Source organism: Mercenaria mercenaria, chromosome 16 (assembly GCF_021730395.1).
Source record: "Mercenaria mercenaria strain notata chromosome 16, MADL_Memer_1, whole genome shotgun sequence".
Lineage (NCBI taxonomy): Eukaryota > Metazoa > Mollusca > Bivalvia > Venerida > Veneridae > Mercenaria > Mercenaria mercenaria.
In genome coordinates, this window is record NC_069376.1 from 68,966,420 (window position 1) to 69,028,255 (window position 61,836).

General features: G+C 35.8%; 1 long non-coding RNA gene across 1 annotated transcript; it reads left to right on the forward strand.

Moving 5' to 3' along the window:
- The first annotated feature begins 22,883 nt into the window (after window positions 1–22,883).
- Window positions 22,884–36,242, forward strand: LOC123553910 (uncharacterized). Its single transcript, XR_008367936.1, has 6 exons — window positions 22,884–23,204; window positions 23,630–23,783; window positions 27,785–27,857; window positions 30,313–30,426; window positions 31,571–31,858; window positions 35,450–36,242. It is a non-coding gene; the product is annotated as an uncharacterized LOC123553910 (long non-coding RNA).
- Window positions 36,243–61,836: the final 25,594 nt, after the last annotated feature.

The following is a 61,836-nucleotide window of genomic DNA, read 5'->3' on the forward strand; positions in this document are numbered from 1 at the left end:
TCAGTTGACATATACAGTTTTGCACACCAATCTTAAATAACAGCATAGAAATTGGACCACTTACGATAAAGATTTCAATACTCGTCTTTAATGTTGTCAGGGGTGTGGAAATCCCAATATTAACCCTTAGCCTGCTGCAGGCGAATTTAACAGCGTTTGCAAACAGCTTGGAACCAGATCAGTCGCCGATTAAATCGGCGTCTGATCAGGTTCCAAGCTGTTTGCTACTCTGACAATATTTCTTCCAATTTTGGAGCAAATTGAATGAACTTTACAATTTTAGCAGACGACAGTTTATCTAGCATGCTAAAGGTTAAAAATCTACTTGTTTGCAGTCCAAACTTAATTGCCTGGATTTTCAACATTTTAGCTTGCAAATAATTCTCTATTTTGGACAGTAATCTACAAGTAGTAAAAAAAGCAAACAAATAAAATGTAATAGTGTAAACTGTTTCAAAAAATAGCTTTGACATTTTTAGCTTGTTTGTCACGAGGCCGTCGAACATTTAACAGAAATACCTAAAAGACTATCATGCCATGCAACATGAAAACCCCCTGACTTGTATTACAAGCTCTTTGGTGCTTGACTGTTGCCTTCCATTTCTGTTGGCAGACAGGAGTTGTAAACAAACCAAATTTGTCCAAAAAATTTGTGATAATTTTTTGTTAAAACATTTCCAGTTTCTGTTTGCTGAGTTTTGTGTGCAAAAATTACGCGAGATTGTGTCAGGGAACCGATGTGAAAACCCCGAGGGAAAAAAGATGCTAAATTTAGTGCAGTAGATTTTCCCCAAAATGGAGAAAATCGAGAGGCCCTCAGCGGGTGAAGCATCCATTTCATACGTTAATGGAGTAGCATACAAACAGAATGCGTAAACTCACTTGTCCGCTGTCAAAAAGTCCAGAGTCAGACAAGTCGGACATAGGAATTCCACACACATGGTTGTTGTGACCTACTGACCTACTTTCTTTTTTTGAAGCTACAGTAAAATGATTTGGGCCACATGACTGTATAATGTTTGATACTGATTTCAATTCTCATCTTGAATAGTCGTTATCCTGACCTACTGACCTACTTTCATGTTTTTAGCTCCACTATTCAGGAAATAGGGGCGTCAGCGACGGCGTGACCCTTCTTGGTTAAAGTATCTCAGCAGCCTTTGTTTTTCTGTCATATCTTCGTTAATAATTGCTTTTTATCTTTTCTGTAATTCACTAAACATTGTCCAGTGTACAAACATTATATATGTATAGGCTGAGCCCATTATACAAAGGTCAGGGTCACCAAGCTGTTATACTTAGGTTATTTTTAAGGTTAAAGTTTTTCGGCAACCTTTGTTTTTCTGTCATATCTTTGTTAGGCCAACATTTTTTTATTTTCTGGTTTACGGGAGATTTTTCAAAAAATTAGGGTCGGGGGGGGACAAATAAAAATAAAAGTCCCAATTTTAAGCAGTCGACCAAATAAATAAAAATAAAACATCCAAAAGGATACAATTTTTTATTTTTTGTAAACCCCAGAAAACAAAAGCTTGCAAGCTTAAATTGCATACACACTCACAAATGAACCCATTCTGAATGGTTTATATCTCATCATCTCAGTATACTGTTGTTTTCTTATGTGTAGCTTGTATGAATAATGCCATTTTCAAAGTCACCCCGGATTGCACTATTTGTGTTTTTGTATTTATCTATTTTGAAGTAAAAATAGACTTTTGTAATCATTTTTCATTAAACAAATATACATATACCACAGTTGACATTATCATATCATAAGACCACTGCATAATGTTAATTATTTAAACATGAATAAAAACTGCTTTAAAATGGGTATATGCAATGACTACTTAGGTCTGCATCCTGATATATGCATATTGAATTGGCAGGAGATGGAGTCTTAAAAGACAGGCATTGTCATACTAGAAATGAAAAATTTTGAATTGATAAATATTTTGCACATTCAGTGACACTGGCTTTAAAATTAAATTGCTTTGGTTAAGTTTCAGTGGCTTGAATATTGTTTTATATTTTGCTGACTGTCAGTGCCACCTATATTGTACGACAAGCCAAAACAATCTGAATTTTGGATCAGCTGAAATGTGTACAAAATAACAACCTTATCGGCCGATGTTCAGACAACAATATCGGAGATTTATAAGACTCTTCACTGAGATGGGACTTGGAATTAATAAGTTATGAGTCCATAAAAACATTTATTACTGGATATGTCATTATGTGTTCCTCAGTGTCAAAGGCACATGTGGCATATAGTGTCTGAATGTTTTTCCCAAACATACTTTCAAAGGGTCTTCTTACAGATTTTGTTGGTATACTTTTAATATTAAGTGAACATGACAATATATTGCTCGGAGTTTCATGTTTCATAATTATCTTTTGAGTTATAGTACCTGGCTAGAACTTGATCCTAGGAAATATTGAGATAATCTTTTATATATGGCCAATATCTCCACTGAATTAGATTGCCCGTCACAAATATTAAACAACCATTAATCTGACGGTCCAATAATTTTGACTAGTTTGAATCTTTTATCACATGTATCATTGTCAAGCATTTGCAGGGACATGTCATTTTACATTGAAATTGCACTTTGTTTTGAACAGAACTACTGAAAATTGTGGTAATAGTTAGTTTTTCTTCTCTAACCCTCGAGACTTCAAAGTAAAAAAAAAAATATGTTTAGCAAGTTGATACTCACTTTTGCTCTTCCATTTTGCCATTTCTTTGGTTTCTGTCCTTTTTAGCTCATCTGATTTTTTGAAAAAAAATGATGAGTTATTGTCATCACTTGAGCGGTTGTCGGCGTCGGCGTCTGCGTCGGCGTTGCCTGGTTAAGTTTTATGTTTAGGTCAGCTTTTCTCCTAAACTATCAAAGCTATTGCTTTGAAACTTGGAATACTTGTTCACCATCATAAGCTGACCCTGTATAGCAAGAAACATAACTCCATCTTGCTTTTTGCAAGATTTATGGCCCCTTTTGTACTTAGAAAATATCAGATTTCTTGGTTAAGTTTTATGTTTAGGTCAACTTTTCTCCTAAACTATCAAAGCTATTGCTTTGAAACTTGGAATACTTGTTCACCATCATAAGCAGACCCTGTACATCAAGAAACATAACTCCATCTTGCTTTTTGCAAGATTTATTGCCCCTTTTGGACTTAGAAAATCAGTTTTCTTGGTTAAGTTTTATGTTTAGGTCAGCTTTTATCCTAAACTATCAAAGCTATTGCTTTAAAACTTGCAACACTTGTTCACCATCATAAGTTGACCCTGTATAGCAAGAAACATAACTCCGTCCTGCTTTTTGCAAGATTTATGGCCCCTTTTGGACTTAGAAAATATCAGATTTCTTGGTTAAGTTTTATGTTTAGGTCAACTTTTTCTCTTAAACTATCAAAGCTATTGCTTTGAAACTTGCAACACTTGTTCACCATCATAAGCTGACCCTGTACAGCAAGCAACATAACTCCATCCTGCTTTTTGCAATAATTATTGCCCCTTTTGGACTTAGAAAATCATTTTCTTGGTTGAGTATTATGTTTAAGTCAACTTTTCTCATAAACTATCAAAGCTATTGCTTTAAAACTTGCAACAGTTTTTCACCATCATAAGTGGACACTGTACATCAAGAAACATAACTCTATCCTGCTTTTTGCAAGAATGATGGCCCTTTTTAGACTTAGAAAATCATGGGTAGGACAATATTTCTATTACACAAAAAAAATCAGATGAGCGTCAGCACCCGCAAGGCGGTGCTCTTGTTATCAATTGTGGTATTTTTCTGACAGTCCCACATCAATTCGATCGTTGTCCAGTTATAATATACAGACAACAAATCTTGTACATGTGATGGGCCAGATTTTTCAACATCTGGACAGTTTTGATACTGATAGTGAAGGCCATTTTTGGTAGGTGATTACTCCTAATGTTGAGCTTTAGGTGCCGTAATTTCTACTCCGATCCAATTTCTTTACAACACCTGTTATCTCTGCCAACTCATTCCAAAGATTATTGTCTGTAAACTTGTATATTTTTCCAATTTAATTTCACACAATTTACATTTATGCAGGCTGCCATTTTTCATGCGTCTACTGATCTAGATTAAAAACCTCTGCCATACAGTTTAACTTTTATTTTTGGCAGCAGCAATTACGGACGGTCGGCGGGTAAAATGAAAATAAAAGTACTGAAAATGACTTTTATTTTTATTTTGTTTTGTCAAAAAATAGGGTCGGCGCTCCCGTAAACCAGAAAATTAAAAAATGCTGGCCTTAATATTGCTTATATCTTACTGTAACTTCACAATGTCATAAACATTGTCCAGTATTCAAAGTGTGTGCAGGGGCTGAGCCTGTAATACCAAAGGTCAAGGTCACCAAGGTGTTATACTTATGTTATTTTTAAGGTTAAAGTTTTTTGGCAACCTTTGTTTTTCTGTCATATCTTTGTTATTGTCCGTAAGTATTGACCTGGCACTCATGAATATTCTGATATTTCTGTAAATTAATGCTCGGTGTCCAAACTTGAATAGCGGTACAACTATAACATATACATAATTTCTTGATAACGTAATGTCACATGTGCAGGTAGCTATGCAGACAAAGCGTTTAGCTGCCAACCACAGGGTTGTGGGTTCGAGTCCTACGTCTGACCGGACCTTTTTTTTTTTTTTTTTTTTTTTTATACGCAAACTGACCATTTATTGGATTGAACGTATCGTGATATTTCTGGTCCATTTACTGAATGTTATCATATTTAACCGTTGAAGAAAGAGTGGAATAAAAATGGTTTTAGAAGGATCTTACACAAAAATACAAAGAACTTGTCACCAGCGTTTCCAGAAAATAAAATTACTACAAGAGAAACAATTAAATAAAAATATGATGCTTGAAAAATGTTATAATAAAACAGGTGTCTATAATATTATATTACAGAAAAAATGATTTAATGTGATTTCAAACCTGTGGTAACATGCTTGGAAGTGAAACACCTCACCACTGCTCCACAGTGTAAACGATTAACGTATCTGTTACTTTATAGATATTTTCAGAATACAAGTATTGCGTAAATCATCGAAAACATTGAAAATATTGGTGAAGATTAATGAGTGCCAGGTCAATACATATGGACAATACTATTGCTTATATCTTACTGTTACTTTACATAAACATTGTCCAGTATACAAACAAAGTATGTATAGGGACTGGGCCCATTATACTAGGGCTGTGGATTGTCAGACAAGTGGTGATCCGATCCGTGAGTCAGGGCTGATGATTCAAAGATCGAACCACAGGTCACAAGCAACAACTTATAATAATGCAAAAACGCAAGCCTTTTACATAAGTACCGTTTTCTTTATGGAATCTAAACTTTACAGTTCTCATAATGCTCAGTTTAATAGTTTTGACTTATGTTTAATATTTTGCTCATTAGCTAAAGTCTGGTTTCGCGGGCGGACTTCTGTAGTGTTCGGCCATTCTTGCAGATGAACGATATGACGTCAGTCAATAATATCACAATATTTAGTAATAGTTTAGCATTTTTTTAATAGAAATTTTTATTTATTGGAAAGAAATTTCTTATTTTTCTTTTTATTGAATTTAATTGCTTAAATGATAAATGTTTATTCATTGTTTTGACATATTTCATATTAATTTTAGTTTGAATGTAAGACCAGTGCTAACTCTACCTAATTAAGACATTTGTTTATATTCGGTTTAGCATCTGACAACACGTAATCGTCTTAGATGTGCAAGAAAATTCATTGAAGACGTTTAATGTAGCTTTAATTTTGTTTTATTGATAGAATTTTACATATTTCATGTATTAATGAAAAGGATCACGATCCAACGATCTTGACAATGACGAATATCTGTACTCGAACTTTTGGCCGAATTCGTGAATATCCAAGTACTCGGATACTAATTACAGCCCTACATTATACCCAAGGTCAAGGTCACCAAGGTTTCATATTTAGGTTATTTTTAAGGTTAAAGTTTTTCGGCAACCTTTGTTTTTCTGTCATATCTTTGTTACTTTTGCTTATATTACTGTAAGTTCACATAATCATTGTCCAGCATACAAACAAAGTATGTGTAGGGGCTTGGCCCATTATACCCAAGGTCAAGGTCAACAAGGAGTTATACTGTGAATTATTTTCATGTTAAATTTTTCTGAAAGCTTTGTTTATAGAGATACCTTTGTACTTTAAAAGATAATGACTTGAAATTAAAAGTATTTGTTTATAATTATCTGCATGTGTGGCTACGTACCCCATAACTCTAATTTGTTTTTGACAGAATTATGCCCCTTTATTACTTAAACTTTTTTTTGCAATTTTCGCTTCTGGATACTACTTTAATGCAATATAAGATAAAAACTTGAAATTTAAAATGTATCTTTATCATCATCATCTGTGGTAACAATCCCCATAACTCTGATTTGTATTTTTGACGGAATTATGCCCCTTATGTATACTTAAATTACAAACTTCGTTTTCTGGACATAACTTTGGTACTATATAAGATAATGACTTGAAACTCAAAATATATCTTTATCATCATCAGCAGCATTTGTTGTAACAATCCTAATAACTCAGATTTATCAATTTGATGGAATTATGCCCCTTGGTGATCTCCCTTTTAAAGTAGAGATCTCTTATTCAGAAATATATTCATTTTACTGCCAAATCCCCGAATAGTGGAGCGCTCTGTCTTACGGACAGCTCTTGTTGAAGATACAGCATGGAAATTTGGACCACATGTAGAACTTTTGATACAGATTTCAATTTTCAAATATTATTAACAGTAATCCTGATCTACTGACCTACTCTTTAGCTCACCAGAGCCAAAGCCTCAGGGTGAGCTATTCTGATAGTCACCGTCCGTCATCCGTAAACCGCTAGGCCAATTTCATCCAAACTTCACAGGAATGTTCCTTCGGTGAAGCTGTACAAAATTTGTTCAAAGAATTGAATTCCATGCAGAACTCTGGTTGCTATGGCAACCGAAAGGAAAATCTTAAAAAATATTCTAATCAAAAACCAGAAGTCCTAGAGCTTAGATATTTGGGGTGAAGCATTGCCTAGTGGACCTCTACCAATTTTATTCAAATCATGACCCTGGGGTCAAAATTGACCTTTTGGAACTCTACAAACATATTTCTAATCTTGACCCCCCCCCCCCCCCCCCCCCCAGCCTCAAGATAAACCAGAAGGCCTAGATCTTAGATATTTAATATGTAACATTGCCTAGTAGACTTCTACAAACTTTGTTCAAATCATGACCCTCCACCTCAGGGGTCGCTTAATTTTACATAGGAAAATCTTCAAAAAATTTCTAAAAATAAACCAGAAAGCCTAGAGCTTAGATATTTCACATGTAGCATTGCCTAGAGGACTTCTACAAAATGTGTTCATATCATGACTCCCAGGGTCAAATTGACCCCGCCCCATGGGGTTACTTGATTGTACATAGGGAAATCTTTATGAATTTGCTAAAAATAAACCTGAAGGCCTAGATCTTAGATATTTGATACGTAACATTGCCTAGTGGACTTCTACAAACTTTGTTCAAATCATGACCCCCGGAGTAAAATTGGCCCCGCCCCAGGGGTCACTTGATTTTACATAGGAAATTCTTCAAAAATTTTCTAAAAATAAACCAGAAGGCCTAGAGCTTAGATATTTTACATGTAGCATTGCCTAGTAGACTTATACAAATTTGTTCAAATCATGACCCCGCCCCATGGGATTACATGATTGTACATAGAAAAATCTTCAAAATTTTCTAAAAATAAACCAGAAGGCCTAGAGCTTAGATATTTTACATGTAGCATTGCCGAGTAGACTTCTACAAAATTTGTTCAAATCATGACCCCCGCCCCATGGGGTAACTTGATTGTACATAGAAAAATCATCAGAATTTTCTAAAAAATAAACCAGAAGGCCTAGAGATTAGATATTTGATTTGTAGCATTGCCCAGTAGACCTCTACAAAATTTGTTCAAATCATGACCCCAGGGTCAAAATTGACCCCGCCCCAGGGGTCACTTGATTTCACATAGGAAAATCTTCAAAAATTTTCTAAAAATAAACTAGAAGGCCTAGAGCTTAGATATTTTACATGTAGCATTGCCTAGTAGACCTCTACAAAATTTGTTCAAATCATGACCCCCAGTGTTGAAATTGACCCCGTCCCTGGGGTCACTTGATTTTACATAGGAAAATCTTCAAATATTTTCTGAAATAAAAAGCAGAAGCCTTAGAGCTTAGATATTTGACATGTAACATTGCCTAATAGACTTCTACAAAATTTATTCAGATCATGTCCCCTGGTATCAAATTGACCCTGCCCCATAGGGTTACTTGATTGTACATAGAAAAATCTTCAAAATTTTCTAAAAATAAATCAGAAGGCCTAGAGCTTTGATATTTGACATGTAGCATTGCCTAGTGGACCTCTACAAAATGTGTTCAAATCTTGATCCCCCCCCCCCCCCCCCCCCCCCCCCCCCCCCCCAGGGTCAAATTGACCCAGGCCCAGGGGCTACTTGATTGTATAGGGAAATCTTCATAAAATTGCTAAAAATCAACCAGAAGGCCTAGATCTTAGATATTTGATATGTTACATGGCCTAGTAGTAGACTTCTACAAAGTTTGTTCAAATCATGACCCCCAGGGTAAAATTGGCCCCTGCCCCAGGGGTTACTTGATGTACATAGGAAAATCTTCCAAAAAATTTCTAAAAATCATCAGTTTGACATTTGAAACATGCAGCTCATACTACTCAGGTGAGTGATACATGGTCATCATGACCCTCTTGTTTGTTTTTGAAGCTACAGCAAAGAGATATGGACCACCTGTAAACAATTTTAACAGATTTTAGTACTTACTTTGAAGAATCTTCACCATGACCTTCTCACCTAGTTTTTTTGTTTGTTTTTGAAGCTTTAGCAAAGAAATTTGTTCAGGGAAGCAGTTAAACTCAGTTGAGCGATATAGGGCCATCTTGGCCCTCTTGTCTTCATTTTTTCAATACAGTGTATTTTTATACGCCCGTTTGAAAAACGGGACGTATTATGGGAACGCCCCTGGCGGGCGGGCGGGTTGGCGGGCGGGCGGGCGGCGTCCACAGACCTTGTCCGGAGCATATCTTCTACATGCATGAAGGGATTTTGATGAAACTTGGCACAGTTGTTCACCATCATGAGACGGAGTGTCATGCGCAAGAACCAGGTCCCTAGGTCTAAGGTCAAGGTCACACTTAGAGGTCAAAGGTCAAATTCAAGAATGACTTTGTCCGGAGCATATCTTCTTCATGCATAGAGGGATTTTGATGAAAGTTGGCACAATTGTTCATCATCATGAGAAGGAGTGTCATGCGCAAGAACCAGGTCCCTAGGTCTAAGGTCAAGGTCACACTTAGAGGTCAAAGGATACAAGAATGAAAACTTTGTCCGGAGCATTTCTTCTCATGCATAGAGGGATTTTGATATAACTTGGCACAAATGTTCACCACCATGAGGCGGAGTGTCATGCGCAAGAACCAGCTCTCTAGGTCTAAGGTCAAGGTCACACTTAGAGGTCAAAGGATATAAGAATGAAAACCTTGTCCGGAGCATGTCTTCTTCATGCATAGAGGGATTTTGATATAACTTGGCACAAATGTTCACCACCACGAGACGTAGTGTCATGCGCAAGAACCAGGTCCCTAGGTCTAAGGTCAAGGTCACACTTAGAGGCCAAAGGTCAGGTACAAGAATGACTTTGTCCGAAGCATTTCTTCTTCATGCATGGAGGGATTTTGATGTAACTTGACACAATTATACACCATCATGAGACGAAGTGTCATGCGCAGTTCCCTTCTTTCGAATTACTTCCCTTTGTTGTTACTATAAATAGCTTATATTGTAACTTTTTCATTACTAGTCATAGGGAAAAATCGAGACCACTTTTCTGTAGTACAATATGCATGCTACATCCAATTTTGAGGTGTATTTTGACCAGTCTCTACCTGGAAAAGATTTTTGTGAGGACTTACAAATTTTTTTTTTATTTTTTTTTTTTTTTTTTTTTTTTTTTTTTTTAAAGATTAACTTCCCTTAGTTGTTACTATAAATAACTTATATTGTAACTTTTTTATAATTGACCGTAGGGAAAAACCAAGACCACTTTTCTATGGTACAACATAGATGTTACTTTCCAATTTTAGGTGTATTTTAAGGTATCTCTACCTGGTAAGGAGTTTTTTTGTGGACTTAGAAAAACAAAACATTTAGTTATTACTAAACAACCACAAAGTTAAAATTCCATTTGCAAATACAGGTGCTAGAGTAAAGAAATTTGCTGTGACAGGCGTATATTGTGACATTCTTGCACTCTTGTTAAGAAATAATTTTGCATTTTTCTTTTTTTTTTCCCATAGACCGTAATGCTATATGACGTTACATCGACTTTCCAATATGCATTAAATTAGCATTACTTAGAAAAATTGGCATTAAATTAGCATTACTCATTTTTGTCAAAATAATGCGTTAAATTAGCATACGGTGCATTAGCATTAGCATCTTCAGAAAATACTTGAAATTCAATATTGAGTAGCCCGGAAATACTCTTAAAACACAATTTTGATAGTTGTCTATAATCCCTATCTTGTTTATCGAGAGATACACGCCTAAAGCATTAATTTTCTTTCATGTCACCATCTGCAACCAATTAACCATTTAATCTTACCTGTAGGCAGTTGTGAACATGTGCATTCGAGATTTTAGACTGTGATTCAATAACATCAAAGTCGCTGATATGTAGTTTTCAAAACAATATGTAAACCAGTCTTAAAATTACGTCATTTTACCGCCACCTGCCAAAGTGTATACTTTCGTTTTCACTGACCAAAATATTTATCGAGCCATCAGAAGAATCTGATGAGACAGGTTAGTCAGTATACACCGAGTTCATGTACTTGCACATCATGCAAAAAATCAACCTTGATTTAACAAAAATTGGCGAGTTAATGTCAGACTACACAGAATTTGGATAAGTGAAATAAATTGCAATTCATACTGCCCAAAGAATTGACCGCCATTCCTTTGTGATAAGGAAATACATGTAGTTTTATATTAAGTATGGATTTGGACATGATATGTCCGCAATCTTTTGAGTATTGTATGCTTAAACATGTCAAAAAGATCACTCTCCCTAGATGCAGAAGCATCAACACATAATTAAGCAAAAACAAAGTTCCTGGTTCAATCTTTCATGAAATTCTGAATTTAAAGTGCTGCTGTAAGTAATAACCATCCATTCTTTACACAACTGTTGGCTCCACTCATCAATTAAATATAGAAAACTTGATTTTTTTCATGAAAACGGCTATTTAGCACGTAAAAATGAGCGGATAAGTCTCCCTTATTTTTACTCAAAGCTCCCTTAAAAAAGCCCTGTTGAGGCAAATCTCCCGTATTGACCGTTTGAAAATATGGCATGTATGATAAACTAGGGGTCAACTCAAAATTAAAATGCCCGAATTAATATTTGACAATACTGTGTTTCTGACTATACATTATGGTTTCAAATCAGTACTTGGGGAATTTATGTTCAGGTCACTTGAACATAAAAATAAAGTAAATAAAAAGAAACAAACAAACAAAAAATTTCAAGAATAAAAAGAAAGAAAAAATGTGCATGCGAACATCTCGTTATTTAAATAACGCATAGGCATTCTTATATTATTTTTATGCCCCCAAAGGGAGGCATATAGTTTTTGAACCGTCTGTCAGTCTGTCCACAATTTTTCTGTCGGTCTGTCAGTCTGTCCGCAATTTTCGTGTCCGGTCCATATCTTTGTCATCCATGGATGGATTTTCAAATAACTTGGCATGAATGTGTACCACAGTAAGACGACTTATCGCGCGCAAGATCCAGGTCCGTAGCTCAAAGGCCAAGGTCACACTTAAACGTTAAAGGTCATTTTTCATGATAGTGCATTCGTGTCCGGTCCATATCTTTGTCATCCATGGATGGATTTTCAAATAACTTGGCATGAATGTGTACCACAGTAAGATGACATGTGGCGCGCAAGACCCAGGTCCGTAGCTCAAAAGTCAAGGTCACACTTAGACGTTAAAGGTCATATTTCATTATAGTGCAATGATGGGCATGTCCGGTCCATATCTTTGTCATTCATGCATGGATTTTAAAATAACTACGCATGAATGTGTGGAACAATAAGACCACATGTCGCGCGCAAGACCCAGGTCCGTAGGTCAAAGGTCCTAAACTCTAACATCGGCCATAACTATCATTCAAAGTGCCATCGGGGGCATGTGTCATCCTATGGAGACAGCTCTTGTTTTCTGTCATTTAAAGAAAGCTTACTTCACTTCAGTTGATGTAACCTAAGTAGATATTCCCCTCGCCGATCCACACCTGGAAGTATTTTTATGGATTTAATGACTAAAAGGGGAAAATAAACTTAACAGTCCCGGCAGGAAATTCTCTTTCAATCATGTCACATGGATCTTAACGGAAAGGGCAATAAAAAAGAAACTTAACATGAAAAAAGATTAGATGTCTACTACTCAAAATATTCTTGGTTGCTATTCTTTGCTGATCAGTCTGCTAGAAATAGAAGTATTGAGTTTTCCATAATAGTTTTGTGAATATTTCTGTATTTTTAAGTTGTATATAGGATCATGATCTACAGGGTTCGCACAGGCTTGAAAAGTACTTGAAAATGAAGGGCAGTCTTGAAAAGTCCTTGAAAACAAAATTTATCTTGAAAATTGCCCAAAGACCTTGAAAAGTACTTGAATTTCTTATTTTCTCGTATGCTAGACAAAATCTCCCTGAAAATCAAAAGAAAATCTTTTAGAATAAAATCGGCAAGTTTCGAGCAATGGGCAGAGCTATGAAAATGCCGTAATAAAAAAGGTTGAATGTGTTCGGGACGAAAGCGAAGTTTGGGTACGAATGTTTCGTACTTTCTGTTAGCGTTGTCTCCCCTGACTAAAATGGCGTCAATTCGTCATGGAGCATGAATCGGCTAGAATTTACAAATCTGTGTAAGTATTATTTATAAATAAGTCCTTGAAAACTATAAGACTAGTGCTTGAAAAGTCCTTGACTTTGACTTGGCCTTGTCTGTATGAACCCTGATTTAATAAAGAAGTAGATTCTATTAGTTTTAGAAAAATTGTCCCATTGAAACGCCCAATTTTAGTTCCATGCCCTAGACCATTGAGTATTCGGGAAATATACAGAAAAAAAATAACTTTGATACATTTTCTTCAAGACTCCAGATGTTGCATGTAAAATCTTGTAGTCACCATTGTGGATAAAAAAAGTAGAACAAGCCATAGTCTCTTTTCAAAAGATATCAATTAAACGTTTTATTATTATTAAAATGATATTTAATAGCAACTTTGGTTTATCATATCCGATTCGATCTGCAAAGTTCTGAAAATGAGTAGTATATGAGCTTGTGAGAGTACAAGGTGTACAAGGGATATATAGAACATTGTTCAGTTAGCAATTAAGTTTTTGTCTGCCAGAATAAGTGAAAGGATCATCATTAACAGTCCTTTTTTTTCAACTTAATGTTCTTTTTGAAGTTTACCTTTAGCCTGCTGATGGCAAGTGATTCTGCCTTTGCAACAAGTGCAGACCAAGATCATGGTCTGCACTGTTCGATATCTGGTCAGTTAGTTTTCAGTGAACAGTGAATAACAAGTGGTACTGCCCAAATTGAATGATGCACCAGTTTTTTTTTATCTCATCTGATTTTTTGAACAAAAAATAATGAGTTATTGTCATCACTTGATCGACGCTGGTGTTGCCTGGTTAAGTTTTATGTTTAGGTCAGCTTTTCTCCAAAACTATCAAAGCTGTTGCTTTGAAACTTGCAACACTTGTTCACCATCATAAACTGACCCTGTACAGCAAGATACATAACTCCATCCTCCTTTTTGCAAGATTTATGGCCCCTTTTGTACTTAGAAAATATCAGATTTCTTGGTTAAGTTTTATGTTTAGGTCAGCATTTCTCCTAAACTATCAAACAGGGGTGACTGTTGAGGCCAGTTTTGACTATTGCAATACTATTGATATTGCTGAAAAACTATTGCGATACTATTCTATTGCAGGTTACTATTGCGATTGCGATACTATTGCAATAGTTATTGGCCACCATGTTTTATACAGTAAAACTACCAACTGGCATTATTACACAGTGTAAGACACAGCACTGTTTATAATTGCTGTTAATACACATTGAGATGTTTCTATAACTGAAAAAGACAGAAATATATCTAACATTAAATATTTTTTCATTAACACTTTTAGCTCATCTGATTTTTTGAAAAAAAATGATGAGTTATTGTCATCACTTGAGCGGTTGTCGGCGTCTGCGTCGGCGTTGCCTGGTTAAGTTTTATGTTTAGGTCAGCTTTTCTCCTAAACTATCAAAGCTATTGCTTTGAAACTTGGAATACTTGTTCACCATCATAAGCTGACCCTGTATAGCAAGAAACATAACTCCATCTTGCTTTTTGCAAGATTTATGGCCCCTTTTGTACTTAGAAAATATCAGATTTCTTGGTTAAGTTTTATGTTTAGGTCAACTTTTCTCCTAAACTATCAAAGCTATTGCTTTGAAACTTGGAATACTTGTTCACCATCATAAGCAGACCCTGTACATCAAGAAACATAACTCCATCTTGCTTTTTGCAAGATTTATTGCCCCTTTTGGACTTAGAAAATCAGTTTTCTTGGTTAAGTTTTATGTTTAGGTCAGCTTTTATCCTAAACTATCAAAGCTATTGCTTTAAAACTTGCAACACTTGCTCACCATCATAAGTTGACCCTGTACAGCAAGAAACATAACTTCATCCTGCTTTTTGCAAGATTTATGGCCCCTTTTGGACTTAGAAAATATCAGATTTCTTGGTTAAGTTTTATGTTTAGGTCAACTTTTTCTCTTAAACTATCAAAGCTATTGCTTTGAAACTTGCAACACTTGTTGACCATCATAAGCTGACCCTGTACAGCAAGTAACATAACTCCATCCTGCTTTTTGCAATAATTATTGCCCCTTTTGGACTTAGAAAATCATTTTCTTGGTTGAGTATTATGTTTAAGTCAACTTTTCTCATAAACTATCAAAGCTATTGCTTTAAAACTTGCAACAGTTTTTCACCATCATAAGTGGACACTGAACATCAAGAAACTTAACTCTATCCTGCTTTTTGCAAGAATGATGGCCCTTTTTAGACTTAGAAAATCATGGGTAGGACAATATTTCTATTACACAAAAAAAATCAGATGAGCGTCAGCACCCGCAAGGCGGTGCTCTTGTTTCTATTTCTCGCCTTCCTTGGCTTTGAAACAATAAGTAAAACAATAAACCTATGCAAGGTATACTCAAACGAATCGGTCATTTTGTTGCGAATGTCAGCGTTTGCTATATAATAAAAGTAGCCTACTTTCTCCATGTCCATAGTACTTTTTTGAGTCGGCTAAACGATGTAATCGTTTTGACGAGTCCTTGCTATCCAGCGATTCTCTAAGTCTAAATGGACCAAATAACACAGTGAAGCGATGTAGTTCCATTAGATTTCTCAAACTTCAAACAGTTCACTGCAAGAATGAAATTAAGTTGCGTGAATTCCCTTTGCTATGACCAATATACGATGTAATCTGTCATATTTATGACTTGTAATTGTGCAATACTCGAATGTAACTCATTAAGCATAAATGTTCATTTTATGAATTGCGCAGGCTTACAAAGCTTGCGTAACATCCAGCGAAAGACAAAAAATAGTTCCACAGGGCTCCAGATAAGATGAGTATTAGCGTAAATTACGTATAGAAATAATGCAAATACGCATGTCTAATAATTTCTTAACGTATATAAAATTACAGAAATGCACACAATGCTTTTTAAAAAACAAAATCTGAATCATCTGGATGCGTTAGGTAACATAGCCGATCCCGATCAGCCTTAATTCTCCCACATTGAACATATACACGCATCGTATGATTTCTATAAACTTTGCGTGGGTTTCTACACACACACATGAATTTTGCAGTCAGTAAACGGATAAATTATCGGAAGAAGAAGCTCTTACTGGTTTGTTTAGTTACTACAGATATTAAAAATGACCTTAATTCTTATTTTTCGAGAAATAAACAAATCGGCGAAACATTAAATTGTATTTTCTTGTAGTTTTTGAAATCGAAAGTAGATCGTCTATGTTTGGCGAAATGAAACAACTTTTTTATGAAAAGATTTAAATAAGAGGTAATTTAACCATAAACTTCAATGTCAGATACTGCCAGTTGCTGCTAAATGTCTTCGTATCATCACAATTTGTAAAATATATTGTTCAAACTGGAGAAAAGTGTAATCGTATCCGGATATAATATTTTGGGTAAATATCGAGCTGTGTTATGAAATTTTAAGAAAAAAAACTAAAAACAAACTGAAACTGGTAGACTATACTGTCAGTACATCAATCATTAGCCGACTCAGGCCATTCAGGCCTTTGATCTCATTTAAGATTAACAAGTTATTTAAATATATTAAATTAAAGTTTCTAAGAAACTAAATTTATTGATTATCTCCCAGACTTCTCAGTCCTTTATGGTAGTTTAATTCCGTGAGGGTACTGTAATTATTGTAATGGAGACGTAAACATTTTCCGAGGCGCAAATGAAAGCTGGCTTTGTTTCTTGGTTTATAAATTTTTTATTTTTCTCTATTTACTAAAATTATCTATCGAAAACTATCGAAACTATCGATTGTTGAAGGAACTATCGGCGATTGTTATTGGATCGTGACTTTTCTATCGATGCATGCTATCAGGACACTCAGTATCGCAATGCATCGATAGTTCGATGTATCGTTACACCCCTACTATCAAAGCTATTGCTTTGAAACTTGCAACATTTGTTCATCATCATAAGCTGACCCTGTACAGCAAGAAACATAACTCTGTCCTGCTTTTTGCAAGATTTATGGCCCCTTTTGGATTTAGAAAATCATGGGTAGGAAATATTTCTGTTATACAAAAAAAAATCAGATGAGCGTCGTCACCCGCAATGCGGTGCTCGTTATTATGTCTCCCCCAGGAGACATATTGTTTTTGCCCTGTCCGTCCGTCCGTACGTACGTCACACTTCATTTCCGAGCAATAACTGGAGAACCATTTGACCTAGAACCTTCAAACTTCATAGGGTTGTAGGGCTGCTGGAGAAGACGACCCGTATTGTTTTTGGGGTCACTGTTAAAGGTCAAGGCCACAGGGGCCTGAACATGGAAAACCATTTCCAATCAATTACTTGAGAACCTCTCGGCCCAGAATGTTGAAACTTCATAGGATGATTGTTCATGCAGAGTAAATGACCCCTATTGTTTTTTGGGGTCACTCTGCTAAAGGTCAAGGTCACAGGGGCCTGAACATTGAAAACCATTTCCGATCAATAACTAGAGAACCACTTGACCCAGAATGTTGAATCTTCATAGGATGATTGGTCATGAAGAGTAGATGACCCCTATTGCTTTTGGGGTCACTCCGTCAAAGGTCTAGGTCACAGGGGCCTGAACATTGAAAACCATTTCCGATCAATAACTAGAGAACCACTTGACCCAGAATGTTGAAACTTCATAGGATGATTGATCATGAAGAGTAGATGACCCCTATTGATTTTGAGGTCACTCCGTCAAAGGTCAAGGTCACAGGGGCCTGAACATTGAAAACCATTTCCAATCAATAACTAGATAAACACTTGACCCAGAATGTTGAAACTTCATAGGATGGTTGTACATGCAAGGTAGATGAACCCTATCGATTTTGGGGTCACTCCATTAAAGGTCAAGGTCACAGGGGCCTGAACATTGAAAACCATTTCCGGTCAATAACTTGAGAACCACTTGACCCAGAATGTTGAAACTTAATAGGATGATTGGTCATGCAGAGTAGATGACCCCTAACAATTTTGGGGTCACTCTGTGAAAGGTCAAGGTCACAGGGGCCCGAACATTGAAAACCATTTCCGGTCAGTAACTTGAGAACCACTTGACCCAGAATGATGAAACTTCATAGGATGATTGGTCATGCAAAGTAGATGACTCCTAACGATTTTAGGGTCACTCTGTTAAAGGTCAAGGCCACAGGGGCCTGAACATGGAAAACCATTTCCAATCAATAACTTGAGAACCTCTCGGCCCAGAATGTTGAAACTTCATAGGATGATTGGTCATGCAGACTAAATGACCCCTATTGTTTTTGGGGTCACTCTGTTAAAGGTCAAGGTCACAGGGGCCTGAACATTGATAACCAGCTCCGATCAATAACTTGAGAACCACTTGACCCAGAATGTTGAAACTTCATAGGATGATTAAACATGCAGAGTAGATGACCCCTATTGATTTTGGGGTCAGTCTATTAAAGGTCAAGGTCACAGTGGCCTGTTCATGTTAAATCATTTTTTGGAAATAACTTGAGAACCACTTGACCTACAATGTTGAAACTTAATAGGATGATTGGACATGCAGAGTAGATGACCCCTATTTATTTTGAGGTCACTTGATCAAAGGTCAAGGTCACAGGAGCCTGAACAGTGACTTGAGAACCACTAGGCCAAGAGTGTTGAAATTTAGCGGGATGACTGGACATGCCAAGTAGATGATCCCTATTGCAGCCAACCATCAGTGTCTCTTTGACTTTCGCTCCTGACCCCTGTTGACTTTGCCTATAGGACTTTGCATTGGGGGAGACATGCGCTTTTTTACAAAAGCATTTTCTAGTTTTGGTTTAGGTTTCGGCGTATGTACAAAAACCTTCATTATGTTTGCTTTCAGGTTCAGGTCTGATAGGCATAGCTAGCTCTCTCTCTCTCTCTCTCTCTCTTCAGTATATTACACTAAAGCAATATATACATTTCTTATGTTTCTACAATCTTTTGACTATTTTCATATTGGCATGTAACATCATCTAATGGTTCTTTATGAAGTTTGTTCAGATTATGCCCCTAGGATGAAGAGGCCCCACCCTGGGGTCCCAGATTTTTCATAGACTTATATTGAAAAAAACTTTTAAAAGTCTTTTTGTTTGAAACCACAAGACCTGGGCCTTTGATATTTGGTATGTAGCATTGCCTTGTGGTCCTCTATCAAGATCTTTCAAATTATAACACTGAAGTGAAAAGAGGCCCTTAAATCCCAGGGGTCCCAAGTTTTACATAGCTTTGTATAGAGGAAAAAACTTTTAAAAATCCTCTTGCCTGAAACTGCTAGGCATATTTTAGGCATAGGAAAAAGAGATCAATATAATTGCACCTTTACTAATCCACCAGGTGTTCTGTATTACAAAAGTGCTTCTATTGTGACATTTTGATACAAGCAAAACTGTATTATCTGCACTATAAAATACTTACTGGTATTTCATTTTATCATCGGCTTGTTAAAAGTTAATTTTTACCATAAGTAAGTTGACAAAATCATAGGAAGCGGTGTTTCAGGGGTAAATCAAACACATTAATAAATCCGAAACCATTTTGTTGTACAAAAATGTATAATATTGTGTCTTAAACTGTTTTCGTTTTCTACTCTGTTGTGTTATTGCAAGGGAAGTAAACTAACAAATATCTCTGCTTTGAAGTACTAGCCCAAGGCAAGAGTTAACATTCTTTGCGGATCACAACTTTGAATTAAATATAAATTTAAAATTTCTGTTATTGATATTAGCAAAACTATCATACATTGCGCATTTCTGAAATCATTTTTGTTAATTTCAAGGACTTGGAAATCAATTTCTAGACTTTATTTAATGTATTTCTATCAATGAAAATGTTAGGGTCTATCCCTACATATTTATTTGGTAAAATTTTTTTTGTTACATTGCCTAGTGTCACAAGGTTTTCCGTGACAATATTTCTCTCAGAAGTTTAACACAGGAATTATTACTTGATTTTTTGATTTTCTCAAAATTATCTTATTAGAATATGTATTTTCAGAAAAAATCAGATTTTGTTACAACTTATTATTATCCTCTTAAAAGATTTCTAGCTAATTTACAGACATATTTTAACCTGGGCCTAATATGTTTTAGCTTTTACTGTTTAATTTTATTGTGTTAAAAACATTGATATTATGCTCATTATAATGTTGATTGGTAATACTATAATGATTATGTAATTGAAATTTATCTTGACTAATTCTCACTGTAAGAGTCTATACTTGTTTAGAAATGTTCTTTGGCATATGTTCCCTTGCCAACATAGTATGCTATATAAAGCATCGTTTGGAATGAAGAAAAGAAAAAGAAAATATTAGGAGTCGAAAGTAAGAACTAAGACAATCTCTGCAGAGTTAGAATTTATGTCAGGAATACCTGTAGTTGTGTAAAAAGTAAACTTTTCCCCTGTCAAATGAATACTCATGCTTCATGAAGTATTCATGAAGTTTGCATGATTACTTCATGCAGGAATTCATGAAGTCTTCATGAGGAAGAGGTGAACTGAAAATGAGACAAGTTCATCAACATCTCATGAAATGTAACTTCATGAATAATTCATGAACAACAAAGTGCATAAAAATGCATAAAATCAAGCATGTATTGTTTACATGAAAAATTCCTGACCTATGCATTAATTAATGTTCATGTTTCAAAAAACACTTTCCTGCATAATGCATGAAGTTTTTGTTCTTAATTTCATTGTCTCATTTTCAGTTCACATGTTTGCCATGAATTATTTTCAGTAAAATTGATGGATGCATAAAAATGCATGAAATCAAGCATGGGTATTTTGCATGAAAAGTTCTTGAACTATGCATTAATAATTATTCATGAGACTTCTTGTAAATATTCTTAAAAAAAAAACACTTCATGAATAATGCATGAAGTTTTTGTTCTTTATTTCATTGTCTCATTTGCAGTTCACTTCTTTGGCATGAATACTTCATGAATTATTTTTAGTGAATTTCATGAAGAAACTTTTTGAGCTTATCTTGAACTTTTCATGAAGAATTTTTTTTTTATATATATATATACACGCCCGTTTGAAAAACGGGACGTATTATGGGAACGCCCCTTGTGGGCGGTTGGGCGGGCAGGCGGCGTCCACAGACTTTGTCCGGAGCATATTTTCTATATGCATGAAGGGATTTTGATGAAACTTGGCACATTTGTTCACCATTATGAGACGGAGTGTCATGCACAAGAACCAGATCCCTAGGTCTAAGGTCAAGGTCACACTTAGAGGTCAAAGGTCAAATTCAAGAATGACTTTGTCCGGAGCATATTTTCTTCATGCATAGAGGGATTTTGACGAAAGTGGCACAATTGTTCATCATCATGAGGAGCGTCATGCGCAGGAACCAGATCCCTAGGTCTAAGGTCAAGGTCACACTTAGAGGTCAAAGAATACAAGAATGAAAACTTTGTCCGGAGCATTTCTTCTTCATGCATAGAGGGATTTTGATATAACTTGGCACAAATGTTCACCACCACGAGACGTAGTGTCATGCGCAAGAACCAGGTCCCTAGGTCTAAGGTCAAGGTCACAATTAGAGGCCAAAGGTCAGATACAAGAATGACTTTGTCCGAAGCATTTCTTCTTCATCTTCTTCATGCATAGAGGGATTTTGATATAACTTGGCACAAATGTTCACCACCACGAGACGTAGTGTCTGCGCAAGAACCAGGTCCCTAAGGTCAAGGTCACACTAAGAGGCCAAAGGTCAGATACAAGAATGACTTTGTCCGAAGCATTTCTTCTTCATGCATGGAGGGATTTTGATGTAACTTGACACAGTTATACACCATCATGAGACGAAGTGTCATGCGCAGTTCCCTTCTTTAGAATTACTTTCCTTTGTTGTGCCCCCCCCCCCCCCCCCCCCCCCCCCCCCCATGAGTGATGGGGGCATATAGATTTGGTCTTGTCCGTCCATCCGAAGTTTGTGACACGCCTAGATCGAAAAGTATTTGAAACAAATTGATGAAACCTTGCATGAGTGTTTATCATGATATAAACTTGCGCACCTCCTATTTTTCGTCTGGCTCCGCCCACTATTTTCAGAGTTACGGCCCCTGAAATAGTAAAAAAATGCACATTTTCACCTTGTGACATGCCTAGCTCAAAAAGTGTTCGATATGAAATGATGAAACCTTGCATAAGTCTTAATCATGATATGAACTTGCGCACCTCCTATTTTTCATCTGGCTCCGCCCCCTATTTTTAGAGTTATGGCCCCTGAAATAGTCAAAAATGCACATTTTCACCTTGTGACATGCCTAGCTCAAAAAGTATTTGATATAGATACATGAAACCTTGCATGAGTCTTGATTATGATATGAACTTGTGCACCTCCTATTTTTCATCAGGCTTTGTCCCCTATTTTCAGAGTTATGGCCCCTGAAATATTAAAAAATGCGCATTTTCACCTTGTGACACGCCTAGCTCAAAAAGTGTGTGATATAGATTCATGAAACCTTGCATGAGTCGTAATCATGATATGAACTTGCGCACCTCCTATTTTTCATTTGGGTTGGCCCCCTATTTTCAGAGTTATGACCCCTGAAATAGTCAAAAATGCACATTTTCACCTTGTGACGCACCTAGCTCAAAAAGTATTAAATATAAATGGTTGAAAACTTGCATAAGTCTTTATCATGATATAAACTTGCACACCTCTAATTTTTTGGCTGGCTCCACCCCCTATTTTTGAGTCGGCTAAAAGCTGTCAAGCGTTTGACGAGTCCTTGCTATCTCCCGATTTCTCATTCTTAAATGGCCTCACAACACAGCAAAGTGATGTAGTTCCATTAGATTGTCTCTAATTTCAAAGAGTTCATTTTGCTTGTTTCTTGTTTAATACTTAATTTTAGGATGGCATAATTGAAATCTGAATAGTCAAATTTTACATTTATACTCTGTAGCAGATACATATAAAAGATGTTAAAATTTGTTGCTCACACTGTATATGCATTACATGTTGATTTTACACTTCAATTTTACTATAAAAGGTATATTTATATTATTGCCATGAAATTAAATGTTTATTTATAACTTCCAGTTGCAGAACTATTCCGGCTCTGAAGAGTGTGTTACATCACCTGCCAGTGGTCATGAGCTGAGCAAACCTGTCAAGCTCATTACAGATTTCACAATACTGAAGTGGAGGTACGCATTTTTCACCAAAATTTCACTTGCTCAATCAAAGAAACATAGCTTAGTTTGAACTTGATATAATGTTGTATAAAACACTTTACTGAACATTCCAATACAGGTTGTCCATTGATTTTGAATAGTTCGCTGTACCCCTTTAGCATATAAGAATTGAATGTGCTTGTAATACTTGCTCTTAAATATCTCTCAAAGCATTTCTTGTACATTTAATAATGCATTTACAGTTTTCAGTTGCATGGAGACATTGCAGGGCAACATGTAAATATTTTAGCTGCATATTTCTACATAGATATTAATCCCATGCATTGTTCTGTGTAAAAATTGTTTATGTATAAATTGTTATTATGCTTGAGTAATTCTGTTTTGTTGTTACAGTTACTGGATTTATCTTGTACATATTGTAAATATTTTCTTAATAGTTGAGGGAAATGGAGAGATGATAGATTCACAAGGTTCCAGTGACGATTTTGGAGGGAATGGAAGGGACATGTAGATCATTGACAGATGAAATGAGGAAACAAGTGCTAGGCATTTAAAGTGCAACCTCTGTAGAGCAACACCCTTTTTGAAAGTGTATGTGAATAATTTGCATTTATTCAAACAAATTTCAAAGCTTGAAATACTTGCGGCATTACTCCTCATCTGACATTTTTATGGAAAAAATTATTGTTCTTGCAACGATAGTTCTTGTGGCTAGTGTTGAATTACAGATAAAAAAAACTGACTAATAAAGGACTAATATTTGTGGTTGAGTCAATCCACAAAATTTAATCCCACAAACAAGTAAAATTTCCTTTCATTTTATGTTCAAAAGTTGAAATCCACAATTCATATCCCCACAAATTTGCCTTTTTGACAAAAACCATGAAATTTTATGCCCACGAAATTAAATGATTCTACAGTAACATCAGTTACCAACATTTCAGTATGACTACACAAAGCTGTAAAATATTGATCATTATCCAGAGCAAAAGACTTGTAAAAGTATTTTTGCAAATAATACTGTTAAATAGTGCCCAGAATTGGGTGCTTTCAAGACGAAAGCTATTCATTTTGCAAGGCAACTTACATGTTAACGTCATTTTAAGGCAGTAGTGTTTTGTAGCGTTTCTGCTGTAACTTGTTCATTATTTCTACATTATTAATAGGGGTGGGTATTGCCACGAAAATTGGTATTGCGATATATTGCAATATTGTATGTGGATATTGCAATATACTATGATATATTGTACCAGTTATTTAATGAACAAAAACATGACGAATCATACTGTTTGTTTTTCAGATTTATTCAATTAAAAATGAGTAAAATGACTAGTATCAACAACACGAGTGTTTGCTCGACCTTCTCAATAAATAAAAATACCACTAAACAAAAAAATTAACGCCGATTACCAGATATTCAAAAGCGAAAGTAGACTGCGTCAAAATATTATTTAGTTTATTGTGCGGCACTACATTCGGTTTATGGATACAATCATATAACACAGGTTGCTCAATTCACCGATTATAAATGAGGAAAGTGGTATCGCTGTTGTACGAATAATAAATTCTAGTTGATAGAAAAATTACTAAAGAGTCGCTGACAAATACGAAATTATATTTATCTAAATTTTCTTATTGGTTTTATTATGTGGAATTGGGTCCGTAAAATAGCTGTAAACCGGTCTGCTACCTGCACCGGAAATGAAAGGAGAAAAATGAAAACAAAGTTGAATCGTGCTGGCAAGAAAAGGATGTTTTTTTTTGTGAATCTTCTTGGTTTACGTTAGTGTTACTTAATGTTATAAAACAACCGGTATTCGAAAATCATATAGCAATATCGTATAGTCGGAAAAAACATCGCAATAAGGTTATAACACACTAAATAGTTGTTGTTCTTTATTCTATATAAAATTGACCTATTTCCAATGACCGCAGCACACATCAGGACCCATTTTAAATTTCTGTAACTTACATTTTCTTGAAGAATATTGTCAGTGCTAACTAAAAATCAAAAGAAAAGTGGGGGTCATGTTTGACGCAAGAAAAATAATTTCAGTCAAACACACAAACTGCAAAATCAGCTAAAAAATGAGACCCCAAATTATACTGGTGGTGTATGATCTAAGTTTCCATGAAAAATTTTGTCATGGTGTTATTTCATGATCAAAATGCTATCTTCATGTCAAGCATAGATCTGTCATGTGATTTTACCAAAAAAATTGCAAAGAAAATAAGGAAAATAGCTCTACACAGCGAAAAAACTGAGGACTATTTGTATCCGCCATTATGCGACTACCCTTTTTTTTCGCGCCATTTTTCTATTTAGTGTCTGTATGCCATAACCGGTCTACTGCAGTATATCGCCCACCCCTAATTATTAAACTATTTAGCATAAGATCATTATTCAGAGCATAAGACTTTTTAGGTAACTTACCTCCATAAGTATCAGTAAGAAGCTATAAGATAGATAAGTTACACAGACTGGAACTTATTTACTTTTTACTTGCATACTTCTTGCCAGAGTGCTGAACATTTTTCATGTTTTATTCGATTTCAAACTCTAGGTTCCAATTATGTTAAATGAATCTGGGATTAATTTTTAAAAAGTCTTCTGTTTTTAGCTCACCTGTCACAAAGTGACAAGGTGAGCTTTTGTGATCGTGCGGCGTCCGTCCGTCAGTCCGACCGTAAACTTTCGCTTGTGACCACTCTAGAGGTCACATTTTTCACGGGATCTTTATGAAAGTTGGTCAGAATGTTCACCTTGATGATATCTAGGTCAAGTTCGAAACTGGGTCAACTGCAGTCAAAAACTAGGTCAGTAGGTCTAAAAATAGAAAAACCTTGTGACCTCTCTAGAGGCCATATTTTTCATAAAATCTTCATGAAAATTGGTCAGAATGCTCACCTTGATGATATCTAGGTCAAGTTCGAAACTGGGTCATGTGCCATCAAAAACTAGGTCAGTAGGTCAAGTAATAGAAAAACCTTGTGACCTCTCTAGAGGCCATATTTTTCATGGGATCTGTATGAAAGTTGGTCTGAATGTTCATCTTGATGATATCTAGGTCAAGTTCGAAACTGGATCAACTGCGGTCAAAAACTAGGTCAGTAGATCTAAAAATAGAAAAACCTTGTGACCTCTCTAGAGGCCATACTTTTGAATGGATCTTCATAAAAATTGGTCTGAATGTTCACCTTGATGATATCTAGGTCAAGTTTGAAAGTGGGTCACGTGCCATCAATAACTAGGTCAGTAGGTCAAATAATATAAAAACCTTGTGACCTCTCTAGAGGCCATATTTTTCATGGGATCTGTATGAAAGTTGGTCTTAATGTTCATCTTGATGATATCTAGGTCAAGTTTGAAACTGGGTCAACTGTGGTCAAAAACTAGGTCAGTAGGTCTAAAAATAGAAAAACCTTGTGACCTCTCTAGAGGCCATACTTTTGAATGGATCTTCATAAAAATTGGTCAGAATGTTTATCTTGATGATATCTAGGTCAAGTTTGAAAGTGGGTCACGTGCCGTCAATAACTAGGTCAGTAGGTCAAATAATAAAAAAACCTTGTGACCTCTCTAGAGGCCATATTTTTCAAGGAATCTGTATGAAAGTTGGTCTGAATATTCATCTTGATGATATCTGGGTTAAGTTCGAAACTGGGTCAACTCTGGTCAAAAACTAGGTCAGTATTTCTAAAAATAGAAAAACCTTGTGACCTCTCTAGAGGCCATACTTTTGAATGGATCTTCATAAAAATTGGTCAGAATGTTTATCTTGATGATATCTAGGTCAAGTTCGAAAGTGGGTCATGTGCCATTAATAACTAGGTCAGTAGATCAAATAATAGAAAAAACTTGTGACCTCTCTAGAGGCCATATTTTTCATGGGATCTGTATGAAAGTTGGTCTGAATGTTCATCTTGATGATATCTAGGTCAGATTTGAAACTAGGTCAACTGCGGTCAAAAACTAGGTCAGTAGGTCTAAAATTAGAAAAACCTTGTGACCTCTCTAGAGGCCATATTTTTCAATGGATCTTCATGAAACTGGTCAGAATCTTCATCTTGATGATATCTAGGGCAAATTCGAAAGTGGGTCACGTGCCATCAATAACTAGGTCAGTAGGTCAATTAATAAAAAACCTTGTGACCTCTCTAGAGGCCGTATTTTTCAATGGATCTTCATGAAAATTGGTCAGAATTTTTATCTTGATGATATCTAGGTCAGGTTCAAAACTGGGTCACATGAGCTCAAAAACTAGGTCACTATGTCAAATAATAGAAAAAACGACGTCAGGTGAGCGATTCAGGACCATCATGGTCCTCTTGTTTAAGATATTTATAATTAGGCGCACCATGACGTAGTGCATTTGCAACAAGTATGGATCCAGACCAGCCAGTGCATTTGAACAAAAAAAGTCTTTCAAAGCCTATTGCAGTTAGAGAAACTGCTAGTGAACTTCATGGATCCTGTCCAGACTGTGTGAAATCACAGGCTGGTCTGGATCCATGCTGGTCGCAAATGCACTATTTTGGTTCTCATGATGCAGCTTGTTATATAAATGATCATCTGTATTGTACTATTACAGGTTCTTCAGAACATCTTGGATTTTATGGATGAGGGGCCATTATTTAAAGGTTTCATGAAGGACTGTGAAGCTGGTGAGTTGAAAGTGAAATTAATTAACAGATTGGTAATAGCAAAATTATGATAAAATGGCCAGTAACATGATATTTGCAATGAAATCTATTATTAGATGGAAATGTTTTACAAAGATAATATAATTATGCTTACTTATTGGCCAGCAAGTAACAATTATTAGAAACACACAATTTGACATGTTTCATAAATATTAAGAAATGATATAGTCAAACCTGTGAACAAAGACCACTCTTCGGAACAAGCAAAAGTGGTCTTTGTTCACAAGTGGTCTTTATTCGGGGGGAAGGGTCACTTCTCAGTAAGCCATTATCATGCTTATACATGCAAGTATTTTTACAGCTTCTTGCTTCCTTTATGTTCTATGTATTAATTTGTACATTGCAAACTTGCAAATTTTCAATCGAGCAGTAATGATAATGTTTGCTATAATGCAAAAGTCGTGAAAATTCGGTGGATTTCAAATATTTTCATGCCGGAACGATCCAGCTTGGTCGTTATTGGGGGACAAATATGACCCTTGGGAATGAATTAGGCCAGTCGTTGGTCATGGTCGCCAGGTGGTCGATATTCACAGCCTTTTTATGAGCATTTCTCTACAAGGGGACCAGAGGCCGGTCGTTGTCTACAGGTGGTCGCTATTCACGGGTGGTCGCTAGCACAAGTTTGACTGTAATACAAAAAACATCACATATGTCTCGATACTCTATATACCAATTGTGTTCTAGGTCAGAGGTTGTTACAAGATGGCTTTGGACTGGTTGAAAAAAATGTAGATTCAATGAGATGTATGCGGATTGGATAAAAATGTTATATTTACATATTTACCAAAAAAAAAATCATAAAGTTTGTGTCAAAATCGAGCAATATAATGTTTTCTGTGAAATTTGGAATATTTTACTAGTGCCTGGCTGAATGGTTGACTTTACAATTTTGGTGTCAATGGGCATTTTGCCTCTAAATGCCATTCAAGAAAGGGGATAGGTTTGTCCGATGAAAAATTGTAAGAAAAACAAAACAGATTGGATACGCCTATATAAAATTGCTATTGTAATGTGTCTGAAATGCTGTGTTACTGAAAGAATCACATTTTAATGGTCATTTCTCAATTTTTGGGCATGTGAAAGGGTCATTTCTTATAATGGAAGTCTATGGAAAAAGTAATAGGAGTGTCTGACCTAAAGACAATTTTCTACACTTGTGAATTAACTGAAAAAACTGACTGGAGAAAGATTTTGTAATTGCACATTCTTCTGTTTGATTGTTTTAGGATATTCAAAGCTTATTAGATTGTTCAGCAATAAAATTACAGGAATTTAGTCCAGTAAGTAGACATTTTCAGTCATAATCAGCCCCAGGGGTGCTTTATTTTGGCAAAGGTATAATTTCAAACAGGTGATTGCATATGTGACTAAGGCGATATTTGCAGTATTTGGGGTCTGCTTGAAGGCAGAATTTTCTTTTGTGTGCAGGACATAAGGAGGGGTGGAGTGTAAGATGAATGTATAGTTTTTTTATGCCCCCACTTTGGGGGGGGCATATAGATTTGCTCTTGTCCGTCCGTCCGTCCTTCCGAAAATGTTGTGTCGCGCGTAGCTCTGAAAGTATTTGACGTAGAGTCACAAAACTTTACAGGAATGTTGGTCAGCATGTGTAGTTGTGCACCTGGGGTTTCGCGTCCGGATTCATTCAGTCATGTAGAAGTTATGGCCCCTGACTTTGTAAAAATTGGTCATTTTAATGTTGTGTCGTGCCTAGCTCCAAAAGTATATGACCTAGAGTCACAAAACTTTACAGGCATGTTGGTCAGCATGTGTAGTTGTGCATCTGGGGTTTCGCGTCCGGATTCATCCAGTCATGTAGGAGTTATGTCCCCTGACATAGTAAAAAATTGGTCATTTTAATGTTGTGTCGCGCATAGCTCCAAAAGTATTTGACCTAGAATCACCAAAGTTTACAGGAATGTTGGTCAGCATTTGTAGTTGTGCACCTGGGGTTTCGCGTCCGGATTCATTCAGTCATGTAGAAGTTATGGCCCCTGACTTTGTAAAAATTGGTCATTTTAATGTTGTGTAATGCCTAGCTCCAAAAGTATATGACCTAGAGTCACAAAACTTTACAGGCATGTTGGTCAGCATGTGTAGTTGTGAACCTGGGGTTTCGCGTCCGGATTCATCCAGTCATGTAGGAATTATGGCCCCTGACTTAGTAAAAAATTAGTCATTTTAATGTTGTGTCGCACGTAGCTCCAAAAGTATTTGACCTAGAATCACCAAAGTTTACAGGAATGTTGGTCAGCATGTGCAGTTGTGCACCTGGGGTTTCGCGTCCAGATTCATTCAGTATTGTAGGAGTTCTGGCCCCTGACCTGGGAAAAAATTGTCATTTTAATGTCATGTAGTGGGGGCATCTGTGTCCCATGGACACATTTCTAGTTTCCATAAATCTTTTATTTAGGTCTCCATACAGACTTGACCAGTTATGGTTCCTTGAAGATTTTATGACAAGACTGGAGGAAGCCTATTTACTAGCTGACAGTGCCGAAGTGGTTATTGTTGAAGAATAGTAAAGGTAGGACACAGAAATGCATTCTTCTTATGGAATCCATATTGCAGAATATAGCTATTTTACTTGTACTTTTAAGTGTTCAGGCTACAGTTACATTATGTAGGCTTTCTGAGGATCAAATGACAGTCTATCATGTGCTGTTTTGTTGGATAGAGCTGAAAAATTATTTCTCATTCTTGCAAAATAATTTCTGAATAGGTTCAGACATATCTGTATAGCTTTACAGCACTATGTACATGTTTTATAACTTATTTTTAGTGCTGGTAATAGTGACTTTGTCAGAAAAATGCCAAAATTGAATCTAGGAGTTATCAGAATTAAAATATTGGTACATATTACAAGTGAATTATCTCCCTTTAATTGTTCATAATTCTGATCTTTCAACTGTTTCAGTAAGGTATTTTGGGCTTTGAAATGTTATTTTTTTGTACAAGTAGTTTGACAGACACTCTTGTAAAAATGTGTTCTAAAAGATGTATTTAGGCTGTCCATAGTCTGAAATTGTGTGAAAATAACCTAAAAATGGCACTCTAGGTAAAATAAAGTAACTCAAGGGATGCTTGGCAGCTATTTATTTAAGAGTAAAGTACTTCTCAATAGTAAAATTTAATTTTCTTTGCAAGATTATGCTTTCCCTTATCGAAAGTTGAAGTTATTTTGCAAGTAATTGTGCCTTTATTAGTAATGGCAGCTTTGATCTTTGGCCCTTAGTCTAATAATGGCCAGAAACTGGTGAAAACAACTGCAGTGGGTCTTTATTTGAAAGACCTGTAAGTCCTAAAATATTGTTTTGATAGTGTAAATAGTGTTTAAGCTCTATATAAACATCAGCTAGCGTTTGTTTATAGTCTGTTAAATGCCTAATTCACTTTCAGTAATCCCCTTGCATGAAAAAATCACTGTTTTTAGTGATGGGTGGGGTATGAAAACAGTACCTGCTGCAGCATTTATGCTATTAGGTGTCACCCCGGTATAGAAGTACTTCCGGGTTGTTGTATCCTAGAAAGTAGTTCTTTGAAATTTTGAAGTTCCCAGTTAAATGCTATCCCTACCTTGACATGTTAAATTCCAAATGTATTTATTGATACTGTGTACATTTTTTGTCATTTCTGATGTCTTTAACAGTTGTTTTACGTGTGTTTTTCAGGATTACATTTCTGTGCGGAAGGATTAAAAAACTACACCAGACTGGTGGCCATGACAGATGTCAGTGGGAAATTTAAACATGGACTAGATACTTTAATGTGTAGCAAAAAAGTTCATCGTTGATGGTGGTGTTTTTCTGTGATATATTGACTGGGATAGTATTACTCTTCAGAAATACAGAGCTGTCAATGCTGCAATTTTATGGTGAAATTCACAATCCATGTCCAAAAGTGCTTGTTTTACTATACAGCAAAGAAGGAGAAATTGTACTGGGCCGACACCATTAGATGTGAGTAGTACTGTTTGTTTAAAGGGAACTACATGCACTCAATATAGGTGGGTTTTTAGCTCCACAATTTGGAGTTTAGGAGTGGGGTGGGTATTCTACTCAGCCTGGCGTCGGCGTGACCTTTCTTGGTTGATGTTTTTCGGTAATCTTTGTTTTTCAGTCTTATCTTTGTTACTGTTGCTTATATCTTATTGTAACTTCACATAAACATTGTCCAGTATACAAGCAATGTATGTGTGGGGGCTGAGCCCATTATACCCAAGGTCAAGGTCACCAAGCTGTTATACTTAGGTTATTTTTAAGGTTGAAGTTTTTCGGCAACCTTTGTTTTCCTGTCATATCTTTGTTACTATTGCTTATATCTTACTCTAAGTTCACATAAACATTGTCCAGCATACAGAAAAGGTATGTGCATGGGCTGGGCCCATGATACCCAAGGTCAAGGTCACAAAGTTGTTATACTTGGAATTATTTTCATGTTAAATTTTTTCGAAAGCTTCTTTTATAGACATATCGTTGGTACTTAAAAAGATAATGACTTGAAATTAAAAGTTTTTCTTTATAATCATCACCTACAGACCCCATAACTCTTGTATTTTTGACAGAATTATACCCCTTTGTATTTAAAGGTGTTTTTTTTTGCAATCTTTGCTTTCTGGATATAACTTGAATGCAATATAAGATAAAAACTTAAAATGTATCTGTACCATCATCATCTGCATGTGTGGTAACAATCCCCATAACTCTGATTTGTATTTTTGACCAAATTATGCCCCTTTCATACTTAAATCTTTTGAAAAACTTAGTTTTCTGGACATAACTTTAATACTATATAAGATAATGATTTGAAACTCAAAATATATCTTTACCATCATCATCTGCATGTGTTGCAACAATCATGACCAGCAGATGACCCTTACTGATTTTGAGGTCATTTGGTCAAAGTTCAAGGTCAGATTGGCCAGGAACAGTTAAACGGTTTCTGGACGATAACTTGAGAACGCTTGGGCCAAGGGTCATGAAAGATGATAGAGAGGTTCATCATAACCAGCAGATGACCCCTATTGATTTTAAGGTCAAGGTTACAGTGACCCGGAACATTTAAACCGTTTCCAGATGATAACTTGAGAACGCTTGGGCCTAGGATCATGAAACTTGATAGGGAGGTTGGTCATGACCTGTAGATGACCCCTATAGATTTTGAGATCTGTAGGCTAAAGGTCAAAGTCACATTGACCCGGAACATTTAAACCCTTTCCGGACGATACCTTGAGAACACTTAGGCCTAGGATCACTAAATTTAATAGGGAGGTTGATCATGACCAGCAGATGACCCCTGTTGATTTTGAGGTCAATAGGTCAAAGGTCAATATGACATTGAACCAGAACAATAGAACTTTTGTTTACAGTGAGCAAATTATTTCTGTTCCTTGTGCAATTACTGAATGCATCAAGGGGGGGGGGGGGGGGCATTTCGTGTTCGACGAGCTCTTGTTTTCAACTTATCTCTGTAATTACTTGATGATTTGATTCAAACTTGAAATACTTATTCCTCATCATCATCCACATCATCTGACATAAGGGCCATAACTCTGGCACCAATATTTTATGAATTATTCACCCCTTTTCACTTACTTAGATTTTCAGGTTAAAATTTTGATGCACTTTCACTCTATCTCTGTTATTACTGAATGGATTTGATTCAAACTTAAATAGTTGTTCAACATCATAACCCTTATCATATGACACAAGGTGCATAACTCTGGGACCAATTTTTCATGAATTATTTCCCCTTTTTACTTAGAATTTTAGGTTAAAGTTTTGATGCACTTTCACTCTGTCTCTGTTATTACTGAATGGATTTGATTCAAACTTAAAATAGTTGTTCAGGCTATTGTACAATATCTTCATCCACAATTGGAGTCATTAAACACTCCAGTGACAGCTCTAGTTTCCTCAGATGTGCCCATTTTCACTTTCCAGCATTGAAATAGTCGAGCGCGCTGTCTCCTGTGACAGCTCTTGTTTGACTTAGAAATTTTTTGGTAAGATTTTGTTTTGCATGTAAGCTGGTATCTCAGTACCCAGTAATGGGAATGGATTGAAATTTCAAACAATTGTTCACAGTCATGATGTGACATGCACTGTGTAGGTTCTACTCTACTTTGCATTTTACAAAATTATGCCCCTTTTTTGACCTAGTAGTTTTTTGTTAAGTTTTTGTATGTAATCAGGTATCTCGGTATCCACTAATGGGAATGGATTGAAACTTCACACACTTGTTCACTGTCATGATATGACATGCAGAGCACAGGTTTAACCATAACTCTACTTTGTATTTTTACAAAATTATGCCTCTTTTTATGACTTAACAGTTTTTGGTTAAATAAATAGGAAACAAATATATATGTAATAGACATCACAGGAGGCAGTAGAAAGTTAAATGTTATATACAGTCGAAACTCGGTATCTCGAATTTCAAGGGACCATGCTTTCTATTTCGAGATAACCGAAATTCGAGTTATGAGGAGGGATGTATATGGACGAATGATTAAAAAAGTTGGTTAAGTTACGAAAAGATTTAATAAAAAATATAAACTGTTTCCTTGATGCCGTGTATACGCTCTCAGCACTTTACGCGTTCACGATTCTGTACAGTTTGTGTTTATCAAAGTTTTCAGTTTTTCGAGAATAAAAATGATACTAACTTCAAATGTTTTTTGAGGCAAGTTTCCTTTTCGTACCACGTTTCTCTCCCGGAGGATTGACAGCATTTCGATCTGACATTTTGAACGAATGATGCTTTCCCCAAAGAATTTATTTGTTTACAGTCTCATCGCGATTACTTCTAATTAATCCTTATTAAAGATCCCAACTATTCAAACAAATTTATTCATTTAGTTTAAATTAAAAGCAGTTTTCATAACGTCTCAAAAACAAATGGTCGCTGATTAAGAAATCTAATGTTTACATCAAACAATTATCTTTATGGCACGTGCAAAAAAGTATGACATCATCTCACTTTGATAATCGCCGCACATTTGATATGTCGGCATCACGGCTTTCTGCTTAGGCAATAACCATGAACATGTGTTAAAAACCAACCACATTCACAATGAGGTGTGTGAAATTTTATGGCATATTTTTCTCACTTTGACTTACCGAGTTTACAATGCACTTGAATTTTATTGACGGGACTGAAAATCCCTTTCGACATATCCGGAATCTCGGTAAGTCAAATTTTGACGTAACCGGAGTTGAAGTACATATGTAAAGAAGGAAATTTGACGGGACTTGAAAATTTCTTCGACTTAAGCGGACTTTCGAGGTAAGCGAGTTTGAGATACCGAGTTTCGACTGTATATATTTGTTTAAATTACACATTTACTCATGAAGTTTTCTAAATGTTTGAGGTACATGTAAACTTTATGCAATTCAGGTTTGTGAGAGGAAGCCCTCCTGCTGGCTTCTACTGTAGGTCAGTAGTTTTATTCAATAACAAAAAGCCACAAATATTATGCTGAAGACTAATATCCCACCCACAGTCCAAGAATGAAATCAGATTGTTAATCTTAGTTCTCTGTATTTCAGCGTATGCAATTTGGAGATCTCAACAGTTATATGCAGTCGGGGATATTGTCAGTTGCATGCAGTCAGGGGATCTTGACAGATGTATGCAGTCAGGGGATCTCGACAGTTGTATGCAGTCAAGAGATCACGACAGTTGTATGCAGTCAGGAGATCACGACAGTTGTATGCAGTCCGGGAATCTCGGCAGTTGTATGCAGTCAGGAGATCACGACAGTACTTCGCAGTCCAGGGATCTTGACAGTTGTATGCAGTCAGGAGATCTTGGATCTTTTGTACTGTTGACATTCTCAAGATTCTGTCTTAAATAAAACCTACTTGGACAGCTTAAAAGCTTCTCTATAACTTGCCTGTGACATTCTAAAGTAGAAGACATGTGTATGAATATTTAGTTCCGGCATGCAGTACTTGAGCAGTTGAGTTTTGGAAAGGTGGCAGTTTGAATGTTTACAGTGATCTCTGTAAACTATTAATTGGCAAATTGATGGGGATTTTGGTAGTAAATATGTTATCAGTGGTGCAAGACTGGAATTTTGACCAAATTCTAAGAATTTTGACTCTAAGGTGAAAAAGTGGACTAATCGCATGATAGGCATCTATACCTTTGCGCAGGCTATAAAGAAGTGTCATCTTTTTCATGGGTAGTTTCGAGGACTTTTATAACTTTTTTTTTTTTTTTTTGGCAGTTTGTGTATTTTTGAATGTGTTGAAGCACAATGAGGAACCTTTGGACTTAACAGCAGTGTCAGAACAGGATAACTGGTTCGGCTGGCCGGTCTGGGACGTCCAATGCCCAGACTGCTGGTGCCGCGAACCCCACTGATGGGACAACTAGTTCGACTGGCTGGTCTGGGTCCTCACAGACCCAGACAGCTAGTGCCGCAAACCCCATGGATGTCAGCAGGAATGGAGTTCACCATACGGAGTCAGAAGAAACTGAAAATACAAAACTGTTTTGATGACAACTGCACTGACAAGACAACTGGTTCGGCTGGCCAGTCTGGGGTGTCCAATGCCCAGACTGCTAGTGCCGAAAACCCCACCGACAGAACAACTGGTTTGGCTGGCTGGTTTGGGTCCTCACAGACCCAGACTGCTGGTGCCGCAAACCCCACGAATGTCCGCGGCTCTCATCTGGCGGAAGAAATAGCTACAAATGGTGAGCAGCATAGAAGCAAGCATTCTAGAAAACGAGGATGTGATTCCAATTGTGACCAGGCTGGTAACTTTGATCGTGGTCATTGGGATACGGAGGATTTGATAGACAGGCGGGGAACCGCAGAAAGGGCATGAATAAAGGACAGGGCGGGTATCATGGAAGAGGTGCATTTGATAAACAGGGCGGGAATGATAGTTCTATGAGATATTGTTCTGAAGATCGCAGTGGGTGTGATTTTTATCACCCACACCCTAGGAGTTCAGTAGTAGAGGGTGACAGAGATGATAGGAAGACGTAGAGAGGACAGACAGAGAAGATAGCCGTCGAAGCCACCAGCATCTCGACTGAGACTTTTATAATTATTATAATAAACTTGGTAGTTAGAATGTGAATTGATGGAACACAAATGGCTTCTCAGATAATTTTAATTTTAGAGCAAATTTTATTGATAAACTTCATTTTGATGTGATTGTTATTTCAGAAACACACCTAACAGGTGATAAGATAATTGAACTGTCTATGTATTTTATGGATACAATAGAAAAAATATTCACGTAAATGCACAAACTGGTTCATAAGCTATGAGGGAATTTTATGGTTAAGTTTTAAATCTAAAAAAGTTTTGAGAAAATTGTTACTGTTTGTGCTTGCTTTTTGCCACAAATGGGATTTTCTGCATATGTGGAGATCATGATTATTTTGACCAACAGTTAAGTAATATGTATGAGTATCAGAAATTTGGTAAATTTTTTATTCATCAGTAGATCAGGTGTAAGAGATAACCGGCAAAGTTCTGTACCATTTGAATTTGTAGATGATTCTGAGATTTGTACTTCTAGCCCTGTTTTAGTTTTAAATATGTGGAAAACAGACTTCTATAACTTACACTGAATACTGACATGTTTGTTGAGGGATTGCAAATAAGGAAAGCAATGTATATATAGATAAGTTGTACAGTGTAACTTCCGAAAACCGGACCTTCTGAAAACCGGAAACCTTTGAAAACCGCACGAAAGTGAATGTCCCGTTTTTTTCTGTTCTTATTTCTATATATTTTTAACCTCTGAAAACCGGAACTTCCGAATTCTGAAAACCGGACGATTTTTTGAAGCACCGTTTATATTTTAGCACTAAAATTGACTTCTGAAAACCGAACAGCAAAATATTTGCTGGATTAAAAGTGTCACATGATAATCCAGAAACGCTGTCAACATGTTCTTTTGTTTATTTATTAGCGGTGCGCGTTTATTTTGACATGCTATATAATCACAATGATCATTTGATGCAAAAGTAAGGAAGTAATTAGCGATTATTTTCATTTTTATTCAATTTATGAAACGTGATGAATTAAATATCTTATGTGTTAAAAGCTTTCTTAATGTTTGATCAAAAGAAAGATAGATGTTTTAAATGATTAGTTACATCGATTAAACTATGTATTATCAACATTAATTAAAATTTAATGTTGACGAACTCGGGACTCCAAAGATGGTAAAATGTAAATGGAAAATGTTTGCGTAAATGCTATTATTAAAGTTCTGTTGTTTCTTTTTATACTTGTTATTTATGTATTTATTATCCTTAATGTTTGTAAATAATTAATTAATTATCTAATTAATTAATTAATTAATTAATATGAAATTGTAAAACTAAAAAGGATAAAAATCTCCTTCATCCTACGTGTAAGAAAACATAACTCTTGTGCACCACGTCCACTTTGCCTACAAATTTCAAACTTCTGAATTCCGGAAACTTCCAAAAACCGAACTTTTAGGCTGGTCCGGAGGTCGTTCGGTTTTCGGAAGTTACACTGTACTGATCAAGACATATTCACATTGTTTGATGTTAAAACTGCTATTTTTAATGTTAAAAATAATAGAGCAGTGAGATATGATGAAATACCAAGTATAGGTTTTACAAATGAGGCACAGTATTTGCATTTGATGTTTAATTTCTGTTATAACACCGGCAAAGTACCAAAAGCTTTGGGTAGAAGTATTATTAACCCTGTACTGAAAGGATCTACAACCACTACTAAGGATCCATTGTATTACATGGGTATTTCTATCATACCAGTCATACACAAAATTATTGTTCATTGTTAAATAAGAAACTTACCTCTTTTGTTCAAACAAATTGTATTTTATTTGAAGGCCAAAATGACTTCAGTAAAATTGGAAGTACCATTGATCATCTATCTACTTTAACAAGTATTGTTGATACACGGCGGAAAATGAAGTTGACATTGTTCATTTATAGACTTAAGGAATACTTACGACTGTATAAATAGGCAAATTTTATGATGTAAATTAGATAGCATTTTTGGGAATAAGTTATTAAATGCCACAAAACATAAATGTATAGAGTGTAGTTTTAAGTGGTAACTTTAGATTTTAAGTGTTGTATGTTGTACATATATCTCCTATAACTCTGTTTACAGTGGCAGTACTCATTTGTACTGTATAAATATTCATCTGTGCTGATGATAATAAATAAACAAATAAATAAATACAATGTCACTGTAAATTTGAAATGAAGAGAGTGTGAAATAAGAAATCATCATTCAGTTGTTTTTTTTAATGGAAGTAAGCTATGAATATATTTGAACAAAGATCAGTCACTTTTTTGGTTTGGACCTGTCGGAAATAATGTTGGATGACTTTGACTGAAAAAAGATTTTCATATTTTTTAATTGCTTTTACATAAATTTTAAACTGATTAATGTATTGTGAAAATGATACACTTGAGCGAATTATAGGGAATTTTTGTATGTCAGTCTTTGAATTTTTGTATGTCAGACTTTGAATTTTTTGTATGTCAGACTTTGAATTTTTGTATGTCAGACTTTGAATTTTTTGTATGTCAGAAATTGAATTTTTGTATGTCAGTCTTTGAATTTTTGTAATATTGCACACCAACTGACAGTCTGTATATACATGGAGGCTTGTTGTGTGTCGAAATAAAAAGATCTAATTATAATCTTTCTACAGTAGATATTGAGTTCACATGAATAGAACATACAGCAAAAATAATGGATTGGCATGCTTGATTTTTTGGTGAATCTGCTTTGAAAATTCACAGCAATTCACCATTTTCCTAATAAGAGTCTGATGTAACATCATATTTTAAGGATTTACTGTGTAAAGAAATGTTAATTTTGACAAAAGATTCAACAGTTGTAAAAGTACCAATATTGCGTCATGTATTGTACTTAAATTATAACCCCATGTACTGACTGGCCAATGGCTAAAACGAACAACTGAAATTCTGGCTGATTTTCCAGCACAATTAAGAACTGTTCATGTAAGATGGTCTGTTAATCTTGAGAATGGATTCATTGTTGGCTATACAGACAGACAGATATTTTATAACATCTTACTTTCATACATAATAATATAAAATACATTAATATAATATTAATAATACAAGACATAATTATGAGATTCTAATTTTCAAACATGTACATTTACTTATGTAATTTTTTTTTGTATTTTGATAATTTTCAAAAAGTATTAAGAGATGTATTCTGAAATTGCAGTGTGTAATTACTGAGGATTAACTTGCCTTGAAATGTGCATGGTAAGTCTACATAAGTATATCCGTCCTTCCAAAGAAATATTTACATTTTATGATTGAATTTTACAAAATATTGCAGAAACATCTGTCCTGTAGATCATTTGATATAATACACTTTTTAAAACAAGAGTTTGTTTTTTGTTCAGAATTGAACACATTGGCTGTTATAAGATCCATGAATATATGTATATTTCTTAATGTTTTGATTGTAGGATATTTCTCGTTCTTGGATATACATTGTTGTTTGTTCAATATGTTTAAATGAAAAAATATAAATGACTCAATAAATGTACATAATTTCGATTTTGTTTTTTTCTACCATTCATTTCCATGGCATCAAAGTTATTTTCCAGTGTGAACAGCTTTAATCCTTAAATATACACACCTGTTATTTATCAAAAAGATTCATTTAAAGTATATGACTGTGTAGCAATATCAGCTAAAACAAATGTAAATTTAGGATGATGTATATCTTTCTCAATGCAAAATGATAACTGTAACCATGGCAGCTTGAAAAAAACAACAGTTTTTAGCTCGACTATACAAAGTATAAGGAGAGCTATCCTACTCGACCCGGCGTCAGCGTCTTTCTGCGTCCCCACCTTGGTTAAAGTTTTTTTTAACACTTTCTCTTTTTTCATCATATCTCTGTATTTACTTGATGGATTTTACTCAAACTTAAAATAGTTATTCTTTATCATCACCCACATCATCTGACATAAGGGGGGATAAATAAAAAAATATTGGTGCAAAAGTTATGGCCCTTAGATTTTCAGGTTAAAGTTTTGCACTTTCACTCTATCTCTGTTATTACCAAAGGGATTTGATTCAAACTTAAAATAATTTTTCATCATCATCACCCACATCATATGACACAAGGTACATAACTCTGGCACAAACTTGTCATGAATTATTCCCCCTATTTACTTAGAATTTCAGGTTAAAGTTTTGATGCACTATCACTCTATCTCTGTTATTACCAAATGGATTTGATTCAAACTTAAAATAGTATTTCAACATCACCACCCACATCATATGACACACGGGGCATAACTCTGGCACATTTTTTTCATGAATTATTCCCCCTTTTACTTAGAATTTCAGGTTAAGGGTTTGATGCACTTTCACTCTGTCTCTTTTATTACTGAATGGATTTGATTCAAACTTGAAGTAGTTGTTCCACATCATCACCCACATCATATGACATAACATGCATAACTCGCCAATATTTAATGAATTATGCATCCTTTTTGCTTAGAATATACTTTTATAGTGTTTTGATATACTTTATCTTTACCTCTCTTATTACTTAATATTTTTGACATAGACTCGGGCTATTGTGCAATATCTTCATCCACCATTGGAGTCATTAAACACTCCAGTGACAGCTCCACAGTTTCCTCAGATGTGCCCAGTTTCACTATCCAGCATCGAAATAATCGAGCGTGGTGTCTCCTGTGACAGCTGTTGTTTATGCCCCCCACTTTGGTGGGGGGTGGAGGAGCATATAGATTTGTCCTTGTCCGTCCGTCCTGAGAATGTTGTGTTGCACCTAGCTCCAAAAGTATTTGACGCAGAGACACAAAACTTTACAGGAATGTTGGTCAGGATGTGTAGTTGTGCACCTGGATTTTGTGTCTGGATTCATTCAGTCTTGTAGGAGTTATGGTCCCTGAGTCAGCCATGCTGGCTCAAGGTCAAGGTCACAACTGAAGGTCAAAGGTTTGAGCCTTCCATTTTGTGTCCACTGTATCTCCTAAACCCTTTGAAGGATTTTCATCAAACTTCGGTCAAATGATCACCTCATCAAGATGATTTGTAGAATTCATGAGTAAGCCATGTTAATTCAAAGTCACAGTTCAAGGTCAAAGGTTTACTCTTTAACTATCCATAACAGTGGTGTGGGATTGAGCTGTCTTTCAGACTGGCTTGTTTTCAATTGGTTTCGTACTCCAAATAAGCTGACATAAAAGATTGACTAATGAAGACACGTGTAATAGTTTTTTTCTGCAGCCAAAAGTTTTAGCTCATGGTAAACTATTGTGATCAGACTGTATCTGTTACGTGTGTGTCCATCAACAACAATTTCTCCAAAAGCACTATATGGATTTTCTTTATCCCCTGCTAAAGTCGGAGGGATATGGTTTTAGCGTTGCCCGTCCATTACTTGATGGATCTGTTTCAAACTTTAAATAGTTATTCCTCATATCCCACATCATAGTTGTAACCACAAACACCCACCCACCCCTCAGCCCCATCACCATACACGTTCCAGATTTCTTACTTGATTGTGCTTTCCTTAAAGGACATCTGTTCTTTTAAGTTTAAAGGTATATGTTAAATAACGACACTTCGTGCTAAACTACTGGAATACAATATTTTGTTCTAGTTACACTTCAAGCTCACATTTCAAATAACTCCGTATAATTCTGAAAGCTAAGCTTATTACAGTAAACATATTTTATTCAAATAATTTCATTATACATTAGATCAAAGTGTAACATATTTGTATTATGTACATGTAATCAACATTTGTTTTCTGTTAAAGTAATCCTGACTAATGAAGTTATTTGCTTCTTAGCAACACTCTTAATTTTTTGCAGGATATATTTCTTTGCCATTCCTCACCACAAATCCATTCGACGGGGGATACCAATTCATCAAATTTGCTTGTTACAAAACTTGCTTTGGAAGTTCCTTCAGTGGCCTGCAACAAAAGTTGTTCAAACAGTTCCCCTTGGTTGCACAAAGGGGCTGCCAGAGATGAAAGTATAAAAATCTTCAAATTACTTGTATGATTTTAAAATAAGTTTACACAAATGAGCTGTAACACATAGCCTGGCCCATCTTAAAAAAAGGATTACTTGCCTTCTGTTCTTAAGTGACGTATAAACCACAAGAACCCTAAGTGAAGTAGGGTCATGTATCTTCCAAGAGAGATATTTAGCTTGACTATACAAAGTATGGAGAGCTGTCCTTGACCCAGTGTTTCAGCACTTTGGTTAAAGTATTGATGCACTTTCACTTTATCTCTGTAATTACTTGGATTTGTTTCAGACTTAAAATAGTTATTCCTCATCATCACCCACATCATATGGCACATGGGCCATAACTCTTAACACTAATATTTCATGAATTATCCCCTTATTTTACATAGAATTTCAGGTTAAAGTTTTGATGCACTTTCATTTTATCACTATCACTGTAATTACTTGATGGATTTGATTCAAACTTAAAACAGATGTTCCACATCATCACACACATCATATGGCGCAAGGTCCATAACTCTGGTACCAATATTTCTTGAATTATGCCCCCTTTTACTTAGAATTTTAGGTTAAAGTTTTCATGCACTTTCATTCCTATCTCTGAATTATGGCCCTTTTTGGACTTAAAAATTTTTTAAAAACTATTTGAACTGTGGCTTTGAAACTTTTAACACTAGTATATCAACATGATTTCCATCTGTAGGCAAGTGTACATAGCTCTGTAAACTATTTTGACTGAATTATGACCCTTTGGACTTGGAAATTAGTTAAATTTTTCATGCAAGTCCATATTTTGCCTAACATATAACTTAACATATTTGCCGTCATGGTCACACATTGCCATTTAGTGCAAGACTAATCGAAATCCACAAATACAGGAACATTTTTTGTTTAATCCATTTTTTTCTTTTGTCTGAAAATCTATGGAAATATTTTTACCCCATTCTTCAATCAATTCTTCGAATAGTCGAGCGCGCTGTCATCCGACAGCTCTTGTTGCATTTTTTTGCTCATCTGAATTTTTGACAAAAAAATGATAAGTTATTGTCATCACTTGATTGGTGTTAGCATCGGCATTGCCAGGTTAAGTTTTATGTTTAGGTCAGCTTTTCTCCTTAACTATCAAAGGTATTGCTTTGAAACATACAACACTTGTTTACCATCAATAGCTGACCCTGTACAGCAAGAAACATAACTCCATCCTGCTTTTTGCAAGAATTATGGCCCCTTTTGGACTTAAAAAATATCAGATTTCTTGGTTAAGTTTTATGTTTAGGTCAACTTTTCTCTTAAACTATCAAAGCTATTGCTTTGAAACTTGCAACACTGATTCACCATCATAAGCCGACTCTGTAAATCAAGAAACATAATTCCATCCTGGTTTTTTCAAGAGCTATTGCCCCTTTTGGACTTAGAAAATCAGATTTCTTGGTTAAGTTTTATGTTTAGGTCAGCTTTTCTCATAAACTATCAAAGCTATTGCTTTAAAACTTGCAACACTTGTTCACCACCATAAGCTGACTATGTACAGCAAGAAACATAACTCCATCCTGCTTTTAGCAATAATTATGGCCCCTTTTGGACTTGGAAAATCATGAGTAGGAAAATTTTTTTATTATACAAAAAAAATCAGATTAGCGTCAGCACCCGCAAGGCGGTGCTCTTGTTAGTTTTGACATGTGATGTCATTTACATTCTAAAATGTGATCATTTGTGTTCTTGTCATTCTTTGCCATGAAGACACATGCATAGAATTATCACATGCAAAAGCTGGCTTTAGAATACTTCTACTGGGTTACTCCCAACAATCGTTTACTGATTATAACTGGGAGGTTGGGGACAATCTTTTAAAAATAACCTATGTTACATGAGAACACAAGAGCGCGTTTGACTATTCGAGGAATTGATTGAAGAATGGGGTCAAAATATTACCACAGATTTTCAGACAAAAGAAAAAAAATAGATTAGACAAACAATGTTCCTGTATTTGTTGATTTCGATAAGTCTTGCACTAAATGGCAATGTGTGACCATGATGGTAATGAAGTGTTAAAAGTTAAAGTTTCAAAGCTGCATTTCAAACAGTTAAAGCAAAATACGGAAAGGTATGAGAAAGTTACTGTAAAATCATTTAATTTCGTGGGCATGAAATTTCATGGTTTTGGACAAAACGGTATTTTCATGGGGATATAAATTCGTGGATTTCAACTTTTGAATATAAAATGAATGGGAATTGTACTTGTTCGTTGGGATTAAATTTCGTGGATTGACTCAACCACGAAATGCACGAAAATAATCCCCCACGAATATTAATGATTTCACAGTAACTTATTTCTATGTCAAAAAAGGGTTAAACTGAGTTAAAGTCCTTGGCCTAGGTACAAAGTCTTGCCGATATAATGTGAACTGTGATCATAAACAAGTGGTCAAAGTTTCAAAGCCATATGACAAATTGGTTAGGCGAAATATGGGCTTGTATGAAAACTTTAGTTGATTTCCAAGTCCAAAAAGGGCCATAATTCAGCCAAAATAGTTGACAATGATATGTACTCTTGCCTACAGATGGAAATCATGGATAAACAAATGTATAAAGTTTCAAAGCCACAGAATATGGTTACATTTTTATCTGAAGTGCTCGGCAAGTAAAGTATCTGAAATCGCGTTTAGTGAGAAGACCTTTGCAAAGTGCACATCAGCACCATAATAAGGACAAAGGATAAATACCATCAGAAAAGAACCTTATGGTGCTGATCCGGAAATGAACTAAAGCCTTGGCGGGACCACACAGTAAATTTATGGTCATAAAAGGGCAGTGAAAAAGACACACAAAACGACCCTAGCAAGTAAAATATGTGTGGTTCATAAGGAAAACCACTCCAAAGACTTATCCGATTCTCTGTTAATTTTAGAGAAGAATAACATACAAAATCAAGAGTGATGTAAGTATCATATTTTTATCTAGCCTAGCTTGTTTAAGCTTTTGAGAAAAGCCCTGTATTTTATATTGAGTCCGCTCTTCACTAGTTGCCCTCATCATAATTCGCACAAGTCTTTTAAAGTTTTTATTATAAAACCTCTGGGGATAGAATCCACAGCTTCCTGCACTCAAAGTGATTATTCTACAGCTAGGCTATCGAGGTGGTTCATCATTGCAGAACAAATACCATCAGCAAGAATGAAATGTGTATGTAGAAGACAGGTGGTTGCTCTGAAAAGGTCAATTGTCTAAGCTGTTTACTATTTTTGACAAATGAAAAAGGAAAATTCTGTTTTAATGATAAAATATTTGCCGCAATTAGATGCTTTATGCAGACATCATGCGAAGATAAAATGGACAATGTTTTGTTTTTTGGCAGAGTTTTCTTGGCTGATATATAACCTGTATAATACACACATGCCTTTAAACTGCTTAATTTCATTAAACTTGTCCATTCTTTAATTTGGACAGCACTGTTTACTATTTTTGACAAATGGAAACTTGTTGATAGGTGTTTAATTTTGTGGATGTCTTATTAATAATATAATATTTGCCACCATAAGATGCTTCATACCGACATCATATGAAGATATAGTGTACAATGCTTAAAACTCTGCTAATTTTCAATAAACATGTCTATTTTTTTAATTTGGACAGTACCATTAACTATTTAAAGGGGTGCTTACCAAATTATACTGACTGGATGGCAAACAGTTCAGACCATGGGCAGCATGGATGTGCAGTCTGATCCTGGTCCGCACTGGTTGGACTGCCAGCAGGCAAAACAGGAAGTGACGTCTCAGTGTTACATGTGAAGTAATCCAAAATGTAGTTCCATGTTATGAATGAAATTCAGTATAATGAGTCATAGGAGGATATGACAGTCATACTTTTGGCTTACTTTTATTGTTTATTGTATTGAGATTGTTACAGATCCAGACCATTTTCATTGTAAATTTCTTGGAATAAGTTTAATTATTAAAGGTAAAGGTAAATTTTATTTACCATCACTTTGTGAAACAATGAACATAAGCTCTGTAGAGCTTTTGAGTGATCCTATTTTAAGAACAGAAAAAAAAAACGATTATATCTTACCCCTAGCAATTTGCTAACACCCATTTATAGTTGGGTCGACTGTAACAATTGTGATAAAGTGCCTTGCCCAAGGACACACCACAATGGGAGTAGCCAGGAATCAAACCCTGGGCCTTCACCTCCATAGGAAAGACTCTTATCCCTCTCAACCAATGCATTTATTCTTTGAGAAAATGTCTATATACACTTAATTGATATAAAACGGCTATTTTCATGGGGGCATTTTTAGAGGATGATGTCTCTCAGAACAGATTATTTTTCATATATGTAACATAGCATGTCAATATTTTTCTATTTTTGATAAGAAGACATGTCATACTAAATGATCATATGGTTTTCATATCATTGAAATGCTCTAAAGTGCTAAAAATGAGGTCTGAATACCTTATTGTTTATATAAAATGAAGAAGGAACTGAATTAAAGGGGTCGTCCAAAAATTTACCTATCTCCATTTTAGTCAAAATGGAGTTAGGGCATTTGTGGCATAAAAAAGACCAATCCGCACCTGATTCACTCCACCAACAGCGTATTCGTTTAAGAGTGAAAAAAAAAGTTCACGTATGCAGATTGGGTGTAACATCAAATAGTTCAGGGCTTTGATGGCTGTTTTGGATAATATAAAGAACACAAGTCTAATGTATTATTATTTATTAAGACTACCGGTATATCAATAATTCTTAAAGTCATTAGGTATGTGAAATTGATATATTTCATTGAACTATTTAGGCAAAAATGATTCACAAATCATGGTTTGAATGCAACAATTATATTCCACCCCTTCTCTAAAGAGACGATAAGTATACACCTTTCAAAAGCCCTAGATCTAGACTGTTAGCAGTTTGGAAAATTAAACATAGGGTTTCGAGAATTTCTATGTATAGTGTTTTTCTCTGTGTAAATCTCTGATTAATAACTTTAAATTGTTTTGAATTTCTTTTCAGACAGAATTTTGATTTTCTTCACAGGAGTATCTAGCTCTAGTTAGCAAAGTTGGTCAGGCATTATTTCTATTGTCTGATGGTCGCATCTGATAACTTTAGCGAGATCCGTATCCATACATAAACTCTCTAAAGCTGAAATTGTATTGTTCTTGCACTGTATATCTAAAAAGTGTTTGTTTGTCTTGGGTTTAACACCATTTTTCAACCGCATTTTAGTTATGTATCGGCAGACAGTTAACCTAACCTAAGAATAAACCAGTGTTCATGGATTCTGTATCAGTACAAATTGTTCTCTGAAAGTAATTGCCAACTTCCCCACATGAATAAGAGGTGGAGGACGAATGATTCCTGATGCAATGTCTTTCATCAAATCGTCACGGAGAACATACGTTCCGCCCGAGGCTCGAACACTCCTTAGATCTGCGCTATCCCAGTGCAAGTACAAAACAAAAATGTGCGCATTATACAGGTTATATAACAGCAAACTTACACAAAAATACGTCATCTTGAATACTGCGCAAGTTTTTGGTCCAAGTTTCAGCTACATTTTATCTGTGTTAAACTTAAAAGGCACTAAATACTATTACATTTGGAATTTTCATGACTTTACATGAGATCAGTGATGGATCTATCATGTTCACGAGATTAATCAACGATAGCCTGCAACATATTTTTTAGTTTTATTATGTTCTTTTCGATTAATTTTAGATTTCAACAATATTTTGGCTATTTTCACAGAAAGACGGTTTACTGACACATCACACATGGGAAAGACCAGTGCTAATCTCCAATCCTCCGTCTATCAGAGATGTTATGGTAAAGTTAAAAATCAGTGACCTTAAAAATGCAAAATGTTGGTTTTACTCCTTGTCCGGCCTTTTTATGAAAAAAAAATATGTTACGCTTTAGACATGTGCGGATCCAGTCTATTTTGTCAGAGGGGTCCTACTGCCCCCTTACTATGAGCAGGAAGGTCTAATATGTATCTGTGGTTACAGCTAGTGAACTTAGAATAACAACCGAATTTCATAGTTCAATCAAATTAAAATCATCGAACGTTAACCTGGGTTAACGGGCATAAACTATTGTTTACGCCCTTTATCTTATGTTTTCGTTTGAAAATATAGGTTAGTATTCGAAAAACCTGGTTTTATGTTCGAAAAACCTAGTTTACCGATTGTCAATCCTAGTTTATCGACCGTGAGCCTGGTTCACGTTAATATTGGACAATTGGCGTGCCATATATGTATTTCTTGCACACTGGACTGGCGTTTCCGGTGATTTTACTCATGCTGGCAAAACCCATCTGGCACCCACCATGCCAGATGACTCTCGTGCTGTTAATGACGACCTGTGGTTCATGCACTGATAATATATCGTTTATGTAAAAATACGAAAAAAGTAGGTAATTTGATAGTTTCTCTCCGTTCCTTACAGTATATTTCTTGATTCAAAATATGTTTGTTTACCGTAAGAACATAACGTTACGCTACAAACGATAAAAATAAAGTGAACTTTGTTATTGTGTGAACGATTCGTAACACATGACAGGTATATTATTATTCTTTCACACTGGACTGGCATTTTCGGTTTATTTACCCATGCCGGCAAAACCCATCTGGCACGCAAAACATCATGACGTCACTTCTGCTTATGGACATTAATTTGTGCTACGTAAGAAATTCTACCTGTTATTTGTAAAATACCATATGCAAGCAAAATAATCTGCCAGAATAAAATGCTTACATGTATACGATATGCAAGAAAAAATATCAGTCATGTGTTTACGGATTGGATGGAAATATCCATCCCTCGGCCACCTGCGCATGGGCGGTAATTTGCGCAGATGCCTTGGGGACAGATATTTCTATCCGATTCGTAAACACATGATAGATGTTATTAAGCCTTGCAAGATTGCATAAAAATTTGCTCAGTGTCCTCAGGATATATAATTATTAGCTTTCCGTTTTGAGAGAAAAAAAATCAAACAACACCAAAAAAAAAAAAAAAAATCATAGAAAGAAAGAGTTGTTTCAACTAAATATTGAACAGCATGTAAAATATGTATATTACTCTACTAAACAGGTGTCAGGTGATTAAAGTTTCTCTCAATTGAAAGGAAACAAAGGTAGGAAAACAATTAATTAAAAAACAAAGATGCTTTAAAAATGTTAGCCTACATCTGTAGTGCATAAAACTATTTTTTGTAAATGATTTCATACTGGAAATACTATTTTATTTTAGAACACTTTAAACTACTCTAACATTGTTTTATTACTAAATTAAAGTTTATAGAATGTACAATGTCCTTTTTTTTTCTCTTATAACCACGTTTGAAACGAGTTTGCTGTAGAAGTGGTTAATCTAGCTAATAAAGAATATATATACAAGCCTCCTAGTGAAACCTTTATTACAGAGTACAACTGTACAGTCTTTCTCTTAACCTTCATTGTGGCAATAGTGTCTAGTGATGAAGCCTGTATCTGTCACTTTTGCCCCACTAGGAACAATAGAAACCTAGGCCTCCTACTGTTATTTATCTAATTGTTAGTGAGCTCTAGTGTGACTTTTGAGCATTTACATGTATAACGCAAATGCTCATTTTTCCTCGGTTTGGTTTGCCACTTTCCAGGACAACCGTCCTTCACTGCTTTCAGCGCTTTGATTACTAAATGGAGCGCACGGACACATATAGACTGTTGATTCATGTATCAATTACCTCCCCTCTTTACGTCGCCGCCATTTGCACAGATTCTGCACAAGAAAAAGGATGTCAACTTTGCAAGTTTACTTTTGATAAAAGATGTCGTGCAATTTCACGATTCTATTAAGGAGTTTCTATTAGTAATGTTTTAATGAAGGTTTTTAAGATAGTCAAACTAATTTGACGCGGTCCTATACACAGACACGTGGGGGTCAGCACCCCTTCCCCCTCCAACACTGTCCAAGGCCGCCCCTGACAACCCTCAGTCAAATATACTTTCATTTTTTAAAACAAACTGAGCACATGTCTCGACCATACAACAACTTCTGTTTAATACCATTTCAGTATGTTTAAAAAATCTCCCATATACTATCAATGCTCAGAAAAACTTTTTTTGAGCATCGATAGAGTATGGGAATTTTTCAAACATGTTGAAATGGTAACAAAAGTCGTTGGATGATCGAGACATGTGCTCAGTTTGTTTTGAAAAATGAAAATATATTGACTGAGGGTTGTCGGGGGCGGCCCGGGAGGTGGAGGGGGTGCTGACCCCCAAGTGTCTGTGGTCCTAGGAAATATTTAGACAAGCTTCTGTGGCTGAGTACAGTTCATTACGGTTATTCCTAATCCCCGTACCGTACATCCATATTCGGGAACACTTGGTTTTGTACAGAGAATGGCGGAAATGTACAGAAGCTGAAGTTTATTTTTAGAAATATATTTCGCGGTTGTTATTATTTATGTCTATATAAGAATTTAAATAAATCTTGAAATATAGTAAATAATATGAATTAAGGCACTGCCTAGCATGGCGATTTATCTTTTATGTATCCACTTACAAAGAAATATTCAACACTCAAAAGAAAATAAAACTTTGCTCTAACTAAACAATGAAGTTTACATTTAGGGTCATCATACCTGTTACAACAAATATCATACTTTGCGAAGTTTACGGGAAGCCGATGTGACGTCATTCACTGCGTTCTCGCATTGGCTTTAGGATTATTTTTGTTTGTTTGCACTCCACGCAAAAACTTACAGCCTTTACACTTCCTTGCTTTTTTAAAAGTGTTTTTTCAGTTGCATGTACAGTTTTCATTACAAAAAAGACGTCCAAATGAATCATGTTGGCGCGGTTTACAAATTTCTGTGACTGATTCGGGGTACTCGGATGTTCATGCAGACAACCAGTCTGCGGTGTGTACATAAACCGGAACCGGAAAACACCGGTAAAATTGCCTCAGTATATGCAAACAACAAAATCAAATAACTATATACAGACGTTATCGTCTCGGGGATTTTCATCCCCTATTAAATAATCGAACGGCAGATTTTTTAATTTGAGGATTTTTACGTGTTCCGCGTTGTTTTTTTCTCTTAATTTCATAGTTGTAGGTATTGGTATTTATATTAGAACTTTTAATGTATATATGAAATTTAGGTATAAAACATACGACAGTAAGTTATATCTGTGTGTGTAACATAAAATAATAATATTAAGTAATTATATTTTAATGTGATTAATGAGAGAAAAAGATTTTTACTTGTGATTTTTGTTTCATTTGTGACACAGTAATCCTCAAATAGATTTTATTCTAAAATTTCACATTTATTTTCAGAATGTTTCGTATTTATTTCAAATCATCATTGATTTAATTAAACACAGTTGCCGTAGTATATGATATCTAAATCAATGCTAACATTAGGCTCTTTTTTTACAAATTCCTTGAGATAAAACTACAGATTGTTCTTGTTTCTTCTTCTTTTTATTATTACCTTTTTTATGAAACCCCGGTGCCATAAATAGATTATTAAGATATTTGGAATTATAATTAATCCCCCGTCGTGGCGGAGGGATTATGGGAATGGTCTGCGTCCGTCCTTCCGTACGTCCGAGCTCACATTTGCATACTTAGGTGGCTATAGGAACAATAGGTAACTGTACCTTTTCTTTGTTGTCATTGATTCCGTAAGGCTTTTATGTGGCTATTTTTCTCTTACGTGGCTAAAAGAACAATAGAGAGAACAAAAGAGTAGCCACATAAGTATCCATATGTAGGAACTTCCGTCCTTCCGTCCGTAACAAAATCGTGTCCAGTCCATATCTCCTAAACCCCTTGAAGGATTTTCATGAAACTTGGGTCAAATGATCACCTCATCAAGACGATGTGCAAAACCCATGAGTCAGCCTTGTCGGTTCAAGGTCAAGGTCACAACTTTAGGTCAATGGTTTGAGCCTGCCATTTTGTGTCCACTCTATATCTCCTAAACCCCTTGAAGGAATTTTATAAAACTTGGGTCAAATGATCACCTCATCAAGACGATGTGCAGAACCCATGAGTCAGCCATGCCGGCTCAAGGTCAAGGTCACAACTCAAGGTCAAAGGTTTGAGCCTTCCATTTTGTGTCCGCTCTATATCTCTTAAACCCCTTGAAGGAATTTTATAAAACTTGGGTCAAATGATCACCTCATCAAGACGATGTGCAGAACCAATGAGTCAGTCATGCTGGCTCAAAGTCAAGGTCACAACTTAGGGTCAAAGGTTTGAGCCTTCCATTTCGTGTTTGCTCTATATCTCCTAAACCCCTTGGAGGATTTTCATCAAACTTGGGTCAAACGATCACCTCATCAAGGCAATGTGCAGAACTCATGAGTCAGCCATGTCGGCTCAAGGTCAAGGTCACAACTGAAGGTCAAAGGTTTGAGCCTTCCATTTTGTGTCCGCTCTATATCTCCTAAACCCCTTGAAGGAATTTTATAAAACTTGGGTCAAATGATAACCTCATCAGAACGATGTGCAGAAATTATGAGTCAACCATGCCAGCTCAAGGTCAAGGTCACAACTAAGGGTCGAAGGTTTGAGCCTTCCATTTGGTGTCCACTCTGTAGATCTCCTAAACCCCTTGAAGGATTTTCATCAAACTTGGGTCAACTGATCACCTCATCAAGAACTCATGAGTCAGCCATGTCAACTGAAGGTCAAGGTCACAACTGAAGGTCAAAGGTTTCAGCTCTGTATCTCCTAAACCCCTAGAAGGATTTTCATGAAACTTGGGTCAAATGATCGCCTCATCAAGACGTTGTGCAGAATTCATGAGTCAGCCATGTCAGTTCAAGGTCAAGGTCACAGTTAAAATCAAAGGTTTGCCCTTTCACTATCCATAGCAGTGGCGGGGGATTTAGCTGTCTTCAGACTGCCTTGTTTTATTTTGTCTTGCATTTCATCTTAAAGCTGTTATGATAACATCAGCAGAATGTTTTACTAGTATATCTAATTCTATTTGCGTAATATCCGTGAGTTTTCATGGGTACCGCACGGGCAGCAAGTGCGAGGCCCGTGCAAAGGTCCTAACGGCCTACAATCTCCGTATGATTTCTTTTTAGCAACATGTCAACAAAAAATCGTGCGTTGGCTGCACGATCAGCGCAAGGTCTCCTAAAGATGCCCATGCAGGGATATTGCAATGCCATCTGTGACACGTCTATGAGCTGCGGGCTTTCGAATTTTCGAATTTTTTATAACTTTTCTCTAAACAAATCGTAGAGGCTGTAGAGCCCGTCAATCTGTACGAAAATCGCTGTGTACATATACATGTAAATATTTAAAAAAAAAAAAAAAAAAACAGCGTGTGCTTCTTGATGTTGCTTTTGTATTATTATAATTATCTTGACTTATTGAACTGAACTTAAAAGACATTGTGTACTATTCACAGAAACTTGAAAGCGATAAATGAGTCACATATCTACCCATCAGTAAGCTTTCAAATACACGCCAAATCACAGGAAATGACTCCTGGATTTAAAAAACTTTCTTGGAATTTTATCCACAATGATTTTTTTCGCTAGACTTTAAAGGCAGCACATTTACAACAGCATGCTTCTTGAGTTTAATATCTTTTGTACGATACATAAAAACACGTGGAAATGCGGTGACAGCCGTTCAGTTAAAATTGTAATTGTATCGCTGAATGAAAAAATGGACGCCATACTTGTTTTCCAGCAGAATGTCACCATTTTTATCGTGCATGTAGATACTTGAAATGAGACATAATTAATAAATTATATTTCTTTACAATGTAGAAAATTAAATTACGAATAGTGATGTTCATTTTTATTCGTGTTACAAGATGTATATATTAGACTACAGTCAAACTTGTGCTAGCGACCACCCATAAATAGCGACCACCTTGAGAACGACCAGTCTTTGGTCCCCCCGCAGAAAAATGCTCATAAAAAGGCCGTGAATAGGGACCACCTAGCGACCGCCACCAACGACCGGCCTTATTGATTCCCAAGAGACATATTTGCCCCCCGATAACGACCAAGCTGCGGGATGAAAATATTTGAAATCCGCCAAATTTTCACGACTTTTGCATGATAGCAAACATAATAATTACTGCTTGACTGAAAATTTGCAAGTTTGCACCGGCCGAATTAATACATAGAACATAAAGAAAGCAAGAAGCTTTTTGTCAACATGATAATGGCTGAGAAGTGACCCTTCCCCTCGAATAAAGACCATCTGTGAATAAAGACCACTTTTGCTTGTTCTGAAGAGTGGTCTTTGTTCACATGTTTGACTGTATGTATTTTGAAATCTATTTTTAATACCCGACCATGGGACACTACGTCGATTTCTTTTCATCCTTTTTACATGTTTTACCTATCGTCGGTCCTGAAATATGGTCAAATATCAAACAAAATTTTAAAAATATAAGTGTTTCAAAGATGCGGGAAGACTAAGCAATGATGCTGATTGTGTTATGGATTTCCAGCCTGAAAAAATGCTTGTTTGTAAATTCCAAAAAAATGAATGTTGTTTCTTTTTGTGTCCAAAGAAGTACAAAATACACGGATTTATTTTTATAGCTCTTTGTTGTGACTCGAGGTCATAAAATGAATGTGTTGTGCTAGAATATTTATTAAGTGTACTGAAGAAACACAATGTATTTACAGTTCTTCCCTTATTTGCAGTTTAGCAAGAAAAAACCCAAACTTGTCATTCTCCCTGAAAAGGGTTGTTACATGTGTAAAATACTTGAAAGTTCTGTAAACGCTTTACAGCATGTACTTGTTCATGTTTAAAACAAGACTTGTGAAAAAGGCAAAATAATTACTTTTCATCTGATCTATAATGTAATTTTCAATACGTATAATATGTGTTTGCTAAAAGGCTATTTTTTATATCTATACAATCAAATTAAATGCATATCAGGGCTCTACACTAACACTGGTCCGCTGGTCCGAGGCCAGTGAAAAGCAACAAGGACCAGTAAAATATTTGGAGTACCAGTAACTGTTTCATTTAAAAATTTAGCGGAAACTGCTCTTCGGATCAGTCGCCCAAAATGGTTAGCGTCTGGCCCTGTCATATAATGCTCACTTCAATATGAAAGTTCTCTATTGTAATATCCTTAATGTGTTCATATATTTTCACGGCATTATTTCGTAGTATGATGAAAGAATAACCGCGAAATATATTTCTAAAAATAGACTCCAGTTTCCGTACATTTCCGCCATTCTCCGTACAAAACCAAGTGTTCCTGAATATGGATGTATGGTACGGGGATTAGGAACAACCATTCAATACAATAAGTTTTATTTTGAGTCGGCAAGAAGGCAACATTACAAAACATAAGCTCTGAAGAGCTTTTGAACCGACTATATAACAAATTAAAACAAGTTTAACAAAATTATAAAAGAGCTACAAAAAAGACATTATTAAGCACACAAATTTAAATAGAACTAGTTGAGCATGTGTAATAATACAAGTGGTAAAATCTGTGTTGAAGCTGCTGATCTAGACCACTGCTGTCTAAAAACTGCCATAAGAGAGGAAAATAAGATCTGCAAAACAAAAAAAAAAAAAACCACAAAAGTGTATGCATAAGAAATGGTGATAAAAACTGTATCCCCCCCCCCCCCCCCCACCACCCTCCTAAAAGATCAGATTTGGAAACTGTTTGATCAGCAACTTCCTCACAGTAGCAAATCAAACAACATGAAAGAAAGCATGTCACATATACAGACAGTGTGTAATACAATAATAAGCACAGAAACATACAAGCAAGCAGATAGCACATACTAAGCAATCAGCCAAACAAGGTAAGCAGAGGTGATAGCATATTATTATGTAAGGCAGCGGCTAGGTAGCCAGTAGACTAAGGTCTAGGTAGCCTGCTCTATATTATATATACATACCATATATGAACCCGTAAGTCAAGGTAGCCGGCTTTAATAAACTTTGTTATAAAGGATCATTCTATTAGTTGAATAAATTTCATTTTTGTGATTTATTATTCACTATTTGTGATTTACCTGTTTATTTCGCCGTATTTACGGACTCGTATAATATCGGCCAATATTTTGTTATGTATATCAACAAACGATCAAAGTGTCACTATCGTCATCGCGTGTAAAATGGCATGCTAATAAATTAAAGTAAAATTTTTAATGAATTTTTGTAGTTTGTTATAAATTGAAAAAAAAACAACACATTTTTGATAGATGAAGTCAATTGTTGGCGGTCCTTTAGAATTAGGTCTTTTGATATATATACATGTAAGTATCTGTTACATTTCAGATTTAAAATGGCGTTAAACCCAAAACAAACAAAACATTTCAGATTTATCACGCTGCCTTTGAATAAAGAGCTCATATGTTGAAACAAACAATTAGAATAGACAAATCGGCGGAAAAATTATGTAGTAGCACTAATTATTTAATTAAAACTTTTTTTCTGCGAAACATAGACCTATATCTTAATTAAAGTAAACCCAGGGAGAGAAAATACCAAGGTCCCAACTTTGTTGAACCGGCGGTGGGCCAGACTTCGAGATCTGTAGGTGGACACTCAACCACGTTGCTAAAGGGTTAACCAAAAGGCAAGGCTGTTGGAAGTGGCCTATAAACTACTATCACTACACTTCTCCCCCTTTACTTTTCAGAGCTTATCAGCTCTCCAGAATGACACTCCATTTCCACGCATGAGTCCGTCAGACACTTCTGACCACAGACACAGGTCCAGTGTATATTTTTTGTTTGATATAAAATATCTCAGTTTTTCACACAAATTTAATATTCTTTAAATATATTAGTCAAATGAAAAAAAAAATCGATGACCAAAATTCCGGTCACAGTATCTTATACATTGAAAAGGTGAACTATGCAAGCGTAACGCTATGAGGCTACTCGGTAAATTTGTAGAACATTCCAAAATCAGAGTTTATACACTTGCAGCCGCTACCTGCATGATCGCACCTTCGAAACATTTAAAGCCTTTCATAAATACTAAACTGACCCCATAAACTGCTTTGAAATACACAGTACAAGTCTCTACGAGCGAAATATTTCAGTTATCCAAGGCAATTTCAGCTGCTAAACAAAGTGATAAAAACCAGGAACACATCCGCTTTCTGTAACGAAATCACCGGGGATAACTGAAATATTTCGCTCTTTTCTCCTTCTTTTTTGCAACGCCATAATGGAAGGCCTGAAAGTGTTATAAACTGTTGCTTAAACATGATTTATGACCTTTAAGAAGTAGAAACCCCTCCCAGAGTAAACTGTTATCTTTGTTCTGAGAAAGTTTTTCTATTGTAATTTAACCCTTAATAAACATGAAACCTCTAAAACAACAAAATCCTTTTATCCCAATACTGTTTGTGCATTACAATTTATACATAATCAAAGTCTCAAAATTGTTTTTATGGCATATTTTATGATAATGCATTTTATTTTTAGAATTCTGGGAGTTCAAAGGTCACAAGTACAAACTGCACTGAGAAATAGATGATGGTTGTAAATGGACTTGTAAGTGTGTTGATGACAAGATAGGTCACCGTGGCCCAGTGGTTAAGGTGTCCCACTCGGGATCGGGAGGTCGAATGTTTGAGCCCCATGGGGAGTGTTCATCCGGGGGATGTTTGTCATGGGAGTCATTCCGAAAAGGCCTGTTTGTGAGCTGCGAGCTAGTTAAATGAATGATTACCAACACCTATCCGCCTGGCGCCTGGCATAGTGATAAGAGTTGGGAGGTAATTGGTACGCACAATAAAGGTGTCTCATAAGCAAAACTGGCTGGCCCTTTCCTTTCAATAGGGGTGACACTATAATAAGACCTTTTTAGGAAAATATGCTAGCATTTTAACACAACTTTCACTCTTGTTTTTGTTACATGTTTCATTAAATTTTGTAAGTGTCATTCATTAATATTGCGTATTTTTGTTTTGAATCTGTTTGAAATTTTGTAGTCATCTAAATAAACAAATTGCTAAAATAAATTTGAGGTGTGTTCAATGGAAACTAGGAGAGTGAACAAAATCTTTGGAATATTCCTAAATTTACAAATATCTGAGCTTAAAGTTGCAGCCTCAGTAACTATAAGAAATTCTTAAAGTTCATCTTTTTAGCCCATGTTGAATTGGTAGGTAAGTTTGGAAAAAAAATCTTTTTAATATGTTTTAGTAGACACAAAAGGAAATGAACCCCCCGCTTTTCTTTGACATATGTTGTTGGCAAATTGTATGTAGTATTTGGCCACAGAGAAATGAACTTGCATAAAGTTACATTAACTGACTAAGGGAAGTAACCCCCATAATGTTGCAAGGTCTTATCTCCTGTTCTGTATGAAACTTTAGTGTTTCATTTCAGGTTCCCACCTGATGTGGACTTACAAACTGACAGCTGGTAAGGGAAGCTGCCAACCCCTGCTGTAAAATCCCCACATGTAGCCTCACACCATCTCCCCTAACAAGGAAGAGACCTTCCCATGACTACAGTACCAACACAGAGACCACAAAGTAATGCATCGGCAAAAATTCCTATGATATTGTAATTAAAATAATTCCAGAACTACTTTCTTATAAACATTAATTGTAATTACAAACTTGGTAAAACTTTTTGAATTGGCAGTGAGATAATATTATTATAAAAGTCATGTTTACTTACAAAATAGTATCTTCAGTTGTTTCAGAAGTGTGTTTACATGCGTAATGACAAGTTTGTGTTTCTCATATAGTCAATGTAACATATAGTCAAGATTGACATAATATGATGTAATAAGAAATATTGGCTTTTTTCATCCCCTGCCACGAGTGTTGATCACCTCAAGACGATGTGCTGCACTCACAAGTCAGCCATGTTGGCTCAAGGTCAAGGTCACAGCTCAAGGTCATAGGTTTTAGCCTTCCATTTTGTGTCTGCTCTGTATCTCCTTAACTCCTTGAAGGAATTTTATAAAACATGGGTCAAATGATTGCCTCATCAAGATAATATGCAGAGCTTATGAGTTCAGCTGTGGCGGCCCAAGGTCAAGGTCACAACTTAAGGTCAAAGGTTTGAGCCTTCCATTTTGCTCTGTATCTCTTAAACCCCTTGAAGGATTTCAGGAAACTTGGGTCAAATGATTACCTTATCAAGACAATGTGCAGAACTCACGAGTCAGCCATGTTGGTTCAAGTTCAAGGTCACAACTCTGGGTCAAAGGTTTGAGACTTCCATTTTGTGTCTGCTCTGTATATCCTAATCCCCTTGAAGGATTCATATGAAACCTGGGTCAAACAATCCACCCATCAAGAGATGTGCAGAACTCATGAGTCAGCCATGGCAGGTCAAGGTCACAACTTGGGGTCAAAGGTTTGAACTTTCCATTTTGTGTCTGCTCTATTTCTTCTAAACCCCTTGAAGGATTTTCACGAAACTTGGGTCAAATGATTACCTTATGAAAATGATGTGCAGAACTCATGAGTCAGCCATGTTGGCTCAAGGTCAAGGTCACAGCTTAGGGTCAAAGGTTTGAGCCTTCAATTTTGTGTTCACTCTGTATCTCTTAAACCCCTTGAAGGATTTTCATCATACTTGGGTCAAATGATCACCTTAACGAGAACTCATGTTTCAGCCATGTCAACTCAAGGTCAAAGGTTTGAGCTCTCTGTCTCTTCAACCCCTTGAAGGATGAAATTTGGGTCAAATGATCACCTCATCAAGATGATATGCAAAATTCATGAGTCAGCCATGTCATTTCAAGGTCAAGGTCATAGCTCAAGGTCAAAGGTTTACCCTTAACTGTCCATAACAGTGGCGAGGGATTTAACTGTCTTTCAGACTACCTTGTATATGTTAAAATGTCAGGGAATTATTGCAATATGTATGAAAAATTGAGATGGTATTGTATGTGACTTTAGTTGACAGACATTTGCAGTTATAATATTTATTAATTTCTATGATCATTTTGTTTATAAGTTGTACCAGTTTTACAGCTACTGTAGAATGTACTTTGGTACCTAGCCCAAGTGGCACATTATGCTGCAGGGAACCAAACTGTATATTTAGCTCCACTGTTCGAAGAATAGGGGTGCTTTTCTACTCGCCCTGGCATCGGCATGAGCTTTCTTGGTTAAAGATTTTCTGTAGCCTTTGTTTTTCTTTGTTACTATTGCTTATATATTACTGAAACTTCACATTACAATTATTAACATGCAAACAAAGTATGTGCAGGGGCTGGGCCCATTATACCCAAAGTCAAGGTCACCAAGGTGTTATACTTTGGTTATTTTTAAGGTTAAAGTTTTTTGGCAACCTTTAGTTTTCTTTCATATCTTTGTTACTATTGCTTATATCTTACTGTAAGTTCACATAAACTTTGTCTAGCATACAACAAAATCTGTACAAGGGCTGGGCACATTATATTCAAGGTCAAGGCCACCAAGGTGTTATACTTCGATTATTTTAATTTTACTGCCAAATCGCCAAATAGTGGAGCGGGCTGTCTTGCAGACAGCTCTTGTTACCTGTGTTGCCAATGATACTACTGCCTTCTTTACACCACCAACTTTACCAACAGGTGTTGTTACTGGTGCGTGAGCATCACCACCTACAGGATTAACAGTATTTCCTTTATCTTTACAAACATCAGACACTTGGTCAGAATGTTACCCTCAATAAAATCTTGGACGAGTTCGAAATTGGGTCATCTGGGATCAAAAACTAGGTCAACAGGCCAAATCAAAAGAAAAGCTTGTTAACACTCTAGAGGTCACAATTTTGGCCTAGTCTTAATGAAACTTGGTCAATAAAATCTTTGACGAGTTCGATATTGTGTCATCTGGGTTCAAAAACTAGGTCATCAGGTCAAATCAAAGGAAAAGCTTGTTAACACACTAGAGGTCA